General features: G+C 36.8%; 1 protein-coding gene across 1 annotated transcript; it reads left to right on the forward strand.

Moving 5' to 3' along the window:
- The first annotated feature begins 466 nt into the window (after positions 1 to 466).
- On the forward strand, positions 467 to 29889 carry wnt9a (wingless-type MMTV integration site family, member 9A). Its single transcript, XM_044134715.1, has 4 exons — positions 467 to 745; positions 20924 to 21183; positions 22780 to 23042; positions 25769 to 29889. Exons 1-4 carry the CDS (start codon positions 654 to 656, stop codon positions 26255 to 26257), a joined length of 1104 nt encoding a protein of 367 aa, XP_043990650.1. The 5' UTR covers positions 467 to 653; the 3' UTR covers positions 26258 to 29889.
- The last annotated feature ends 24957 nt before the right edge of the window (positions 29890 to 54846 follow it).

Genomic DNA, 54846 nt, shown 5'->3' on the forward strand with positions numbered 1-54846 from the left:
GATAAATGAAGATATAGCTACCTAGTGTGATGGCTTTAAATGAGGGCAACTTCAATTTCAACATGTGCTTTAAGTACAAAGTTAATTTAACCTGATATGAAGAAAAGCATTGTTCAATATTTGAGCAATTCTAGTAAAATAGAACAAATGGAAAATCACAGACAAAAAAAAAAAAAATTAAAAAATAAGAAGCTACATTGATTTTCTGTGTATCTGCCCAAAAACAACAAAATTATGGCTTATATGCTTTAACAGAATTACATCTGTTTGTACCGGTTTACACTTCCCTGGAAACAAACTGTCACTGACTGAAAGCATTTTATCCAACAGTCCAGTTAATCTCAGCCTGACATCGAACTCAAGTGTGCAGAGCTCAAAAAGTCCCACAGAGAGGAAGCTGTCGCACTAATCATACATTAAGTCAGACCGAGAGATGAATAATCTCAGCGAAACCTGAGAGGGAATTGTGAATCAGTGCAGTATTGCCATGCCTCTCTCTCCTCTGCCTCCCCCCACCCCCCTTTCTCTCTCTCTCTCTCTGTTCATGGGAGGAGCGCAGCGCCTCTCCGTATAAGAAGTGTTGAGCTTACAACAAGGGATTTTACACAGCTACTCAGGAGAAACGAAATGATCTGCCCTGGAGCCGCAGCAAAATGCTGGATGGACACCTACTCCTGGGATGGTTATCGTTCACAGTTATAGTGCATCTTCTCAGCTTGCCTGGACCAACCACAGCTTACTTCGGGTAAGAGCTGATGCACACACACGCACACAGTAGTAAGTGTAGGACTATGATGCTGCTTTCATTGATTTCTTTGCTTCCTGAATAACAAAGCAGTTATTTATTTATGTATTTATTTACTTACTTATTTATTTTTACCTTTTGGTAGCATCGGTTTGCTCAGTTTAGAAATTGCACTGTATACATGACAGTGACATGTTGCGATTCTAAGAGCGTGAAGGGCCAGAGAAGTGTCACTTTGAGGCCTCGCAGCTGGTGTCTGCAGCAGGTTGTCTGCAGTTTCAGGGAGCAGGGGGCAACTATCAGCACAGCAGCGTCTATTAAAGGTCGACACGCAACCTCGGAGTAATGTTGGCTGAGGATACAGTTTACCCCCATTCTTTCCCCCGACAATTGAGCCAGCACCCACTGTAAAGTTACTCTTTGAGCGTCAGTTGAATGTGCAGGTAGCGGTCAGCTGATTGTTTTGCTGAAGCGTTTGTAAAATCCCATCATGAGTCGACTCCGGGACGCAGCCGCGCGGAGCGAAAGGTGAGTTGTGTGCGCCTCAGACCCGACAGCTGGTAACAATAAAGCAATCTGACTGAACTGAACCGGTGGCCGAATCGTCTGCTCAGCTTGCACAGAAATTTCCCCCCATCCAGCATAAACATCGCAGAGCTATGGCGAGACCCCCTCCCCACCCCCGACCCCCCACTTTTTTCTCTACTGCCCGGTCAAATTTAAATAACATTTGGAACACGTGTTGGGATATTAATTTGCAATTCTGAACCCTTCATGACTCATGTGATACCTACATTAATGTTTAATTTAGAGTGGTTTGGGGGATAAGGGAATGCCTTGGGTTTAGGTGAAACTCACAACTTTTACTTCAATGCAATTATTGCTCCTTTTTTTTAAAGTTTCAGTATTTTAATATTTACTTTCAAACAGAGCTGACCCAATATTTTATAGAGCCCTGGGCAGAAAAAGACTTGGGGGAGGGCAGGGGGGGGGGGGGGGGCACTTTTAGATATTCCCATCAATCACTTTCCCTATCTACATACTGCCCTTTCTATACTTTCATTTTGCATGTCAACACATGCAATCATTTCATTACCATTGGTCAGTTTTTTTTTTTTCATTGTAAATTAAGTATTTTTATAAATCCTGAAAAATTCTAACATCTTAAGGACTTCTGAACCAACCAAAATAGGTCTAAGTGTCCTTAAGTTGGTGGACACTATTTATTTTGATTTATCAAAATAAATTTTCATACAACAGACTATGAGAAATTACATTTGGGTACATCTTCATGCATGGCTGGTATGAAATATCCCACAGCAGACAGCTCCCTTTGTACTTGAAAATAGTGGTATAAAATTACAATGGTACACAATAATAAGAGCACAGCCACACATCACTTCAGCACCTCTAACATCCCTTTTATACCGTTCGTTTCAAATTGCTTTGAGCAGTGAATATTTAACAAAAGTTGATGAGTTTTTACTTAACCAAAATCAGATTTCTTAAATATACTTTAAGACAAACGTGTCCTGCACTTGAACTAGAACAGTGTCTGTCTTTTTCTTTCTTTCTGTTTTTTTTTGTTGTTTTTTTACTATTTACTTAGAAACATTGATCCCAGGTGGCTTAGAAATGCAATCTGAATAGCGCTAATGATCCAAAACAACTTGGTGATTTACAGCATTATTCTACTGGAGAGCCAGGAACATACCTTCATCTATTTTTTTTCCAAACTAAAACCTGACCAGACACTCCTCCACTTGTTATTTGTTGTCAGTCATATGCCAGGTGAGGTCTATAGAGCCCTCTATAGGGAAACGTTTTTTTTCCCCCTGGTTTGCACTATGTTTAACTATATAGTCAGAAGTCCTTATTTTAGTGTATAGTAAAATTCAGACATTTTGCCATAATTTGGAATGAACTCTCTGAATACCATGAACTCACCGCTAAAGAAGGCAATGATGTCATGGTTGCACACTGTCATACCCATCTGATTGGCACTGGCAAAAAGAAACCACTATCAGAGAAGACAAATCAGTGCAAGCAGGTTTGCATCATGAACAAGGAAGTTTAAGTTAGAGGAGAAGAATCCAAACAGAAAAGGAGATTACTTGTGCAAGAGGTGTTCAAACTCAGTGTAGAGACATAGTTTTAAGTGAGGACAGAGCATATTTTCAAGGACGCAAAGCTTTTTTCTTCTTCCTCTTTTTTTAGTCATGATGACAGCAATTTGAGAGTGAACAGTGCAATACTTTAGACCAGGGGTCTTCAGCTCCAGTCATTGAGGGCCAGTGTCCTGCAACTTTTAGATATGCCTCCACCTGAGAGAAATAATGAGGACATCAGCAGGACTCTAGAGAACTTGTCTGTAAGCAGGTAAATCAGCAATTTGATTCAAGTGTGTTGGACCAGAGATTCATCAGAAAATTGCAGGACTCCAGCCCATAAGGACTTAAGTCAAAGACCCATGTCTTAGACTGAAATGGTATGTTCTAAAATAAAGACAGATATTTACCACTCTAGTTACAACCATACAAAAGTTGTGCATTCTTTGTCTATCTTTACCAATTTAACTGACAGTAGTTTCAGTGTACACTCAGGAGAATTACTTAGTCCATTTCAAACTCTACACAAATTTGAAACACGATCAGAACTTAAAAAAAAAAATCAAACTGTTCAGTAAAATATAACATTATTCTTATTCTTGTTAACCAAACATAAAGTTATGTGTAAAAATTAGAAATTCTTTTGAAGGGGATGTGGCAGGTTTTCGGAACTTGAGTTCTCTTATTCCTCAGACTAACTGTGGTTCTGATTAGGCCATTAAAATGAGGTCCACTTGGTCAATTGTCATATTTCACCTGTAACTAATCTGAAAACTTTAGAAAGATTATGCACTGTAATGAACCAAGAGCTACCTGCCTGTTTTGTTTTGTTTCTCTTAGCAAAAATTCCTCACGGGTGTCGTTAGTGCTCTCCAGATACAGAGACAAATGGTTACAGACTGCAGAGTGATGACACCTGAGGTGTTTCCAGCATAGTCAAATTTATGATAGGTATGGATGTGCTGGATCCAGAGGTATTAGGTGGTCTATGAACTGTGGTGAATCTGCAAGAGACCACAAAAAATTACCCCCCAAGGGGCTGTAAGACTCAAATGTGAGAAATTTTCACCAGCTGAAATGGGGTTTTTGTCTTTCCATAAAATAATTTTGCAGAGCGGGAAACCTACTTTTTAAATGTTTTCTTTTTCGCATGATTTCTTTAAATCTGAATTTAAACATAAAAATTAAATTGAAATATTGCCACTCGTAGTTTTTAGAACAATTTTCAAGTTGTTGTAAACTACAATAAAGTCTGTGATGGAAGAAACCCCTAAGGAAAAGCATGTCTGTCATTTATATCAGTTACTTTTCCTTTCTCTGATTTGGTGTTTAGGTTCAGTTTGCATCTGCATCACATTAGAAGAAACAAATAGAACTCTACTTTCTGTTCCTGACTTCCTTACTGTTGCCATTTTTGACTTTGGCAGGTGATGTGTTTTAAAATTGATGTGCCAAAGTGGCATTTGCACCAGCCCTGATGGTCATAATGACAATGCATGTTGACTCATTCAATTAGCACTTGTTTCAAGCTCTGTTCTCTGTGATGTGGGGGGCATGTGGTGTTATCATATTTCAGATTTATTATTACGCAGCCCAGTCAGAGGAGAATACGAGTGTGTACTGCCAAGCATACCGAAACTGCCTGAACAGGTGACTCAGATTCAAAGTGTGACTGCCTCGTGGCAAGGTTCTCAGAAACCTGACACCAGCGATGTTGTGGCCTTAACTTGGGAGGACGCACGCAAACACAAACCTGTTCAAATAAATATTCCATGAGTGTGAGTCTTCCTAGGGCCTCCTGGGTACTGATTTACTGAAAATAGTCAATGTTGCATACCCAATTTCCAGAGTGCGGTGGAGCGTAAGTGTAACATAAACACAATCTCTCCTGCCCATAGTGCACTCACCCGAGGGCGGGGTGGGATTCCTGGCGTAGTCGAGCACCCACATAAATTGTCATTCTTTGCCACAAGAATGCAAGCCCTTTTTTGTGTGTGTGTTCCCTCAGCTTGTTGTGGCAGGTGCCTATCTGCTGTTCAGTTATTATTACAGATTGAATGGGAATAGTTAAAGAAACTCCTTCAGTTGAAAATTACATGACATTGATGAGTTATTTTCTTAAATTTTAGACCCATGTCTGCTCCCTGAGGTACCTCTGTTGGCTTAAATCTGAGTGTTTGTATAAGGCATGTAATTCTGTGGTCTTGTTAACTCTGCCGAATGTGGGTCCTCAAACTGAGTCAAGAATTTCTTTCCCTTTTTTTCTGTTTAATTTAGTTTGTCGTGTGCGACATATACAGGAAGCCTACCCACAGTCATGCAACTGGAATCTACCAATTAGACACCCTGCCATCCGGAAAGATTCAAGCGTAGTAGTTGATGTTAAATTGCTACCATATTTGTTATCAGTTTGCTACTCAACCTGCATTGTTGTGCTTTAGGACAAACCATTTTTTTGCAGTAGGCCAAAAAAATGAGAAGCAAGAGGCACAAAAATAGCTGAATAAATGAGTTGAGTACAAATTTATTGATCTTTTTTTCTACATTGGTTTTCAAAATTACTTATATTCATTGAGCTTTCCATATTTTAATAAATAAAATAAAGATATTGAATTACGGTAATTGAGATTTTGGTGACTGCATAATTGTGAAATGGAAACAAAATTATGGATATTTTTAACATGTTTTCAAATAAAAACATCAAAACTTTTTATTTGTATGGATAATGTGTATTTATCCATTTGTAGTACCAGCTTTTGGTTCAGTTAATGTTTCAAGATTTTTAGGGTATGTCTCCTCCATATTTGTACTTTAAGTAATTTGTACTTTTTTGATCATTTTTACCAAACAGTTCAGATTGCATGGAAAGTGTAAGGGAACGGCAATTTTCAAGCCTTGCCATATATTCTCAATCAGATTCAGTCTAGTACTGTAGCCTGCAAATTGTAAAACATTGCTACTTCATCTAAACACTTTCACTGTAGCTCTGGGTGTATGTCTAGACCCTTTGTTTTGGGGCAACCTGAACCTATGGTTTACAGCAGGGGTCACCAATCTCGGTCCTCGAGGGCCGGCATCCACCATGTTTTAGTTATCTCCCTGGGGGCACCAACAACCTTTTCAGCATGTGAATGTTCTTCTTAGGCCTTCTAACGAGCCATCATCTGATTCAGGTGCGTTAAACCAAGGAGAGAACTAAAACATGCAGGAGGCCGGCCCTCGAGGACCAAGATTGGGGACCCCTGGTTTACAGTATCAAGTTTTTGTATTTTTTTTTTTTTGCAACCTCCAACAGTGGTTAATAAAGATATCACTATGGCATGATGCTGCCATGGCATGATTTTGATACATTCAGGGTTATGTTCAATGTTAGTTTTTCACTGTGCATAGTAATTTGCCTCAAGATCCAATAACTTACTTCCTGGAATTCTTCCATAAAGACTAAATTTCTACAGTGAAAGATAAGTAGTAGTTGTATTGGCAGAATGTTTCACCAGAGCTGTGTGTGTCTGCAGCTCCTCCAGAGTGGCAATGGAAATCTTGGTAGTTTTTCTTGTTGATGATCTAATTTCTCATCCTGTCACTTTAGTTGGACTGCAGTCTCTTGGCAGGTTTGCATTTGTACCTAATTTCTATTTTGAATGACTTAAACAATGCCCACAGTTTAGAATTTTACTGTATAAATTTGTTTTAAGCTATCCTCTAGCAAACATTTGAAGCCTTCACAGAATAGCTGAATTTATTCTGAAATTAAATCACACACAACACAAGTTAGCCCAGCCATTGCCTTTCAGCTCAATTCTGCTCAATTAAAATCTTTCTTCACAGGATTTCTCTGGTAGAATTTAAACTTGGCAAATCAGTGAAGATTGTAATCAATGACGTTAATTTTCATGAGTTAGATTAGAATTGTAGTCTGCCTATAGTCTTAGTAAAGACAGTGGAAGAAATGATCAAAGCTATTTAGTCCATTTTGGCGATGCTAGCAAATATTGAATTAACATTAACAGCCATTTTGTTCAGCCCGGCACTTCTCTCTTCACTGTGGTTGATGGTTGTTTACAATGCAGGCAAGTTCTGGTAAGGTTCATAGTGTTGAACTAGTGCATTACAAAAGTCATGGACAAACATTAGCGACTGGGTAAAATTTACATTTTAACAGAATCCACGCACAGAGCAAGCAATCGTTTCTCAAGAGAATATGAAGCAAAGGGCAGAAAAATGGGCTGGTTTTTAGCTGGCTGCACACAAGAGAATGCAATTTAGTGAGTCTGTGTTTTCAGAAGGTCATTGCACTTTTTTTAGAATTTCTTAATTTTATTTTGAAACCCATCCTTTTTCAACCACTTCACAGTTATGCACTACTTTGAGTTAGTCCGACAAGTGCAATTTAAATAAAATACATTTAAAACTTTGGTTATAATGTGTCAAAAATGTAAAACATTGTCACGGACATACTCTGAAAAGCACTGTGCATACTTCAGTCAGTAATGTTTCTTATCTTTGGATCTTCTACTGGATTCTGCTGTTGATCAAGTGGTGCATATTTTTAAAGAAACCTCTTTGGCATGGCTCAGAAATCTTAGAATTACTTTTAAAGCTTCTTGCTGTAACCACCATCCCTGCAATAGTTTATGGGGCGCTCCTGTGTGATTTACCTCTTATTAGAAGCAGCAGAACTGGTGTGGGCCCAGGTTGCCATTGCCTGGCTGAGAGCTGTGGTAGGCGTCTCATTACCAAGCCTTAAACACTGATTAGCCCTGCTGTGCAGCAAGGGCATGGAGTACCATTGATAGAGGGATTTCCCAACTTCATAGGATATCCTGTGGCTACAGCCACACCTCTAAGGGTATCACTTTAGAGAGAGCCAAGTCAATAGGATTTTCTTTACACCCATGCTTTGGCAGTGAAAGTGAGGTTATGCAAACCTCCAAGCTTGGATAAATGATCATATGCTTTCTTGCAAAGAAACCAAAGCTCCCTTTTTTACTTCTGTTTTAAAACATTCATATTTGGGCCAAGCCATAATTTATTTTGAATCCTGTTGTTCATGCACATGGAAAATTCTGCTACACCCATGATAAGTCTTAGTATACAGGAGGATCCCCAGTCAGGAACATTTTCCTAGAGGGATTTGAGAAGAAGTATGGCCATAGATGACTGAAAGCTGGCTTGTGCATCTAATAATACAAAGTAAATAACAAAATGTTGTCTCGGCTACAACTTAAAGGCTTCAGTGTTCTATGCAGTGATTTGCTAAGGAACTTTCAGTGTAAAATAACATGGATGTACAGGATATTTTTGAAGATTACATGGTTTGACCAGGGTTTTAAATTCTGTTTGGCATGCTCACATCCTACAGCTCCAGTCCCATCGGAATGCAGAAGAGACCGCAGCTATAATGCATATCTGATTATAAAAAGATGGCTGCTCCAGTCTGGCGACAAAAGCCTGCTCTATTAGTTGATGGTTTAAAAGAGAAGTGAAGGAAACCTACTGGTCATAAAACAAAAATCAAATCACCTTTGCAGCTGGAAAACTAATAGATTCAAGACACACTTAGTGGTAAGACATTGATTAAATGATGCTTGTTAGAGTGGCCACTATGTCCGGTGTTTTCCATCATCTAACCACAGGTGAGGTTTTTCTCAGTCTTTTCATTTACAGTTTGTGGTAATTGAATTCACATGTAACATGCATTGAGGTTTATTGATGACCGAAAAAAGAGAAGTTCAGATTACTCTCTCCCAGTTTATTTATGCAAACAGAAAAACTGGACCAAGAACTGAACCCAGTGGAACTATTTTACAAACAGATGATCTGAATTACAGTTTCATGGATTTTTCTAAGCTGAATAGTTTTGACATTGACTTGGCCCTTTATTTAATTCTTTTATTTTAACTATGACTGGTGAGAGCCCTTTGTTCTATGGCTGCAAAATAAGCACAAATTGTTCATCCTCATATTAAACATGGCTGATGGTGTTTCTGTTGTTCTTCTATTGTAGTGGGTGGCTCCTTTTTACCATCCTCTTATCAAAAGAAAATTTAAGGGTGAAAGTTTCATGGTTCATTACTTTCCACAGAAACTAAACAGTTTAGTTATTGGTTAGTAAGTATTGCATATTTCGAACTTTAAATTCCTTTTTCAGAGCATGCAAATTCTTCTCTTAGTCAACTGATCACTAAAATGACACAAAACATTTTTATTTAACAGCTGAACACATACTGTTCAGTAAACATGCCTCATGTTCTTAATAAACATGATGCATTAAACGACACAATTGACCTAATTTTCACATCAAGATAAGAAAAAAGTAAGAAAAAATCTATTTATCTGTCTTTTTTAAACCAAATTTTAAAACAAAACAGAGAATATGTCCCTAACAAGAGAACTGTAAATTGAAACAATAGAAAGGATTATATATTGTTCTGTTGAAGGGGATATGAAAAATCCCCTTCAACAAGCTGAATCAACAGTGTCAGTGTGTCTAAAATTTGGAGCAAGTACAAATAAAATTGGGAAAAGTGTTAAATGAAAACATAGGCAGACCAAAAAATACATAAGTGTGGGGACAGAAAATTCAAAGAAAACTGCCCTGAATATTAAAAATTGGCAGAAACAAGGGTTGGCGTTTGTGACTGAACTGTTTGAAATTAGTTATAGAAATTTCTTTACAGAAAAAACAGAACAGAACTAGAATTGTCACTTGCATACAGAAAAAAAACAAGGTTTCAGGGAAATAAAAAAAAAATGACTTTGCTGAACAAAACACCTGACTAAAGTTCTTTTAACCCTCATGGTCTTGGCATGACTCTCAGAAGGAGCGCGGAAAATTTCACTGTCGAATTGAGGGAGCGTGGGGGCTGTCCTGTTAGACTGTCAAATTCCGAGACCACACAAACAAAACTCTCAAACATGCACACCTTGCCGGTCCACACTCATAGTAAAACACCCATGGGGTCTAAATGACCCCTGTCTCTTAAGACCAAGGGAAGGTTAGCTTAAATTAGTTCATAATAGATCAGTTGAACGTATTTAATTAGCTGATTCTAATTGTTTTAGATTATAGATCCAAAAACCCTTCTTTCCCAGTTGAGTTTTTGCTCTTGGAAACACCAATGTAAACTGTGTTGTCTATTAAAGTTCATAATTTCCATCATTACGGAAAGATCAGTCAGATGACTTTTACCCAGATTGGCTTTGTATGTAAATTAGGAGACAGAGCTGTTCTTGTACCTTATTGGAGAGCCCCCAAAGCCTTTGAAGAAGTAGGCACTGAGTATTAAATCAATGAAATAAAAAGCTGTGCTTGATCTGTATATATTTAAGGAGCAATTATGGGCTGAAAATTAAACCCCGTAGAAACTCCTTATCAACTAGTAATATGTCCCCAACTCTAACTATACTCCCTAGGAGGTCATTTACAAACCATCCACCTGCTTGTTTATAAATAACAAAATTATATCTTAGATGTTCAGTCAAAATCCAGTAATTAAAACTATAAACTACAATAGGAAGACTGCACTGCAAGGACATTATAGTCAAATCAAAAAGTCAGGATCTTAATTTATTCCAATAATTGTAATATTGTTCAGTTTTGAAAATAATGAAGCAAACAAGATATTTCTAGTCTTAGTATTGTTCTTACCAAACACCTGCAATCTGTGCTCATGTCGGAGCCAAGTTTGTGTGCCTGAAGGTGTTTGGGGTGTTGGTGCGCTGGTACAGGGCTGCTCTGTGCCATGCCGTGGGCTAGATCAGGGGAGTCATGCGGACACTGCTGCACACCCAATCTGTGCCAGTCACACAGTGACTGCAACTGAGCTGCTGACCTTAGCCGCATTGAGTTCTCACATAGCAGTTAAACCTCTTATCATGCTCCATGGTCCCACTCCCATTCCCAAACCCAACCTCTGTTGTCCAACTATTGGGCCACCACAAAGCACTTTATGAATATTAGGCATCTCATTTTCAAATTAAAAATATTTTTAGAAGACATGTTCATGAACCAAACCCCATCAGTCAGTGTGTGGGTGTTTTCCAACATACTTTATTTGTCTCTGTGTAAATGACCAGACAGGACGAAATGACATAACATTACGTGTCCTGTTTTATCATAGAAGATAATCAACGTCCCCTCAAACACTGGAAAATCACAGCTCCCAAGTATTTCATGACATTTCCACAGAAGGAGTCAAATACATAATTCCAATATCAGCATTGCTAGGTTTTGAAAGTCTAGTTCATTATGTCACAGCAGTGTGCGACCCCCTGCTTCTTAGGTCTCATCACAATATCTAGTAATGTCAGCCAGGGACTAATCTAATTCTAGCCTTATGTATAGTTTTTCTATTTTTTTAACAATTAGGAAAATGATCAATATCACCATGGAGAGAAGTGGCTAGTATAAGATTTATTCTTACATAAACTTCATGGAGGTGGACAATAGTCTTGAGACTGCCTGACCCAGAGAGTCATTCGACACTGATTCATGGTTTCTCCAATTATTTAAGTCTAAGCTATAGAGCACTTTGTCAGCCAGAGAATAGAGTGGGCCAGTGGGAAAACGCCACACACGCTCACATTGCTCCTACCTTTGGCATGGCCTGGGCTGTGATATACCAGATGGGAGTTGGACCGGGTGGTCTGAAGTTCATCCAAGAGTTCTGAGGAAAAGTATGTAACTTTGCCACAAAAAAAAAAAGAAAATGGGGCACTTTAATGGCTGAGACGGCAGGAAGAAAAAGTTAAAGCAAGGAAAAAATAAATCTGTCCTAACAAGATAAACTTTCTACAGACCTCAGTATATAATTTAATGATTAATATCTTTTGTATTTATTGCACACAGATTAGCCTCAAGTGAGCAGGGTAGTTTGTCTTCATGACAGTTAGACTATTCCAGGACACATGTCCGTGTCTGTCACTGTCTTCTGTGGGTTATGTGCTCGTACAGCAGTGGTTTTGTCTAGAGGACGCTTTGTTTTAAGCAAACAGCTGGGCCGAGTGATTGACATCCGTTTAGAGATATTGACCAGTGGGAATAGAGGAAGTTTGGAAAGTAGGGGGGAAGCTTAAGGAGCGGGAGGGGGTTGGTTATGATGTTGGAGACATAAGACCACACAACCTGCAAGTTCAGACTGATGGAGAAATTGTGGCTTTTGTGCTTTTACTGTCTGGGCACATATAGCCACTACAGACTCGTATAGGTGTTGATTTAAGGTCATTGTAGCCCACATGCATGTCCACATAAATACAAACACACTGCAGAAAAAAATGAAGGCAGTATCACTGCTGCATAAACAGACACTGGATGCGAGCTGCAAAAACAAAAATAAAAAAATAAAATAAAAAACCAAAAAAACAAGACAAATCCCTGAAATATCCTAACAATTATCTTGTTTTACAATAATCTGATTTGAATTTATCAGAAGTCCTCTGTATAAATGACAAAATCCCTGATTTAGGACATGAAGTTTCAACTTGCATTCCTCCAAACTTGTGGATTTAATGCACACATATTAGTGATTTTTCCACAATGTTTAGTATACTTTCTGTTCTATTTACATGACTAATGAAGAATTTGCAGCAGGACCAGCTGAGGGTCACTTGCAGGACTGTAGTGTGAAGCCATAAGAGGGAGCGATGATGGTGAAATTCAGAGAGCTGGTCAATAATTTCCTCAAGGGACTGACTTTGAGGCTCCGCTATGTGAAATGAGCTGTTTTTCAAACTGGCTGCAATGGAAAATGTATATAAAGTAAATATGTCACAGGCAATGGGAGGCGCTGACAGGTAGAGAGAAGGGACTAAACAAACTCCTGTGTTACTAAGTGAAAAGACAGTGGAGGAGGTGCACCGTGAGAGTATGTCAGTAATGTCTGTGAGAAGTGTATAGAGAAGCATGTGTGTGGAAAAAGCAAAGCTGAGCAAACATCAGTGAGAACTTCACATAGGATTATAATGAGTTTTATATGTTGGTGTTATGTTCCATGGGTAGCCACTGTTGCTGTGCCAACACTTCAAACAAAAACACCTTCAGAAAATGGTGCATGAGATGAAAACACATTCTTTAACCCAACATGTTCATCCTGTAAAAATAGTTTTTGTTGTTTGTTGAACTTCTAATGCAACCAACTTTGTTCTATAATTAACTATGTTTCCTAATGTGCATACATGTCATATATTGTCATATTATGACATTTATGCTTAGTGGTTTTTCTAAAGTTGATGCATGTCTTGATATATTTCTCTTGTTGTGTGCTAACTATCAGAAATCAATGTGTCAGGTCAATTGTGTTTGGCCTCGATCTAATATTTTATGTATCATTGAATGAAGTGTCTTTCATGGGCAGAACCCCTCTTTTTGCCCAGAAGTTGTGTGCCGTTGCAGCTTGGCTACTGAAAGTGAGGAGGATGTGAAAAGGGTCTGTCTAATTTATTTCATATAATATCAAATTCAAGTCATATCAATTGCCATCCTGTGCTGGGTGACATATTTGTTTCTGTACAGTCCAGATCAATTATAATTTTAATACTGCACAAATTCAGTTAATTATGTAATATTATTTGGAAAAAGTTATTCTCTTCCTTAACAGGCATGTGATGACAGTCGAAGGATTTTTAAAAGGAACAAAAGTCCATTTGAACCAGGCTGCGTATACCTGACCATCTGGCATGAAGAGCTGGGGGTTGAGAGGACAAGAAGTACTTTCTAATAAAGAACAGAAAAAGTACATGTGGTCAATAGCAGATATGGCTTTGCCAATGGCTATGTCTCGAAAAGAGACACAGCTAAACACTGAAGTACTGAGACAGTTGTGTTCCATGGGAAATAAAATCAAAGATTAATATGCTTCATTACAGAAATGACCCTATAACTTTGCCCCCAAAATAGACAAAGTAAAACTTATCATTGGAAGAAAAAAAGGGGGGCTCTTGGGGAAAAAAGTATTGGGCCAGGGGTACTTTCTATGGGGAAGAGAGGATAATGAATACATAATTTAAATGCAGGAATGGCTTTGTCATGGACTTCATAATGCCAAAGTTAAATGGGAATCTCTGAACCTGATATATTCTTTGTCAAAAAAAAAGAGACAAAAACGCAAAGCCAGAGGCTGCTTTGACCTGCTAGTTTAATCTTTTTTCCAGGAAAAAAAGATGAACCAAGACACAGATATACTGGCTGGGTCATGTGAACTTTCTAAAGAATTAAAAGAAAATGTCTATGCTAGTTAATACAACAAGCAAATTTACCATTCTGGCTCATCCCACTTAAACATGATGGTATATGACAGCTGAAAACTAAATTGAAAGTCATCTTTTGTTTGATGTCTAGATGGGTATTAGCTCAGATTCTCTGTCATTTTGAGCATTTTTATTTTTTCCAATACAAAAAACACCTGCACACAAGTCTTTATGGTAGTATGCCTTAATATCAGCCATTTAGAGCAACATATAAAAGATAAATCTGTTTTTACAAGCATCTTTGTGATTTGGTCCTTTATAATATTGTGTTCAAGGCAAATAAAATAAAAAAATAGAGGTCTTACAATTTTTTAAGTATGTAGAGGGGTACAAGCTACACTATGCACTAAGTGGAATTTTCTAAGGTGAACAATACTTTGCTCATCATAAGGTTTAGTCAAATATACCACTTACTATGTATTTAATTTAGTATAAATGGCAAACCTGTGGTTATTGAGATGACAATTGACGGGGTTTCAGCTTCCTAAAGAGGGAATTAATTTTCATGGTACCCATTTCCAGTGATCAATGGAGCATAGTTGAGGTACAACCTGGACAGTTCACCAGTCTTTTACAATGAAATGAACTATGCACACGCAAACACATGCAGACAAAATGGGAACTTGCGACCAGTTGCATGCTACTTTTTGAATGTGGGGGTAAGAAGGAGAACCCAGAAAGAGCCAATACATGCAGAGAAATGGCATGCAAATTCCATGCAGAACATGATATATGTTGACCATTTCCCTTGATTGAGAAATGAGAGATGACTACCCTACATTTTTCATTTTGTTTGTGCAATTAGTTTAAGCAATGATCTATTGAATCTTGGATCTGGGTTAACTGTCATACAGGCAGCAGTTGAACTTTAGGAAATACTCACGTTAGGGCTCAGTGGAGAAAAACCGACAGACTCTCTGGAGGAAGAACCATGTTCGTTCAAGTTATAGTTTTGAAAGTAATTTCTTCCTCTCTCTCATGATTTATCTTTTGAACCATATTATCTGAATGACTGATTAGTTTTCAAGCAGCCATTGATGACTTAATCTCTGGTTAATTGAAAGGATGTAAAGTCACCAAGGGTTCCCTTTTCTCTGAAATCTGAGTAGATATTTGTGAATCAGCTACTAAATATTTTTGCAATTCTGTTGTTCCCAAAGTGAGTTGAAAGAGTTCCTTCCTCATTGAAAACAACAGATTGATACTCTTTCGGTACATCATCTTGTTGGAATGTCTGACCTTTTTGTGTGACAGCAGGAGTTGCGGTCCTGCTCCTAGAGAAAATATTATCTTTAATTTTCAGCAGTTTTCCATTTTCACTCAAGATGCAAGCTTTACTTTTAGTAAAGCTTTGCGTTTTAGCTTGGTTTGTGTCTGAACATTTGAGGGAACTGCACCAGTGTGTGCCTCTGATATTATTCGACTGCAATCACAGAGCGGAAACCTTGCACAAGTGAGGAAGCTGGACAGTACTTTCTTCTCTAGAGATATTAACAACTGTTCCCTCTTCCAGGACCCTTTGCCCTCATGCCATTTTTGCCTAAAGTATCTTTTTATCAAAAAAGTATGGTAGACAGTAGTAAGATCATACCATTAATAAATTTCCTCCAGCTTTGCTAAGTCCATCTTTTTGTTTCAGACAAGAATCAATTCAACAGTTGAATCCTCTCAGTGTCAGGTTTTTTGCTTTTGTTACAATGCATGTTACAAAAACAAAACATGTTACAATAGATACTATTTTTTGAGAAAACTTTGCTTTGGTAAGGTAATAATATTGCAGCTCATCAAGGCTACTGCCTGATACTAGAATTTTTTTCACCTGTATATAGTACAAATTTAGAATCATTTCATATATATTTAATTGCTTTTGTTGTATTGATTTGAAATATTTTGTTACATGTTTGTTTATGTATTACTTCATCTATGATGTCTTACTTACTAATATTGTAATTTTATGTACTTGGACATTCTTTTGTGTTCTTCTGTATTTTTTCATTAATTTATCCTTTTAACAAATCATAAGTTGTTGTTTAGAGAGAGAGAGAGAGCTTCTTTTGAGATGACATTTCACTTACTTATGTCAAGTTTAAGTAAGACTTTGACATAAGTCAAAGTTTGGTTTGTGACTGAACATTTCTGAAATGTTCAGTCTCTGTCACTTACTGACAGTGAAACATTTTAAGCATTTCCAGTCAGAGGGACTACTTAACAGATTTGATGCCTCAAATCACCTTAAAAAAATCTATGTTGGGGCTAGTTTACAGTATTTCAGTACATCAAGCTTTGGAAAGGTTAAAGTTCCAAAGCTGCAAAAAAATCTCCATCACATATAATGAGATGTCAGAGAGTGCTGTAGTGACTAATATCTGCGAAGCTGGAGAGAACTGTAGTTACTCCTCTACTCTACCCATTACTTTGCACTGCCACTGAGGTGGCTACAAATAAGCTCCTTCACTTTAAGTTACATATTCAGCTGTTCAGAATTGTTTGAAGACTCACAAAATATGGACTCTACAAGAATCGACTCAGACACTCTTATTAGGACACATGAATTTATCAGCCAACCTTAGACCAACATAGATAGCCTGACTAATTAACCAGTTAATCTCAGCTAAATGGAGATAGTTTTTGCTTTTCTGTTTTTATGTGATTTTTGTTTACAATTTTGGGGCAATATTATGGCATTTTCAGTTTTTTCTACAAAGTAATTATCTTTTGAAAAGGTTAAATCAATTGTGGTTAGAGGAGATGTAAAATAGGTGAGATACACTTAAAAAAATAAATCATTTCATGTCATGTTTAAGCAAGACATTTTGACTCATCTCAAACTTGACTTCTCTAACTGATGAACAGGCTGAGCACCGTTAAAACAAATCCCAAACTGAAGCATCTGTGACCCATTAAAGTCCAACGATGTGGCACTGAGGACTAAAGAGGAAACATTTCAGCCTGTTCAGTCAGTTATTGGACTTAATAAAACAAATATTTTTCTGAGGAACTTCTGTGACCTTATGTTACAGGCTGCACTGAATGTGAGCAGTGACAGATTTCTCTCTGACAAACAATACAGTGCTTAAAGGGGAAGCAATACAGATTTCCATTTACCAGTCCTGGGTCTGGATTACTACCTACCCTGGAGTGGATACTTGGCAAGTGCATGACACCTTAGAAAGAATAGTTTTATTTTAATACAGTTTGTGGCAGTATTCCAATTTGCGGTGATACCTCCCCTGTGATGATTGATTTTTGTGTGTAGAACTTTTAAAAGTGGGTTGGTAGGAGAAATGAAGATTATTTTGTTAAGATGTGAAATCGAGGAATTATTATTTTTTTTTTTGCATGGATGAAGAGTCTCAAAGCTTATTTATTTAATCTTTTAACCAGTTTAAAGATCACTATAAAATTCTAAAGTATAATTAAGTTTCTTTCAAGTGAAGTTCTGTTCAAACACTTTAATTAGGTAAAACTTTACCCTTAATAGCCAAGAAAAAAGTAGATTTCCACTATATAAAAATAACAGCAGAGTGTTTTTCTAGGCTCTGTTTTATGACCTTTCAAACAACTTTCACATTTCCATTTGGAAATTATTTACACAGAACTGACTAATGCTTTCACAGAAAATGGATGTAGGAAATAATGCATAATTGATTATCTTTTTGTATGACCCACTTACTGACAGTGAAACATTTTAAGCATTTCCAGTCAGAGGGACTACTTAACAGAAAACAAAGTCAACAGTAAGCTCAATAAAATAGCATTATTCACTTTAAATGCCATAAACGTTTACTTCAATCTGCTGGAATCATCGATGGTACAACATTCTCTACCTGCATTTACATTGTAAATACCAATATGCTTCTGTGTAAATAACCAACAATTGCAGACAAAATTTGAAAGGTTCAAAATGTAGCATTCACGTAAACCTCTAAACCTTTTGTAGATTCCCAATGGGCATTTATTTAGAAAGAAGCCAGTGATTTTTACAATGGATAGGTAGATAGGAGGTGGTGTGCCATCGGTGATCTTCTTGTGGGTAACATGCTGAGAATGGAATATGTACAATGTTTCCGGTCAGTTTAATTGCATGATGTAATAGTGAAAATAAAACATATTATGGTCTTTTAAATGGACACTATTTAACTGCTTTTTACATGGCCTTACCCTTTTATAAGATAGTTAATCTGACTTTAAGTGCTTTGCACACAGATCACCAGTAGAGCCCAACTCCCAATCTCAGTATCTTCGGTGCACAAAAATCTCTTGACAACCACTTAATACAAACAGCATTATGGTTTAATAGTCTATGAAATGATTTCAAATTAGTAGTTATAACATCTCTGATTTTGGGGTTGTTTCAAGAAAATAGATAGTATCTATTTTGTATTACACATGTACTATTTAATCTTTTACTAGCAATTAGGTCCAAGACTAACTCATATGGATTTATTCTAAATGAAATTATCAAGAGAGTGATCTTCTGGAGGTAAGATGTTAAATTGCTCATATATTTGAACAACACCATAACAATTATTTTAGGTCAACATATCAACTATCCATATTGCTTAATGACCTAGATATCAGGGATTAGGTTATTGCCATCAATTCAAATAAAAGTAAAAAAACTAAAAATCCTTTGGCTTGCTGAAGTATTTACTTTTTCTCTCTTTGCTCACTTCATCAATAAGACGTTTGCTTTTAAAGTTGAAATTTCAGTCTCTTCTTTTTTTGTAACCATGATAAAAATAACATCTTGATGTTTTATATCCGTATCAATAATCAGCTGAATGTGGTGTCACTACACAAATACATGTAGTTTTAAAAACAAAAATAAAGCTGCAGAAAGACACATCTCCACAGCTGTGCTGCTGTGGCTTTCTTTAAATCTGTGTATTCTTCAGTTTCAGCTTTGACTATGAAGGAAGCCAGAAAAGACGTATAATGAGCAACTACTGTGCCAGATCTGAAAGGCGATGTGACCAAACTGGTCACAGGCTGACGGTCATGTACCCCATGTGTGTTTACAAAAGTAACACTCTGCTTTTCCTATCACAATCTGAGATGACTGGTCATAGGTTTTGCCAGCTGTGCGGCAGTGGATTAAAATGTGCAGATGGCTCCCTTTATATAAACTGACAAAAGACATACAAGTTTACCACATGTTCTCATTCCATGCTTTGAGATTTTAAACATTTGCCTGTTAGACAGTGCTTTGCAAAAGGGCTCATCCACCTTAAATGTTTTTGTCAGTTTGTCATTTCAGAGTCACAGATGTTAGTGGATTTTATTTGGATTGTATGTAATACACCAACAAAAATGTCAGAATTTTCACTCAGTGGAACAAAATTCTTACAAGATTTTACAAACATCTTTGCTTATAAAAATCCAAACAGCATAGCATGTTTTTTTGCAATGTATTTTGTATTGCCATTTTTGGGTATGTCTTTACCAACTTTGCAGACTGAATTTAATAGCTATTCTTCTTTTTAATATCTGTCAAAATCAGTGAGTAGCTACAACATCAGTGTAGCTGTCTTCCAATTAGAAGGCTGTAGGTTCAATTCCATCTTCCTCTTCTAATCTTTAGCAAGGAATTAATCCCAAATTGCCTATGATTTGTGAGTGTGAATGGGAGAACCTGGCTTGTGTGCAAAGTGCTTTGGCCTGTCAATATAACTGGAAAACTGCAATGTAAGTTCAGTGTTATTACCATTTAGGTCAGGACTTTGAGTGGGCCATTCAAAAACACAATTAATATACTGTGATCTCAATGATTTAATTGTTGCTCAAGTTTTATGTGTGGGTTGCTGAAAAGTAAACTTCTATCTGTCTCAAGTCACCAACCCTTTTAACAGTTTTTTCCTCCAGGATTGCCCTGTTTTTATCTCCATTTATCTACCCATAAACTCCAACTAGCTTTCCAGAAAAACCCATAAGTTCAATTATGATCCTGAAACCAAGCGGTTTCAAATTAAGATTAAACTCATATTATATGAGTTCTCTTTGTGGATTTCTTAAGGAAATGGGTGGCACTGAATTTTCCTTTGTGCATCAGCTTAACCCAGTCACGGTCAGAAAACGGGAAGTGATTGTCAGTTCCTGAAAACCTAATAAAAGTGTGGACCACAGACAAGGTAAAAACCTCCCATGTCTTAGGACCATGGGAGGGTTAAAGGAAGCAAAATAGAAATGCATACACACTCAATTTGTATGGAGGCCACTGCAAAACCACTTAATGCCATTTCACTTGGTTGATAATTTAGATTTTCAATAAAATCATTGATTTATGTGAATGTAAACTTATTCAAGCCATTCTGGGCCAGAGGAATGTCAATTTTAAAATACTAAGACTTCTCCACTAAATATGCAAATCCTGCTGTGTTATGTTTAATTTGCACAATACATCTGTGGATAACATGTCATATTACATGTATATGACAAGTTTGTCACTTTCCGGATGTGTCACTGAATGATTATCATCAAATCTCTACTTTCTAAGATAATTAGCTTAATGTATTTGTGTTTTCCAATTACTTCAAATGAGACCAATTTCTGGAGCTTCATTAAAAAAGCAGAACATTTCCTCCTCTGCTGTCCTACACAGACAGTCCTGTATCAAGATTTATTTAAGCCTCTAACAAATGATGAATTTCCCTGAACATTAACTTTGTTCTAGTTGACTTTACATGAACATTAACTAAGCTTTGAGCATTACGTTTCCCAGCTATGCTTCCTGTTCTGTTTCTGCAGTATGGCTTTTCAACTTTATCTGAGGTAGCTACTGCGTTCCCTCACTTTTCTCTTCTACATTGTGTTTTTCCTACAGGTTGACCGGTAATGAACCATTGTCTGTTCTGCCACTGAATTCTCTACCAGAAGAGAGCACGGGTAGGGCCCACTACAAGCTTTGTGACCGTCTCAAACTGGAAAAGAAGCAGCGCAGGATGTGCAGACGAGACCCGGGCGTGGCGGATACCTTGAGAGAGGCCATAATTATGAGTGCCTTAGAATGCCAGCATCAGTTTCGCTTTGAGAGGTGGAATTGCACATTAGAAGGTCGGCATCGCGCCAACATATTAAAAAGAGGTAAGAGCAAATTATAACATGGTATTTCCTTATTATCTATACATACAAATTCCTACTTACAGTCTAGGGGAGAGCACATAGATATAATTACATGGACAGGCAGATCCCTGTATCAATTTAAGTGTCTGAAAACTGGTCAATGTCCTAATTCTGCAATTTAGAGTAAGGTTTCTCTGAATACACTTTGTCAGAACCAGAATCTATTGTTAGTGTGGGTCTTCATTATTGATCATACTTGTACAAAATGGCATAATGTGCAATGGCCCTTGCACAAATTTTCACACCATATCTGACTGATACTCCAGTTATGTTCAGTTCCCATTGAGATAATGATTATGAATTGTCTGAGGTTTCTTAACTGGTCCTTCTATTAAAATGAGAGCATGCCGTGATAAAATACTCTTGTGTGTTAGGTGAGTAAAGAGATCTGCAGCCACAAGGTCTTTTTAAAAATGTATATTAGTTGATGTCAGCATGTGGCGTCTTCGGATGAAATAAGACGACGCCACATGCTGATGAAATTATGAGCCCTGGACCTGAAGGTACATTATTTAAAATGACACCTTGTAGTGTCAATGTTTGAGACTCTCACTTTGAAGTAAAAAAGTAACTAACTCTTGAGTTGCTCTGCTGAGAGAGTTGGGTTAAATAGATTTCTCGTCTGGGTGACAACCGTTAATTACCATAAGTGGCTAACTAATAACTGCCAATCTAAATCTGTCAGACTGATTAAACTTGAACTGGGTAATAGCGATTCTTTGACACAGTTTAACAGTTTTGTTTGTGAATCCTTCAATTGATGAGTCAAATCAGGGCTGATTAAGCAAGTTTTGATTTGTGAAAACAATCTGAAATAAACTTATGAGAGCAAAGTTTTCTCGAAAAAGCTTATTTTATTTAATCTTTGATAACCCAGCAACTCAAATCTGTACCAGGTTTTATCCACTGCTAGTTTGTTTGTGGGTATCACAATTTAATTGCTCACATTAGTACTTTACACATTTTATCGTGAAAATCTTGCCACTTTGGTTGCTTAAAATACAAAGGGGGATTGCTGATGGCTTGTGTTGCTGAGTAGAATCCTTCAGCAGATGTAGGAGTTTAAGCAGCACATAAGACCTTGTAGTTGCAAATTATTGAAGATAAAGGTTTGACAGTCAATCTAGACATTATCTACATAGTACCAACTGTGGTTAGATTACATTGTTGTTATCATCAGAATTTTGTATTACATCAACTACATAGCATTGGGATGACAGATTTTAAGATCATTTGGTGACATTTCATGGGTATTCCTTTAATACCAATGTGCCACTGCAGAAAGAAAAAGAGACTGATTGCAAAATGGTTTAAAATAAAGTAGAGATTAATTGAATATTACTTCATACTCCTAACTTGCCATTTAAGAAGTTTGTACTCTGAATTTGAAAGTTGCTAGATCATGATTACACCAACCCAAAGATTGCAACCTTCTTGAATTCTAAACACATACATAAAGAAATTCACAAACTTTCTAAAAATTAATACTGTCTTTTTTCTGACTATTAATATATGAAGCTACATTCTATAATTTCTATTTTAAAAATGCTTCCCCAGGATTCAAAGAGACAGCCTTCTTGTATGCCATCTCCTCAGCGGGCCTAACTCACGCCTTAGCCAAAGCGTGCAGTGCAGGACGTATGGAGCGCTGCACGTGTGACGAAGCCCCAGACCTGGAGAACCGCAAGGCCTGGCAGTGGGGAGGCTGTGGAGACAACCTGAAATATGCCAATAAATTTGTCAAGGAATTTCTGGGCAAACGCTCCAACAAGGACCTGCGTGCACGAGTGGACACGCACAACACAAATGTGGGGATGAAGGTAAAGTAGGTTCTCTTATTTTGATTAATTTTTTTCTTCAAGGTATAAAGATTAGGGTATCTTTCCCCTCGCATCATCAATTTTTGACAGTTCCTCTAATCTTGTGCAAACTCTTATTTATTAACATCTGAGACCCATAAAAATCTCTTTTAGGGAGTAGCTTTAAAAGAAAGCAAATTTATTACTCAGGAATTTTTTTGTTTTATATTTGCCACAAATGTCAATTTAAATTTTCTTTTTTATTAAAGTAATAATTTTCACTGGTAATATTAACACAGTTAGTAACTACAGCACACATAAATCTAACCAGAATACACTGATAAAGACTCGAGAATGGACAAGAGCAGAGATTATTTGGAGATATAAATAATATTGAACAGATGTTAGCTATGTAAGCCCCAAGTGCAATAAAACATTTTGCTTTTCTATTTAGGAATTCAAATTTATCTAAGAACCTAAGGGCCATTGAAAAAACTGCAGAGAGAAGGAAACATTTGGAGGGTAAACTCATAGAAAAGTTTATCTTAAAACATGGCTAATAAAATAATTTGGACTGATTAAAGTAACTGCTAGTGTAAATATGGTAAATTCTTAAACTGCTTGTTAGTCCATATTTATTTTCGTCCCTCAGATTAGATTGGGAGCAACCCTCATTTGTGCTCTAGCACTGCCAACCAATTGTTTGTGGTGAGCAAATACAGGGCTTTTATCTTGGAAGCCTATTTAATAGCAGTATAAAAAATAAAGAAAGACTGTAATTTGTCAAAGTAAAGTTGGAGTCTAGGACATTTTGTTTTCACTCATTTTCAAAATTTGTTATTGTGGAAGTGTGGTTCAGAAATGTTTGCAAACACAGTTCCTTGATGGGGTCTCGCTTTTGCACAGGTTTGTTGATTATTATTATTATTATTTTTTTGAGTAAGTGAAACTGTAATTTGTACATTAGGAGGTATAAGTCCTACCACGTTTGCTCCAAATAAATTCCCATACTGAGGAGAAAATTGGAATGTGCTAACCTCTGCACCAAACATTTTAAAAGCTGACCAGTCAAATTTTCTTGACCTGCTGGTGTGATGAATATGCACGTCCTGTTCCCTGATCTCTTTCACAGGCGGAGAAAAAAAAAAAGAAAAAAAGATTCTCTCTAAACCACACTCAAGACGCAGGGTTTTGGTCTTATTTTTTCTTGCTTTTAAAATTACAATGAACTTTGGCTGACTGTTAAGTTAAGAGAAGATAAAATCATTTGTTGTGGTACTAAAAGCGTTAAGCTGCCTAAGTGCCCATGGATTTTTCCATGTTGTTATATTATAAAGATCTGCAGCTCAGGTGGGAGAATCAGTTGACAGGACAACCACTGGCTCTTCACTTGACATATTTGGCAACATGCAGCTTGCCACAGGAATTTGAGGACACAGAAAACTTGTGAAAGAAAATTATGAATTTTTTTTTTTTTTAATTGTGAAAAAATGAAAATAGCCCTTTATTGCACTGGTGAATTGAAAACAACTTCAGGAGTGTGTCAATTAATTTAACTATTTTATAAATGCTTTGTGCTTTAAGAAACAATGGGAAAAATGAGTTAGTTAGATACTCTGAGTTTCATAAAAAAAAGCTGTTTGAGGTTGCAAAATACTGGAGTGGACGTTAACCTTTCAGGCACTCAGAACTATTTCATTGCAATAATTTTGATAAAATAATTTTAATGTCTTTGTGCCAAAGTCCATATCTAAATCCAATATAAAATTTATCAGATGATTTCCATCCCATCTGACTGAGGTTGATCTGTTTTGCTAAAAATAAAAAAAATCATGACCTTAAGTATTAACACAAAAGGGACCAAATGGATACAAAAGCCAAACTTTTTAAGATTTAATATAAAAAAACAAGAACTTCTTGTGTAATTTTATCCATGCAGTGATTGTTACCATGCAAACACCAATAATGTATAGAAATGTGTGGTTGTGACATGACAAGACTCTGGAAAAAGTTCAAACTCCATGGAAACTTTTAAAAGAGACTGTCTAGAAACATTAAATTCCACTTAAACCAATCCAACATTTTTTTGACAAAAGTGTTTGACACAAATGTCAATTTAAATTGTCTTTTTTTGAAATAAATAATTTCCACTGGTAATATTAACACAGTAACTACAGCACACATGAATCTAACCAGAATACACTGATAAAGACTCAAGAATGGATAAGAGCAGACATTATTTGGAGAAAATGATCTCCAAATGGACATGGTACATGGTTTTAACCATTTATAAAACGCATCAAATGGCAAGTGTGTTGTTCACGCGCTCAAATATGTAAGACTTTAGCAATGAATTCTCTTTGTGGGATTTTGTTTGCAATAATTTACCCTGACCTATGATGATACCTGTAAAATCGTTGAATTAAAACTTGTGTCCAAGATTTTCATCATTATCAGGTTTCCCACACACTAATTATCATTATTAAAGTCTTGATTCTGTTTTATAATGCCCTCCTTTGTGTTACAAGCTATAAGCAAAGCCTCTAATTGGCCATTTTATGAAAACAAGCAATGAATATAATAGTTATCCAGTCTGAAGCCACTCTGCTTCACCCTTTTGAAATAATTGAGAAAATAATTCAACTCCTCCAAGTTTTGCTTATTAAACAAAGGGTTGTTAAATTACATAGCTTTTATGCCCTTAATGCTTTATAGTTGTTAACAAGGATCTTTTGTTTCTGCTTCAGGTAATCAAGGCTGGAGTAGAGACTACTTGTAAATGCCACGGTGTCTCTGGCTCCTGCACTGTCCAGACCTGCTGGAGGCAGCTCCTGCCCTTTCATGAGATCGGCAACCGACTGAAGCTGCGCTACGAGACTTCTGTCAAGGTCGGCAGCTCTACCAATGAGGCCACTGGAGAGGGAGACATCTCGACAGGCCGAAACCAGCAGCAGCAGCACTCCCTGCCTGGTCTGAGCGATCAGATCCCTCGTACTATGGATCTGCTACACATCGAGGACTCGCCCAGCTTCTGTAAACCCAGCAAATACTCAGCAGGCACCGCAGCACGCAAGTGCTACAAAGACCAGAACTGTGACGCTATCTGTTGTGGGCGGGGCCACAATACACAAAGTAGGGAGGTGACCGGGCCCTGCCAGTGTCAGGTGCGATGGTGCTGCTACGTTGAATGCAAGCAGTGCACGCAGAGAGAAGAAGTCTACACCTGCAAGGGGTAAAGCATCAGCTACCAGTTGCCTCAGAATCAGTGGAGCAAGTCAAAGATGGTTGGTCTTTATGATTCAGGTCTTTGTGATGAAGAAGACTAGTTGGTTTGTTCTCATCTGAGGTTGTGCTGCTATTGTCGGAACAACATTCTGCAGAAAGTTGAGAAGCAAACCAAAAAAAGCAAAAAAGCACTTTGATGGATTAATGTGGGCTTCAGGGGTCCTACAGAATATTCAGACAACTGGGTTACCATCTCAAGCTATTTAATCACAGCATTGCCTTGAGGAAAAAAGCTTTTTCTGTTACCTGTTTCAGATATCCATAGACAACATTTTCCAAGAAAATTAATAATCCAGTTGTAGAATAAATACACGGATGGTTTCACAAACTGATTTCTTTTGGGCTTTGCCCAAAGAACAATAGAGTGTGTGAGTATGTTAAATATGTGTGTTCTTCTTGTGTGTCTTTGCACTCTAGCAAAAGTTTGAGTGATAATATTTTTTATTCCAGTTAAAATCATATTCTGAGACTCTTCAAAAAAAAAAAAAAAAAAAAAGCCTGGGTGTAAGATTAACTTTACACGCACATATTTACACTCACACACATTGTGTGTTTGCATATGTATATAAATAAAACCAGTTATGATTTAGTGATATTATACAAGCCACTTATGTAACTATGTAAAATCAAACCACTAAAAACACAAACATTTGGTTGTTTGTGTTGTTTTTCTCTTTGTTTTAATCCATTTTGGCAATTGCCTCTGGAAAGCAACACACTTTTATTTGATGTCTTGTGGATAATTTATAGATCCTTTGGGACTACTCCTTTACCAGGAGGATTTTCTTTTCTTTATTTTCAGTAATGTAATATGAAACTGTTTGTAAATGAATTAACAGAAAACAACTAAACCAATCAGTTTAGGCTATTCCTAGCCTTGAGCAAACCAGTGTTCAGGGAATAACTTAAACCACTATATCTATGAGGATAAAATAATATGAAAAAATTACAGACAATTTCACATTGGAGATACCAGTGGTTCAAGCCTGCGTTGTTGCAGCAGATTATCATTTAAACAGCAGACATGTGGCATGTAACTCTGATCAGACTTTATGGAGCTCTGTGCAGCTTCATATTTTTTTTATTGGTTTTTCTTTTTATACTTTGTTGTAAAGAAAACTGTGGAGAACTGTAGGAATGTAACTCCCTACCATTTCCATATTTGCCTCTCCTCTTCAGCTGCCACAATTTGATTGAGCCATATTATAGTGTGTGCAGTAGAAGTTTAAACAGTATGGGGCAAATGAGACTGAAATCTACCCTGACAGTGTGCAGATTTGCTCTAGTGAATATGTATGTTTATGCCTTGTAGCTGGCATAAATATATTTTTGATAAGGCCGATGTTTATGTGATGTTCCACAAACTGATGCCTACACATAAAGCTGGACTTTCACCACTTCCGTCCGTGGGAACCCAGTGAAGATTTATTTATACACAAGTTAGTTCACCTTTCTTCCTTACTATATGTGACTCAGTCAACACATTGGGCGTTAATAGGACTCTACAATACAAATTGCAGTGACAGTGACACTTCATAGCAAAAGTTCAGCATTTCAAGAATTCTACTTTCTTGCTTTCTTAAGCCTGAATTAGGAGAATAACATCTCTGATGTCTGTGTGAAAGATTTACACCTGGTTTTTATAGGCTGACAGAGTGCTAGGATAAGCTATGCTAACCAGCTGCTTAATGCTAGAGAGACAAGAGTGAATAAGTACAATTCCTCAAAACTATCAATGTGCATCTCCCTTGAATATTACCAGCACACCAAGTAAAGTTTCAAATAAAAGATATTAAATGGATTCCTCTTGTTTTGCAGTAGCATAATCTCATACTAAAACAAACAAAACTAAAGAGTAGCAGTTACTGTCAGAATGTTAGACTTATTTATTAGCTTTTTTAGTCAGATTATGCTACTTCAACAAAAGATTGCTCCTTTACTAGAAAAGAAAATATTTTTTGGCATTTTAGCTATTTAAGAAAACAAGTGCAAACAACACTTCACATTATTCTGGTGAGAAATAACTACTGAGTGAGGGACCCATTTCTGTATTATAGCAACATTCGCGCACTGAAGCCAAATTCCCTTTAAAGTATTTTACATCTGTATTTATAGATACAATAAAGAGCAGATCTTTTCTATTTAATTTTTTTCTGTTAATGTAAGTAGCAATGGTTTCTTCTCCTGTGGTATAGAGACAAAACTGAGGCACATGTTTAGCTCTCACAAAAATTTTAAACAAAACTTTTGGGGACCCCCACAAAACTAATTATTTGGTTCAGCATTATCACTGTTTCAAACCTGCAAAATTGCGAAATTTTTAGTATGATAATCAGCCAATCAGAGTACATTTATTTCGTTAGTCTCACTTTGGCATTAAATTCATGCTTTAGGATGCAAACATCACTTGGCTTATTTGTTCTGAGGTGCTAAATTCCAAACATTTTGATAGGAGATGGCACTCCAAATAAAGACTGGTCAAAACACATACACAGACATTTGCACGCTACATGGTGACCATAATAGCTATGCTGAGACTCTTAGGATAAATGCGTGCTCCCCACAGCTTCTAGTGGTGTTTTATGTTTTTTTTCCACATTTTTTTGGCCCAAGCGCTGTGTGGCTCTCTGCTATTAAATTAAATGGATTTGCAAAGGATATGACAGATATACTAAATTCACACAGAACACATTCTTTGGTGTGTTCTTGGTTTGTACATAGGCCTACAAGCTGTCAAGGAAAAAGAGGAGCATGATGCATATTTCAATTTCACTGTCATCTATGTTCTCAAAAACAAAGCTCTGCACTGTTTAGTATTCAGTGGATCATGTATAAAATTTTATTTTGTAGAAAAGATTAAGAGATAAATTATTTTTGAAAATATTATGAGCATGTGTTTAGTGTAAATATATAAATATATAAAAAGTTTAAATTGATTTTATATCCTGGATTTTATGATGTTTTTTTTTTTTTTTTTGTCTCTTATGGGTGTTTATGCCTTTATGGGGTTGAGGTTTCACAAAGCAATATATTTTTAAATCTTGTATCATGTAAAGTCAAAATTAATATCCAAGCACTAATAAATCCTTAAAAAAATCAATAAAAAAATCAATGCACCTGTAGTTATTGAAGATGATCACTGTCATCCAGATTATTTTTATTGATTTAGATCTGATCACATAATTGCCTTTTTTGTTAAGCATCTTTTTAATTTTTATTGTAGCTGTCCAACCATATAGTCTCCTACAGTGTTAAAAAAATGTCCTCGTCTGTATGAATTGATTTATATCCTACTTTGTTTGCATTTTGATAGGATTTATGCTGTGCTTTCCAGATACATAACACACACCAACTGTGTATTTTATTTTTGTGAAACTATTACACCAACGGAGTTTTGTCCATGTCCACCTATTCTTGTCTTATGGGAACTCTAAATTATTTTCCCTCTACCTCATGTGTATAGCTTGTAGGCATAAACAGATCGCAAATGACTGGTAAGAATGTATTTAAGTTATTTAACATCTTTGTATAACAAAGGCGAAAAAAAAAATCTGAAATAATAAATGAATTTTTAAAATTGTAACTTTTGTACTTTCATCATTTGATGTCTTTGTTCAGTAGTTCATACAAAGTATGTACTACATTCTCAGCTGGTGTCCTACTGCTTAAATACATTGACTTATAAAAGTGTTAATATTCCTGAAGATTTTCCACATTTTTTCAAAATCTTGTTTTTCTTGAGATGAAGGGAAACTACTTAGTCTTCACTTGAAAAACTGACACTTCCATAATGCACCATGAACTTTTGTCTCTATCACTAAAAGTTGTTTTCACGAGAAAACAAATAAACAAAACATACCAGCAATGATTTTCCCACAATGTTTGTAGCAAGATGCAAGGGCTGCAGGGTGTGGCTAAAAGGCTCTGTATCTGAAATCCCTGGGCTGCTGTTGAAATTGTCTGAGACCCACTTTTTTATGGAAGAGCATCGGCCAAGCCAAAATGTTTCATATTATGAAACAGGACGTCATTGTTGAAACTAGGTGTTTATAGGAATCTGATACAGATTTAAGCACCTTTGCAATATCACATAGCATCAAACTAACTTTGCTTTGACATGTTTTATTGATTTAGTACAAACAAATAAAAAATACAACTACAGTGCTTTATACATAACTGAAGTACAAGAGTTTTTACATCTGTGTAAAACTAACTAATTTATCCAAAACAAATTAGTCTGATAATGACATATTTTTGTTTTGGCTTTCCTGTAGTCAGACATGGCATATTTCAACACGATTTCTCACCTCAGTAGATAAGGGTTAGACGGTTTCAGAGTTTTCTCTGTCAACAGTCCTGCAAATATCTTCAAATATCTTGAGGCCTCATTGTGAAGCCTCAAAGCCCCATTAATCCAAGAGAAAATAGAATTTGTTATCCTACTCAGAGAGTGGCAGCTTCTTGTCCAATTGGAAAAACACAACACAGTTATGACTACATCTATTCTAATGCTTGAAACATCAGTGGAAAAGCCTAGAATATACTTGACACATGTTAGTAAATTAGAAGTCCAGAGCAAGACCCTCTTGATGTCAGCTGTTCTTTCTTTGGGGCTTTTCTATTGTTGAAGGAGAAACTAAAAGGCTTTCCTAAAGTATTTACAGAAGATTCATTCTTCTACACCACTACACAATATATCTGAAAGTGCTGGAGTGACTAGACATCGTTGCATTATTAAGTATCACAAAACCTTTCTATCAGAACCATTGCTGACATCTTAAGCAGTCGAGCCATATAAACTTGTCTGTTGAATTCCACTCCACAAGCCGCCCTTCTATCCCCACTTGTTATTGAGCCTTGGTCGCCCTTGACCCCGTCATCAATTCACCACTGTTTCTTCATCAGATCACTTTTAATAATCTCTGACAAGGTCAGACTGGGAACACAAAAAGAGTTGCTGATTTAGAGTTTCTTTGACCATTGTCATATTCACTGAAATCCTCACTCTTGCCCATTATCCCTGCTGCTAAATTTTGAAATGAAAATATTCACTTGTGCTATTTATCCCATCCACTAACAGATACCAGGGTGATGAGTTATTCACTTTAAGTATTACTGGTCATTACGTTAGGCCCTACCAGGCCTAACGTAATGACCACCCTTACAAAAAAATCCCATGAAAATCACATGTGACTTTCACATGTGATCACATGTGGTTCACACAAATTTTTACATGTGAATGATGTGAATCACATGTGAAAGCACATGAATATGTGTGATTTTGGAACGTTTCGTGGTAAAATCACATGTGATCACATGTGATTCACATGTGAATCACACATTTCCACATGTGATTCACACATTTTCACATGTAATCACATGTGATTTTCATGGGATTTTTTTGTAAGGGCAGTGGCCTTTAGCAACAGCTAAAGTTGTATTTAAGAAGAAAATATAATGTTTTATTAAAACTCTTTTGACTGAATCACAAACATATTCTCAGAGATAATGGATACTCTAATTTGCAGCTGAGTGGCCTGTCATGACACTTTGACCCGTTTTGCAGTTTATTTATTCCAGCTTGTGCATGTCTACAACATAAATATGTATGTTTACTCTCTAGAAACATGGAAGGTGGTAATGATGATTAACTCCAAGGTCTTAGGAAAGTCTGCTGGAGGTCTTTCTGATCTTTCTTCTGATCTTCTTCAACCATATATACCACTCAGACCTTTAAGATCATCAGAATCAAACCTTCTAACTGTTCTGAGAGTCAGAACTAAACATGATGAAGCAGCTTTTAGTTTTTATGCTCCAACACTATGGAATAAGCTTCCTGCTCACTGTAAGACTGCCCCTACCTTGAGTTTATTTAAAACAAGGTTAAAAACCTTCTTATTTGACATTGCCTCTTCTTAAAGGTTTGTTTTTTTTAACTATATTCATCACTGTAATGTTTATTTTGTTAATTTTTAATCTGCTTGAACTTTAATTTACTTTTTTTTCTTATCTTCTTGTTGTATGTTGTTCTTAACTTGTTTTTGTACAAGCACTTTGAATTGTCCTTGGCTGAAAGGTGCTATATAAATAAAGCTGCCTTGCCCTGCCTTACTACGTGTGCCTTCTTTGCCTATGTCCTTCACCCTGACCTAATTATGCGTCTTTCAGATCACTGATCAAGCTCTTTTTCTCTAGTTCAGTGGTTCCCAAAGATTATATTCTGGGACCCCCTATGGATTACAATAAAATCTCCCACAAAAAAGAAAAGAAAATCAACTGGACACACACCTCGTTCAACCAAATATAAACCTGTACACATATTTTGTTTTCAAACTCCACTGAAGTTTATTTTACACTTCAGGTTGCAAAAAAACACACTACAAACCATCTTTACAGTGAAAACCTTTTGTGTACCGTAACTGTTTTTTATTTTATTTTTTTAAATTCATCCATACCGCTTCCCGCGCCTCCCCTGCAATGGCACTGCCGCGCCCCACATTTTGGGAACCACTGCGCTAGCTTTAAAAGCATATGAGCTTAGCACATTTAAAAACAGGACTAAAGTATAAAAAATAAAGAAATAAATAAAAACATTCCATCAAGGAAAACAATCTACTGTATGTACATATATAACAAGTGGTACATAGAAGTTTTGTGGAGGTTGCCAAAATTGATGAATAATCTCCTCAGAATGAATGGAAAGTGTAATGCAGCTGTTTGAGGAGCACATTTCATTTATACATGATGTGGCGAATAATATTCAATAAACACTTCAGAAGAATAACAGAACAAGCTGTTAAAATCATTAAACACCAGGAAGAGCTCTGGCGTGTAATATATCTCAAATATGTCTCATGATACGATGAGCTGTAAAAGCTATCAGTGTTTTTTCACTGCAGGATCCAGGTCCCTGCACATTTTCCCAGTGACTACAGGGACAAAGCTCATCGAGCATGACTGAGGTCTCTCACCAGAATGCTTGGGATGATGATGATAGCCGGCTCGGAGCTTTTCAACACTTGCTCAAAATCATAAAAATGTCAGCCACACAAGACAAAGCTCATTTTTCAGGAACTGCTCTTTTCTTTAGCATGTTGCTCTCCTGCTCCAGTTAAAATGAATAATTTTGCATGGGTCATAAATTTTACAATTTCCAGGAGGACCAGAGTTGGTGCTCTCCTTCTGGAAAAAAGGAACAATAAAACAATTAATGATGAGATAAATAATATTAGGACATTTGCTTCCTTCTTAGAAAAACTTAGCTGAGTATCAGGAAAAGCCCCAGAGACCATATAATGGGGTTTCTGGGTAAGGAGTGGAGGGTGTTGGGACAGAAGCATAGGTTTTGGATGTTTTTCTCTATCAAAAAATTCACCAGAAGGATTGGATTGCCTCCCAGCAGACGTTAAAAACCCTAGATTCTTGATTGAATTCTTCCGAACACACCATTGTTCATCAGAATCTCTGAGGAGATAGAGGCGCTAAGTCTTCTAGCAGAAACTATTCTTAGGAAAACAGTTTATCATAGTAGATATCTTAGATTTAGGAGTGTTTTGATTTATCACCAGGAGGACATGTACAATGGGCATGTCCTTCTCAGTCAATCAATTCATTTTCACAGTAAGTTCTTTGAAGATCGCTCAGTGGTTATTCAATACAACACAGAATTGAAAAGAAGAAAAGCCATCTTACATTGGGAAAGTTCCTTCCAATAGGACACCACCTGTTTTGTGCATCAAGTTTGTATGAAATATTGACAGCAGGGACAAGTTGTGGTTCTAGTTTTCCTCCAAATGTTCCTATTATAAAAGTACATGAGGGAACGCTGTACACTGGTGGAAGTTTCTCTTTGCAGCTGTGCTGACCTGCAGCCATAGTCTGTGTGTGTGTGTGTGTGTGTGTGTGCTGGCATGGTGGAAATCAGTTGTAGCTGTGGTAATTGTGTGTGCGTTGCCGGGAGGAGTGCTACCATGGCAGGCTGATGAAAGCGTGGGGGTTTTACAGAGATGGACTGTGAAGCTGCTATCCAGCTCATGCTTCAATTGTGCAGTAGATTCCCCAGCTGTCCTGGGGATTATCTCCCGTGCTTATGTGATCAGGATACACGGCACCGCGACTAGACCAGGCGCCTCTGACCCAAAGAATGTAGAATGACATGAAAAGAGAGGAAAAAGGATGGATGGGTATTGCTCTCAAGCATAAAGGATAAGCCTTTTCAGAGACCTTAAGACAGTAAAGTAAGCTTTTGCTACACAGTTTTATTTTTACTACCACTAATTGGAGAGGTTTTGTATGAACACAATATGAAACACTTTGGTTATATTTTTATTAGTTTTAGTGTGATTCTGCTTCACATTTTACACAGCAACAGATATTCATATTAGTGATTGAAATGGGCAAATAAAAAGACATAATCTTATTGTTTCCTGGCAAGAATATAAACTTACCAAAGCAGATCTTTTTTAAAGGGTTTCCCAGTTCTATTGATCTCCTTGAGTTTATAATTAATAGAACTTCATAAAACAATAACCATGTTTCTTCACACCTAATGTTTTTCTCCCCTCTATCAATCCAAGCCATTTGGGATTAAGTCCCAGCCGGTAATTCATTAGAATTACTAAAATCAAAAATGACTGAGAACTCTAACAATGCATATTCAATCTGAATTACATTTAACTCTGGTTAATTGGTTAAAAAAGCTGCTATAAGGTTTTGACAACACATCACATTTTATCTGACTGGACACACACAGATACTGTTTTCAATTAACTCAAGTTTTGCTCCAGTGGTTTTTATGTGCTGCAGTTTGTCTTAGCACTAGGCTAACCATAATATCTTACCTTTGAGTTTTAATAATACTTCTTGACTTATTAATTAATTAAACTTATTTAGCCCAAAATATCTTTCAGAACATTGTCAGTATGTTGTTTGGATAAAACCTACAGAAAAAAAAACAAACTTGGTCTCCTGGTTGTTTTAAATGTCATTAAATCAATAATTGCACGTTTTTGTAGAAATTATCGTAGAGTGAAAAAAGATGTAGAATATTTTGCATTAGATACAATGGAGTTCAAACAAAAAATGCATTTCATATTTTGCTCAAACATGGTGGCACAGAAGACTTTCTTTGGGTCCTCCCCCTACTTCGGTTTTTACAAAACTATTTGATTTTACTGTAAATATGGACATATTTATCCCATTAGATATTTTCTTGTCACCATTTCCCAAATAATAAAAATCAACACATTTTATTGAGGGAAATGTATCTTTGTTGCAAGTCATCTTCACAGTATATCTCAGAACTAGGAGGCCAGGGATCACTAATTTGTTAAAGTAGTCTAATACTCTGATAATATAAAAACTATGTATTAATTAAAAACGCTTATAATCAAATTAAAGGTTAGGTTTTACAAAGAAAAACAAAAACAAAACAAAAAACTGTGTGAGAAAATGCTCCTCCATTTAAAGATCATTTTAATGTTGAAGATTTATATATTTTTTTTTGACTCATCTTTACCAAGGATCATGGCTGGCTGGTCTTGAAACATGCGTTCTCTTGACACCTTGGAAAAACTTTAAAATATGGGAAAGGCTGATGTTAACACAGGAAAAGGCAGTGCTTTTCCTCCTGCATTCTCTCTTGCGAAAATGTGCTCTTGCTGCTCTGGGAGAAGTCAGAATGAATGACAAGTGGAATGGCAAACAGTGTGACAACATGTTTTGTGTGTCTGTGTAAGTGGCCCTGCAGCCCAAAGTTTTTGCACAGCTGCACATTGCCCCGCTGACTGTACCAGACAGCGTGGCAGGGGTTCAAAAGTAACGCTGAGCTCATGGGTCACATCTAGGGCTGCCTAATAACAGGAGGCAGTGAAACTACTGCTGGTGCCCATAAACTAAGAAAGTGTAACACAAACAGAATAAATCTTCAAGGCATATGGAAAAGCAACTCACACATTCACTCACCACTTCTACCATAACGGTATTAGTGACAAATTTGGTGTGGGAACACATGTTAAGGAGATAGTAATCCCATCTGCAAATGCACGATAGTTTGCTTTAGCCAGATTCCCACCCTCTCTGTTTTTGTTGCCAGAATTTGCCTACTGAATTGAATCCTTCAGGGTTAGTGGGGTTTCGTTTAACAGAGAGGTGCTTGAGGGTCTGTCACTGCAATCTCAACAAGTTTGGCTGGTTGATTCAATGGGAGTCTCTCGTGAGAACAGGAAGAAAGGGAAAAACTACATTGTCAGTGGGGGCTCGTCTTTATTTTGTGTGAATCTGATCATTTGATGGCTGAGGCCAGCTTCCCAAGATTAGCAGTGTTGATGGTGTGTGGGGGCGGGTGTGTGTGGCAGCGTTGGGAGAAATTGTTAATCCATTGATTTAACTGGAGTTAACATATTGGCAGGGATCCAACAAATACTTAAGTCACAATTGGAGTGGGGTGGATATACTAAAAGAAGATGGTGGGAAAGTTGAAATGCTGCTTTTCAGGAGGAAATAATGGTAGCAATCTTTAGTGGGCTTATTGAAAAGTGCTAAACTATTCTAAATTAGGTGATGTGGGTTTCTAATGTTTTAAAATTATCTTCTGTAGATGCATCTTGCATTAAAAATAATTAACACTTTCAGTAATTAATAGATTAGGGTTTAAAAAAAAACAGACACTCAGATTATATTATTTGAGTCACAACAACAAGGAATATGTTCTTTTTGTGATGTAAACATGGAGAACTTCCTGAAGCACAAAACTTTATTTGGTTTTAAAAATAATAAAACAAGGAATGAATTTGGAAACATTCTGACCTATAGACAGATTCTTAACTTCTTGAAACATGTTAAAACAGGACAGTAAAAGCACAACCATCCAGTACAAAGAAACATTCCTTGTGTCAGTGATACTTGAATGTCGTTTTTTTTTTTTTTTTTTTTTTTTTTCACGTCTGTTTTCAATTAGGCTAGAAGGCTTGTTGAGAGAGATGAGCAAGATTACCATGGAAGAAAAAAAAACACACTCATCATGCAAGACAGCTATTTACGGAGCTGCTGTAGCCTCGCAGGAATGGCTCTGCACCTTGACTTATTGAATATTGGAGAAGCTGTCGACAGGTTGAGCAACTGCCTCCTTCCTTCTGCCTTTCTCTACATTCGCCTTATTCAACACAGAGCTGCAGCTGTCAGAGCGAGTTTCATTCCTTGGCTGCAGCCAGCTGGGGTGGATGAGTGCACCTTGCAGTTTTACTTCTCAGTGACCCCAGGTCTCACTTAAGTCCTCAAGACATAGGGCAAATGACAGCCTATAAATATGTGGGCACATATTTATAAGCTAAGTTTAGCAAAGAGCCCCAAACTCTTTTGGTTGATTCTGCAGAGTTTGCACTGTGTCAAAGATTTGAAATGAAAATTAATTTTCATAGTTTTTAGCACATTCTAGCTTAATGTTATGATCATATATATATATATATATATGCTGATTAATCAGTATATTTGATGCTTAAGAGTGTGACAGAGTGGGGCCCTGCTGACCCGCATCCGGGCGAGGGAACGCCAAGTCTATTGTTATAGCTCATCCTAAGGGATCTTCGCTTTTGCTTTCGTAAGAAATCTTAAGACTAGGGTGAAATATCTTAAATGCTAAAAACAGTAAGAGAAGTCTTCTCTGTAGCCATTTGATTTCTTTTTTATAATCTGATTTTACAGTGACTGCTTTGTCAGATTCAAAATGTCACCTCTACTCCTAACATAAATAAACATGTGCCCTCATCAGCAGGGCAAAACTTACGGATGACACAATATGTCTAACCAAATTTATATGTCTTAACATGTATTCAGGCCCTTAAACAACTTTTGCAGAGAGGTGACTAAAGATAAATTAAGCTATTTTTTGTGTTTGAGAATTTTGAGAGATTTATGAAAGCATTCATTTTTTTGCTTTCTTAATGAGCAGTGGGTGATACCATGGGTTCCTTCACAGGAAGCCAGGCCTCCCTGAACAGCAAATAGAGCTGCCCCTAACTGGGTTGTAGTCTATATCAAACCAAATGATTAAAAGAAAGAGAAAAACTCAACGGGTTATTACTGGTTTCAAACCAGTAATAATAATTTCTGTTCACCCTTGTCCCTAATGGGGTCAGGAGGGTTGCTGGTGTCGATCTCCAGCTACGTTCCGGGTGAGAGGCGGGGTTCACCCTGGACAGGTCGCCAGTCTGTCACAGGGCAACACAGAGACATACAGGACACACAACCATTCACACCTAGGAAGAATTTAGAGAGACCAATTAACCTGACAGTCATGTTTTTGGACTGTGGGAGGAAGCCGGACAACCCGGAGAGAACCCACCATGCACAAGAAGAACATGCAAACTCCATGGAGAAAGACCCCGGGCCGGGAATCGAACCCAGGACCTTCTTGCTGCTAGGCAACAGCTCTACCAACTGCGCCACTGTGCAGCCCTGATCTCAAACCTAGAAAAGTAAATATTTTTGCCCATTTACTGACATGGGAAGTACTTCAAGATCAATGCTTCTGTTCCTTTTTTGTGTGTTTTCTCAAATACTCATTCATACTAGATGGCTGCTGAGACAGAGTCAGGTTCTGCTTGAGGTTTCATTCTGCAAAAGGGGAGTTTTTCTCTCAATTCTCGCGACATACATGCTTGGTATGAAGAACTGCGGCAAAGTGAGACAGAGTGTAACAAATGTCCACAGTCACTACATGTTTGTCCAGGAGGAGGGAGTGAATGCTTCAAGTCAATGAATTGATGCAATCTATTGGATTTATTTGAATAGGATTTATTAAATTATTTATTACCAATTTGAATATTAAACTGAACTGCATTGCTTGATAACTACAACTAATCAGAACATATGTGTGATTGAATTGGATTGTTTTGTAAATTGGCACTATATAAATTAACTGAAATAAAATTGAATTACTTTCCTCTTTTACAGTATGGATTAGAAGTACCTTACTATTAGTATTAACATTACATGTACAGAGACATTTATGCTAATTAGTTAATTTAATTCTGTAACTTTTGGGACAGTCACTTACTTCTATCTTTATTAAAGAGGTAGTAACAGCTGAACTGGCCCAGTGAGAGCTCTTGGAGAAGTAACAGTTTTATGTTGCTGTCCTAACAGTAAATGTAGCAAAAATGTTTGTTTTCTATTAAGACATGACTCCCATTAAATTGCAGATCATCTTAGTTTTTTTTATGTATTTGCTCCCACTTTGATATATAAAAAAACTGCCTGCTGCAAATGTCAAGCTGGGCACACATAAAACACCCAAACCTTACCTTGATTTACATCTTATTACAAACTTAACAGTCACAACATTAGGCCTTTTTCAGACAACATTGTCTGAGAAGTTTAAGAAATAATTTTTTTTTTAGCATTATGGGGTTCTCTACAAAATCCTTTTTAATAACTTTTGCACAATACCCTTGCTTTTAAGGTCTATCCAAGGTTCTCTATTTGACCTACAAGCAGCTGCAGCTCTGGTGTGGCGTTGCTCTCCAAAGGCATACAAGGCAGTTACCTCCAGCCCTGCTTACTGTGGGGTCTAATAGGCTGCAGCTGTGTTAGATTGAGATCAGGTGATTGATGCTGTAAATATTTCACCTCTAGATCACGAAATGCTCTCTGCTTGCTTTAACCATGTGCCTCATAATGTGTCTAGTGGCTTGATTTGGCTTAACATGCTTTTAAACCTTTACCTCCATGTTGTTGCTTTTGTCAGATGTGAAATCTGTATTGTGTCAGTTATCATCTACACACTGAGGAAACTGAAGAAATTGCATAATTTTTCACAGATAAGACTGTATTTTGGGTCATAAGCTGCTTTTACTCGGTAATGTTTTTTTATTTTGTCCTGGGGGAAAATTATGCTTTTTTTTCAGTTTCCTTCATCCATGGAACTTTGTTATAGTTTCGTTTTGCATGTTGTGTAATGCAACCTGACCTTTATGTCCCTATGGTCTCAAGAGATTCCAGTGTTTTTGTAAATGCTCTCACATTTTAGTCACAAATTTCTCCTTTAGCTGCTGACAAAAGACATGAGTGCAGATCTTGGAACCCATTGGAGGAAACTTCTATCAGAAGCGGCAGGTGCAACTGATAGGAAAATAACGGCTAAGTTTACCAAAAGAAAAAAAAAATGTGTTTAGGAAAACATTACTTTTTTTTTTTAATCAGTCTTGTACAACGATGACAGATTTGGCTTATATATATATATATATATATATATATATATATATTTGTAAACCCTGCTAAAAATATATCCAGAATATTCTCATATTTGAATAGACCACCTACCTTTAGCTACATGTCTTGGTTCTGTCAAATTTTCAAAAACATTGCCTCCATTTTTCCTAGGTATGTTTCCTTGGCTTCATTTGGAAATGCAATGAGTTCAAGGAAAGATCGTTGGAGTAATAAGTTAAGATAAATAAATAAAAGCAACAAAACTCTGGAACTGTGCTTGTTAAACAGTAGTTTCATAATCACATCATTGTCTAGTTGACATTTGGAACTGCATCGAGTGAAGACACTACTTTACTACTAATGTCTTAAAACTATTAGAGAATCATTTTTCATTAAAGTTTCCATCCCTATCTTTAAAGTTAAGCAGCTACTATATTTTTCACTAGCATATAATTCACTTCTTTGTCTTTTTTTTGTATATTACTACTATTATTATTACTATTATTCCAAAGTCCAGGTGCCAAATTCAAAATAGGAACTACATTTTAGTACTGTTATGTCACTATTCTAGTTTAGCAGCAGTGGGAATGGTTGTTACTTTTCTGTTTTATGTTAAAACAATGAGATCATTTATTGAAAATAATATAATCAGAGTCATGTAGCAGCACATAGCGAACACTTTGTACATTTTAATGTGCAACCTTTAGCCTGTCATCTGATCCAAGATTGTTGTCAGTATCAGGCCTGATACCAAAACTGGAACATTTCATCCAAGCTGCTTAGAAAATAAAAGAGAAATTATTAGCTCTGACAGTCAAATAAATTTACACATTACCTGAATGTATTACAACTTACTCAAATTTAAAAATATTTATTTTTATATTTGTTAGCTTTTTTCCTTTAGTTTGCTGGCTTTATCAATATTTTTCTGAAATTCCAGAGTGTAATTCACATTAGGAGAAACATACACTGAACAAAATAATCACTTGGTCACTTGTACCAACTTTGAATCATTATGCTGATGTTGCAAAGTCTGGCTGCACCTCTTGTTAGTCCTGCCAAAATATACAGTTAATTATTTAACAGCTGTGTTTTCTGTAAAGTAACCTATGACATTTAAGAAAAGAGTACATATGAGTCGCATTCCACTATTAGTAATGAGTTGAGTCCTGCTAAGGGTGCACAGCTGTCCCAGAGCTTTTCCTCTCTGGGGGAGTTAACTGCTCCAGGTTGAGTTAACTGCTCCAGGTTGATGCTACTCCAGACTGGGAAAACTTCCTTGTCTCTGTTACAGAGACAAGGAAGTTGTCTCTATTATAAAATCCTCTACATTCAAGCTTGTTTACATGCAGTCTCCCATTTATGTTCATGCCGACTTGGAAAAGAGTAAACTCTTCTTTTTTTTTTTATGACAGCATTACCCACAAGTTTTATTTTAATAAAATTGTGTCGCAAATATCGTTTTCTTAAACTTAAAGCTGCTTTGTTGCTTTGTGATGCAAATGGCATCTTAACCAGAAAGTTTTGAAGAAAAATCCAATCATCGTTTCTCATTTTTGTATTTAAACACTTTTGGGTTACACAGAAGGACAGTGATCCAAATCAAACCTGCTGGTCCACTACAAAATGGTAACAAAGTTTTGGAAATGCTGAGTAAAAGTCTAAACTTAAATCACAAAGAGTTGACCAACATTCCTCCACAGAAATGGAAAAACTAATCACTACTTATAATAAACACTTGATAGCACTTATTACCATCAAGAGTTTACCTGTTTATTTCAGATCATTTGCGCCACATGAGCAAAAGCAAACATAAGCCATGCTCAATGATGTTAAAAAGTAGTGGTTATCAAAAATTGGTCATGCTGTTCAAACTGTGATTACTTTTCAATTTGTACCCTGCTCTGAGTTGTAGCCACAGGCAATAATGACATCACTGCGCGGCTGGTCTAGAAAATGGCTGGCGAAGACTAGGACTGTGTGGACTGCTTCCAGAAAACACTGTAACCTTCCACTGAAGCAGTGTGGAGGTGTTCGATTTCATCCAAGTTGACAATACCGCTGCCAGAACAGCAAAACTAATGTGAAGCGGATATGCCACCTTCCTGGCTCTCCCCTGGAGCCCCAAACCACACACTTTGTGACAAACGTTAGCTGGTTATAGGCTGACCTGAACGTGCTTGCCTCTGAAAGAGAGGTTGTGGAGAATGATCTAAAGATCAGAGGGGAAAAAGTGAAGTAATCAGATGTTGTCTTGTTAAATAGGAATATCCGACAGCAGAGACAATTACAGACTAATGTGTAGCAGGTGCTGGGTGTCTAGACAAGCACTGCAAAGTTGAGCAATTTGCAGCACAGGTGGATCTTGGAGTATAACTAGGGCATTGGCATACTGCAGTGTTTTTAGTCACTGACATGTCACATTCAGGAGTCTTAACATAAAATGTCTGTGATTAAAGCACTGTGCTGAGAGAAGGCCAGATTTGCTTGCAAATAATCTCTCGACTCTAACAGACTTGTTTATTTTTCATTGACAGCTAATAATGCAATTTGAACATTTCAGTTTTTGGCTTGTCAAAGTAACATAAAATGACTTGGCAAGCATTCTGGAATCAAACCCTCCAGACTTTGTGTACTTAATCATAAAAACCTGGTGGGTTTGGCTTCCTCTGTTGATTCAGAGTGGCCTGATCCAAGAAACATAATCAAATGTTCTTGAAAAAGCCAGCCATGGTGGGCAACACCGACAGAATAATGTCACCTGATAGTCACTGATATTGGGATAATGGTTTAATGTTACTCTTTCATAAATGGTCATGTTAGTGTAACCTTACAACAGGGCTATTTTGGCAGCATATGTCTATTTTGAATTTATAGTCCGATCAGACAATGTTTTAAATATTTACAACCTTTTAAAGATGTAAAAGCAATTATTTAAGATTTATATTCCAAGTTTAGTGCCTATTGATGTATGAAGTTACGTGAAATGGAGAAAAGTGCGTGAGCAACCCTTTGTACTGTGCAACAGCTCAACAGATCAACAAGTGAGCAATATCTGATCTGTGTTAAATTTACTGTTGCGGTAACTGCAATGCCAGTTTTATTCCCTGACCTGTGCGACTGCTTCTGGCTCGAAGCCCTCACTGGCTATCATTCTCCGGGGCTAAGAGGATAATGTGTTAGCTGATATCTTAGCTCGGTGTGGTGCTGAAATGGGAAAAAGGAGGGTGAGGAGGAGGTAATGATGGACCACTCTGGTTTCTCCTTAGAATTAAGAATATCGGCCCAATCTCAGTGGGTCTTGTTTTATTGGCAAACGCACTTGTTTTTTTGAAACCCAAAATTGACATTTGTCTGCAGCGATAAATTTGGGATCTGCTTTGCCTTAAAATAGCTAAAAATGTAAACTGTGAGTTTCAAATGAGACATTTGATAAAGAAGATCTGCATTCTCTCTCTCAAAACATGACTTCAGCTCACTAACTGAAGGGTGAATGGACTCAGGATGCAGTGCCAAGCGAGGGTCCTCTTTCTCTCCACACACTGAGCCTCTGCAGTCATGGATCACAGAGCTGGAGAAGCAGCTAATAGCTCTCTCTAGCTGAGCCTGTGCTAAATACTCCCTCCTCTAAAATTATTCCTCAGAGAATCAATGGGCCCATTCTTTTGTGAGCTGTAGTTTGCTTGATGGTCCCAACCTCAATGTGAAACATTAGACAGCAATGGGGAAAACATAAAACATAATACTTGTGTGACCAGCTTGTCATTGGCTGCGTTAAGAATTTTGCCAAGATAGTCAGGGAGAGGCTAACGAGGGTAATAGGCTTTTGGAAGATTGAATCACAGTGCTGGTGCAGAAGGAGAAGCTTTTGATGGCCATCATTACAAATATTTTGATAGCTTTTTAGCAGAAACAGAAACCTGCAACTATTAATTGCTATTTGTGATTTGTTCCCATCAATCAGAGTCAAATTTTCCAAATTTTTAAATTGAAATTCTTCCACTTATTTTACACAGAGGAACTTGCAAAATAATTTTTTTTTTTTTTTTGTCATGTTACAACCACAAACTTTCCTATGTACTTTATTAATATTTAATGTGTTGGATGTCCAAAGTGCAGCCAGGTCATTTCCTGCCCTTTTCCTGCCCAAATTTACAGTGGTGTGGCACCAACCACAGATTATGAATGGTACAAATTAAGCATGCCAATAGTTGAAAGGTGATTCAAATGAACACTTTCAGAATTTTTTTAGGGCATGAGGTTTTTTTATTTTTATGGAAAGTTAAAATAGTCTTAAACTGCTCCATTTGTAGCTCAAAGAAATTGTCTTTTTTTTCCCCAACAACAATGTACATTTAAACTAAAAAAGCAAACAAAACATGAATTTTCTTTGATCTAAGACCTGTAATTTTTAGATACATCCCTGCTCCGACACACCTCACTCAAAAAGTTTGAATTCCCTCACCAGCTGTATCTCAACTCTGCAGAGGCCTAGTAATGATCTGTTCATTTGATCCAGGTGTGTTAGAGAAGGGATGCATTAAAAATTACTGGGTTGTATCTTTTGAGGACTGGACTTGGGCACTCCTGATATAAATGATTCATTGTAGCTCAGAATGTTTATGATGGTAATTATCCATAAATCTCTATACCAGTTTCCAGTCTGATACAGCTGTCCTCATGTCTGACTAGCTTCCCTGTTTCTGCTAAAGTAAGGCTTCCCCACAGCATGATGGTGTCCCCACTATTTTTCATTGTAGAGAGTTTATATTGGGTGATGTGTAGTGTTACTTTTCTGCCACACAACTTTTCATGAAAGCCAAGGAGTTTTATTTTGGTCTTATCTGATGTGAGACCATCAATCTGAGTCTTGTACTTCAAGCATTTTAATTAGACTGAAACCCATCCACTTCATTTGAAATTCTGAGTAAATATTCATTCCAGGGACTCTAGACTTACAATGATTTTGGTCAATTTTCCTTCTTCAGTACCAAAGCAGGAACAGGTTGTCACTTACCGTGTAAAGTTTCAACATTAGTTGTAATTGATGGTAAGGTCTTAATAGGAAACACACACACACACGCACCCTTTTTGGTCTGTTTTAAAGAAGAATCAGATTTCCTTCTCACAGCATGCTTCAAGCAGCACCTTAATAGCAGGGTCAGAGATGAATCCCAGACTTCTGCTTGGCATCCTAAACTCCACAAAAATGTCTAAAATCCAAAGTGGCGGAGAGCATTTGGTGGAAAAACAAATATCTCTATTTCTTGCTCGAAATAATGATGATCGTGTTTGTTCTCAAAGCATTTTTAATCTTCCTGTAATTGTTCTTTCAGCCAGCTACAGGGATCTGTGCTTCACCGTGAGAGTTTAGCCTATTCCTTGACCACAATATCTCCGCTTGTCTCGCCACAATAACCTGGTCCAGGATACTTCACTACCCATGACTCACATCTGCCAGGATTTTGAGGGTCTTTCCTTCCCAAATCAATTATCACAGATTTGCAGAGATTTTCCCAGCTGATGAGGGAAGTCTTTTTTTGTATTCAAAGGCTTAAAACACACCCGACCAAATTCAAATAAACCGTCTTCTGCGGTGAAGTAAAAAACCCCACATTACAGCCATGAATTATTTGTTAAATGAGACAAAATTCATGATGACTTAACTGCGAATTCACACAATGATAATATCTTGGGGGAATTGCAAAGCTTGCGCAGAGTGGCACAGAACAAATTAAGCTGATTTAGACTCAAGTGTTCACAGCAGACCAGCAGAGTAAAGTACCAAAATCAGCTTAATGTGGCTAAGCCTGAATATTTATAAAATCAGTAGTAATGGGGTGCTCTCCTGGCAGTACCATCGCCTCCTGTGTCAATGTGAATATAAGTTGAAAAACTTTGACGATTAACGTTTTTATTGTTTTGAGTTAAGTGCATAAAAAAACATTCTTTTTATTAAAAAATAAAATAAAAAATTATTGGTGCATCAAAAAAAACAACATTTCCCTATTTACAGATTTACAGTTTTCATTTGGATTGCGTTCACATTTCCCAGCAGATGTCAGACTGCTCAACTTGTCTATTTAGTTACTATTTCTGAGCCTTGTTTGTACTTCACTGCAAGCTGATATGAGCTGTAAGAGGAGCCTGTTGCTACAAGAGTCTCTGCAAAGGTCAAACATGGTGGTTTGTTTTCCTAGAATCCCCTCGGGATGCAGAGGGGATAACTTTAAGGCCTTCTACCTGTAGGCAATAAAAAGGAACAGCACCCCTGCCGTTAGTCAGATAGTGACATGCATTTCCTTTTCTACGTCATGGATTGCCAGGTGTAGGCATTAAAGTATTGTTGATAATGATGATCATTTCAGAATAGGTGTTAACGTATTGCCTTTACTTATTGTAGGCCTGAGGGATGAGAGAGGCAGTGCCAAGGAAAACTTGAGTAAAAAAACATTTTTACTGACAAATAGGCATCCTCTGACAAAATATTCAATGTAGTCTAATTTCATCAAATTTGGACAAACAGTCAAAGTTATCAACGGGTTCTGACCTAGCAAGTACGACTCTCCTGGCAAATTCTCCTCCTCTTGTCCCAAAATACAAAAAAGGGATCCAGGAGGGCTAAGATATTTTCAGATTTTAAACTTTTGTTAATGTTAGTGTCATAATTGGTGGTTGAGGTGTGCAGAGAGGCAGAGGCAGAAGTTGAGTTTGTAGATTTAATGAATAAATAGGAAATACAAAGTCCAATGCCACAGGTGAGTAATGGCACAAGACTCGAACACTGGTAGCACCAGTGAGAAACAATGACATAACATCAGACGAGGATCCGGCAAGTTGTGGGTGAAAATGAGAAGGTTAAATACTGTGAAGTTGAGAGTGGACACAAAGGAGCTGGCTTAATGAGATAACTGATTGCAGGTGGGAGCAGTTGGAGCAGGCTCTAGCCAGGGACTGGGAGGAAATGGCACAGAGAAACTATAAGACCCTACAGGGGAACACAAAAGAGTGAGGGATGTAACATACGGGATCTAGGAATATTATAAATATATTATAACATAAGTAAGGCTGATCTAAAGATAAGAATTAAAGAACACAGAGCTAGAGTAACTAGAAGGACTAAATAAAGAAATAACCTAACTAGAATCACTAAAGAAAGATGGACACAGATTCAGACAAAAAAGACTAACAAACATAAAGTGACAAAATCAAAAAACTAGGAAAGCTATGGGAGGAGCTTGAAGGACATAAAAAATAATGTAGTCTAATTGAGTGACTTACTCAATTAGACATAAGATGATAGGATTAAAATCTTTTCTCACACATCTACAACATTTCGCTGGTCTGGCTGCAGGTGGGAAAGCTAACTTGGAATTATATTATCAGTGACATTACAAAATACCGAACAAATACAGACCAAGAATGATACCTTTTTGCTTTACTCAGCATCTTGATAACAACACATTGAGTGCGACAACTTATTTGTCAGACATTTCAGGTTTAGGACTAAAAAGAAATACATGTGGAATGTTAAGGGCTTTGTATCAGGAAAGAACAAAGAAGTCCATGGCCATTAAAATTAATGATCTGGATTGACGTCTGTGTAAAACAAAGAACACAGAAAATAGGCCACTGTATGGAAAAGGTCACAGTTCAAGGTCCTGTGTGTTTTATGGTCTGCTGAACCATAACATTTCACCTATTTCGAAGTGCATAGGATTTTACATCCTGGATGGGGAGATGGATTCATAGGAATTTGGGCAAGAGCCAAGAGAACAGAGATGACTTTGATTTTATATTGGCTTACCAAGTTAATTATTAAAAGACTTGAAATCCATTTTGTTCTGTAGAGACAGGGGAAATAGTTGTTTTTTTATGGGTAACTTTTTAATATTCACTGAAGTTTATTTTAGCAACATTAAAAGTCTCTATGTCTGTCATTTAAAATGCTTTTTAAATAAATTCCACTGCATTTTGACTTTGTTATTTTTAAAAATATTTTTATGTAGTTATATTTAATAATAAATATAGCAAAATCACAAAGTCAAAATGCAGTCAAATTTATTTAAAAAGCATTTTAAATGGCAGATGTATGTTTTATAAACCCATCTATCTTCAGAAAACCAGAAAGTTGTGACTTCCATTCTGTTTTTTTTAACCCTTTTCAAGACTTCTTGAATAGAAAATCATGTAAATTGAATGATAAATTATTAAGACTTTTGCAACTTTTTTAGTATTACTTTTTTATTGTGCAGTTATTTCCGTCAACAAACATACAATGCAAAACAGCTCAAACTCAAACAGACAGGACAGAAGGTGTCTGTTAAAATCAGTTTTAATTCTAGTGTTGTTCTACATGACTCTATCTGTCTTTCTTGTCCCGACTGGAGAAAAGTGTCACAACAGGAGTGGTATGTTCAAGGTAAGGAGTATGAGTATAATCACTGCCCTGCCTGCTGTGTTCCATGCTATTTCTTAGTGCTATTTTCTGAAGTCAAAATCAAAGCAGCTGTCTACCACAAACTTTAGAGCATTTCATGCTTCCTTCAAAGCCATGAAAGAAATGTCAGCTTTTACTACTTCTCTGATCACCTACTATGCTGCAGTGAACATGCAACAGGAGACCTAATCAAGTGATAAGTGGATTGAAATGAAATCTTCAGATCAGGTCATATCTGTGAAACTAAAATGTTAAGAATTTTTTTTTTCTTCCAAGAAAGAGCTGAACTAAGCAATCTCTAACAGCAAAACTGTTCGTGACACCATCAATTACTAAAACTGCAGGTCGGTGTATCTGTTTGGGTTTCTGGTGCTGTGTTGCTCTCATCCACAGTAGCACTCTCTTTCCAGAAGGCACAAGGGGGAAAAAAGCCAATCTGCTTCCTAAGGGAGCTGCTGCACCACAGGCGCCTGCATGAGAGTGATACAAATCCCTGCTGCTTTGAAAATAATTAACGGAGGGATCAAGAGTAGCAAGGCAGTCTCCCCAGCCTGGCGCTGACGAGGAGACAGGTGCCACCAGTGGCCTAAGCTACTTGAACTGGACCAATCTTCTACAAATCAAGTACAAGCTGGCAGAAAAAAATCCCAGTCTTTTTTTTTTTTTTTTTTTGCAAAACTAAATAAATAAATCAAAATTGGAAACTTCTGAGTTACACAGTGGAAGCTTTGCATCTGCTTGTTGTTACCCCCCTCCCCAATACATGAAATCAGAATCTGAAAACGGAATTTTGTATTTACTCCGCTAAGCTCTGTTTGGCAACTTTAAAATTTTCAGAGTGAGGGAAACCCAAAAACAGAAAAAAACTGTCTGAGGGTACCGGTAATTGCTTTTTCATTGCGTTGTATTTAAATGCTTTCAAATATTTTGGCTGCTCTTTTGCTTTTTACCATTGATCTAACATGATCACATCTAGCCATTGTTGGTTTTGAGTGAAACAATTCTGTTTTTATCAAGCCTTGTGGAAATTCCTTTTTTCCCCTCTAAGTTTCACGGTATTCTGTGAGACTGGAAGTTGTTGTCCAGACAAACTGTAATTTTCCACTTTGAAGAATAGAGGGGAATCCTAACCGTGGTCACCCTGATCACGCAAATGGGGAAAAAAAGAATGAGTGGCAGTTCCCTCAACAAAGAGAAAACCCCTGGGTTCAAGGGTCCGTCTTGCTGGTTTGGCTCTTAGTGTGCAGAGATGGAAAACCAGACAATTGAGATATTTCCATGTCATATTTTTCATTTTCTTTTGTATTTTGATCTTGGATTATCTTTCCATCCCGTGTTGGCACTCCTGCTGCCAGAGTTACTGTGGTCAGACGACTTACACAACAAGTGATGGGATAGCTGCCTTTCAACTGGAAAATCCAACCTTAAGCTCTGGCACTGGCTCACAATCGAGTTTTAAATTGCTTTTTGTTTTTATTGCTTTTTGTGTATTGGAGTGATTTTGTAGGATTTAAAAATTTACCTTTAATTGTGCTTTAAAACTGGTTTTTATCATCGCTGTTCTCTTTCTCTCTCTTTTCTGTGACAGTTATCAGGAAGTAAAATGTTTAGACCTGGTCTAATATCAAGTTTTAAAACTACAAAATAATTACAAAGTTGTTGCTCTTCCATGCAAGCCATCTACTTACATCTTGAACTTAATCATAAAATTCTAGGTTAGCAGGTTTCAGTATTAGTTTAGAGTGGAACTACTTTTATATTAAAAGACTAAAATGTAATCTTGATACAAGGTCACAAATATTCTTCAGTTGTTTCTTTTCCATATACAGTGTTGCAGATTTCCTCAGGTTTGGTGTTCTATTTAATTGTCCTATTTCATTGGATGTTTAACCTTAAGTACTGTAGTTTATAACCACATTCTGTAGCCCAATATTCTAGGGGCTGTATAGTGAAACTCTTGTTCTGGACCATTGTCACCATACATCACCAGCAGTGTAAAAGTAACCTGTTCAATCTCCTGTTCCTATTAGCAAGGGAACAATTCATAGATTTGTGTTCTTTGCTTCACAATGAATGGACATAAGCAAAAAACTACGCTTCTGCACCAAGAGTTGTATTTTCATCAACTGCATAATCAAGCACTTTCACTTGACGTTAGTTTTTGTCCCTTTAGCTAGATCTCTGTATCATAGCTGGTAATCATATTGGTTTCACTCAGGGCTGGCCTAGTTCTAAACATTTTTGACTTCATAATCCATTTGGGAGAAGGGCTCAAATTTTACAAGAGGTGCAATGCTTTGCGCCTTTTGATGTACTTTGAATACTTGAAGCTGTCCTGTGGTGTTTGTCTCACTTTAGGGAGCAGTTGACAGTTTAATCTTTGAGCTCACTTGCACGTGTAACCAGATCCAGGGTGGTTTTATTTAGCCTGCGGAGGTGACATCAGTCAGGGCAAAGTGAAAGGTATTCTAGTCCCCGAATCCAAAAGGGCTTCATATACCTTTGACATTGTCAGATCTGCAGAGCTGGCTACATGGGGCTTGACATTATTTATGTGTGTTTTTATTTTTAGTTACAGATGTCTACCTCATGTTCAAATATTAAGTCACTAGCTTTTGAGTGATGACTATCAGATCAGGTCCTTTTATAACCAAATCTAATAAAAATCAAACATTGCCCTGCAAATATTCAGTTAAAATTATGGTTCTCATGTTTTTCAACGGATATCAGGGCCTAGTGTTTCATTGTTACATGCATGTGCCAAACACACTTTTCTGTCATTAGCTGTTTAAAGATTGTAGTACATTTTGTTTATTAAAATAATGAACTGCGATTTATTGTTTCCTTTAACAAAGGAAATGTCTACACTTATTAAACACCTCATGGTCATAGAGGCATTTGGACCAACAGGAAAAAAAAGACGGAAAAGCAATAAAAATGGGAACCCAGAGAAGAATAGGGAAAGCAAGGGTGCTCGGTTTTACGGAAGTTTTATCTGGAGAAAACACCCGCTGTAGGTCAAAGACTTCATACAAGGCCATGGAGCAAAAATGATGAAATGCTCAGGCAATGAAGCAGCAAATCTGTTTTTGATTCAAATTTAGTCATAACAAATTTTATCAAAGCTTCAGAGCCACGTCACAAACATCCTCTCAAATTAATGTACATATTGATTGATTTATTTTCATTAATATGTCATTCACTTATCTTGTAAACATGTCATTTACCTTTTTTTCACTAAATCTGTTCTGGGTCTAAGTCTAGCTCACATGGATGGCTGATATTATCAAGAGCAAAACATATATACCTAAAATGTTAAAATCAAAGCATCAAGACAAAAATAAAGTGATGTGAACCAACCCTTAAACAGTCTTATGTGTGATGAATTTGTTCCTTTCATTCTTAAAAAAACAAAACAAAAAAGTCCCTAAAAAAACATATTTTTCTTCTTCTTTTGCTAGTTTTTGTCCTTCGTTTTTCTTTACCAGCTTTTTGCTTTACTTCCCTGGAATTTTTTTTCTTTCATCTTTCTTTATCTTCCACCTATCCTTTCTTATTTTATGTTTTCATTTTTACTTTAGGCTTTCTCTTGCTTTCATTTTTCTTGCTTCCTTTTCCATTTCCCTTTTTCATATTTCTTCATTGTTATCTTGGTTCCTTCCATTTTTCTTTTCTTCTCCCTTCTTCCAGTCTTTCTTTCCTTTTCTTCCTTTTCTTCATTATTTTCTTCTTCAACTCAATTCATTTTTCTGCCTTCTCTTCCTCCCTTCTTTATAATGTTTTTCTGAGAACTAATTTGAGTCTTCAAAAGTGCAAACAGAGATCAGGATTCTGTGTGATTTCCATATCTAACAACCAAATGAAACACAACAACTCACAGCAACCAGTATGATTTGACATCGGTATACCATTACTGTATTTATACATATCAAATAACCACAACACAGCAAAAGCAAAGTGATTGAGGAAGTCATATGTTTTCTCACGGGGAGTGAGAAATCAGACTTATTACTAAGAAGGATCCAAAATTTAAGATTCGACTAAAAGCAACCCTTTTATTGTGTGTTAAGAATTCACAATTTCAATGTTCTCCCTGGAATAGTTTTGTTCATTTATTGTTTGGACACATTTTCAGAACTTCCTGTCTTCTCACCTTAACACCACATTAAGTTGTGCTAATTTGCAGAGAACAGCATCAAAGGCAAACTGTAGAAATTTGAGCATTTGAAACATCTGTGTAATTGTCGTCTGCAAAGAAATGTAATTCAGCTTTTCACAAACTATGACAAATATTATATGGTAAAGAAAGTGAATAGTATAGGTCCTAACATGGAGCCTTGATGAACTCATTTGGATGCTGGGACAAAAGAGGAATAGGACTCTGAATGGTGGCACACAGTATTTGAATTGACAAGAAATTTAAAATCCATTTTATAAAAACAATTTTATTTATAAAGCTGCTTCTTTAGGATTTTATAGCAGATATGAAAAGTTTTTTTTTTTATTATTTCATTTTTTATTATCTTGCAAATAATTAACCTAGGGGGAAAACAAAAAACGGAATAGTTCTCAAGGAAAAATCTATTTCCACGTTTGGTAAATACTTTGGTAAAAAATGCTCGTGGATAGTTTCCCCCCAATTGGTCAGGGACCACAATTTGTCAGGACAAATCATCAGACTGAGATACTTCCTTTCAAAACAGTGTTTAAGGAACCACGGGAATATAAAAATCAGCCCTTATTTTTAAATGAAAGGGCAGGTCAGTTTACAGTTCACATAACAAAAATTCCTGATCAATTTGTAGCTTTCCATCAATTTTAGATCTTTGCAACCACAAATGTTTGATTTTACATCTGCTTAAACTGCTCCAGGTTTTGCATAATGACCAATTATTATAAAAAATTAAAGTGTTTAGCATTTTTTTTTTGTTTTGTTTTGTGGGATGTCTGCCGGAGCAGACTTCTATTGGTTTTCCTCGGTGGGTTTTAGAGCAGGAAAGAAGATTGAGTTAACTTTGTGCATGCACTGACATCAGCCACTGACCAAGGCTGTCATGCAGACATCAAAACATGCACTTAAGAAAACTGCACACTCCCTTTTCCCACATCCCATCCCAGCGCCCTTTATATTGTCCACACAATGGAAATCCAAACACACAAGAAAGATTTTTCCATGCAAATGTGAAATCCATACAGGAAAAAGAGAAAGCAGCAGTCTGAGATTCACTGTGCTCCCAAGGAAAACAACGTTCTCTAAAGTGCCTGTGCCGCCAGTTTGACAACCTCGTGCCTTTCAATTATCCTGCCAGCAATATTTCAACTTGACAAATACTGAAGGATATGACCCCTTGATCAGTGTTGAACCCAGCCTCACCTCATAACCATGGTCAAGCTGCATTGACAAACAATACTGTAATGACTATAAAGGGAGTTTAAGAATTAGAGTTAAAGTCATGGGTTTTATAAGACATGCATAGATACTGCTTTACACTTTTTGATTGTAAAAAGTGATTCAAAACCTACTTGAGTGAATAAGATGTCAGGAAGGCCACATGTAATTAAATTCAATCACAGGGTGGGCCAGTGTTTGGATTAGCTCCACTTGTATCAGTTTTAGATATGAACTTTTGAGGGGGATTTGCTGTCTCCTGTGACTTTGGAAAACCCAAAAATACAACTGATATTTTCCAAATAACATGACAATGGTGGCATAGTTGATGGTTTCTGTTTCATGTGGTTAACATCACTGTATTTTCTTCAAGATATTTTGCTTTTAACATGTTAGGTAAACACATTTGGACATTGATAAGATCAGCTGTCCCTGTGGACTTGGGACAGGCTGTGGGAAAGTATATAAAAGTGGCACTGAAATGATGATCCCTCTTCAGATGG

This window comes from Gambusia affinis, linkage group LG12, assembly GCF_019740435.1.
Source record: "Gambusia affinis linkage group LG12, SWU_Gaff_1.0, whole genome shotgun sequence".
NCBI lineage: Eukaryota > Metazoa > Chordata > Actinopteri > Cyprinodontiformes > Poeciliidae > Gambusia > Gambusia affinis.

Excerpts from the sequence above, each read along its gene's own strand:
- wnt9a (XM_044134715.1), top strand. The coding sequence starts at position 654 with ATGCTGGATGGACACCTACTCCTGGGATGGTTATCGTTCACAGTTATA. Across the intron at positions 746-20,923 it reads CCAACCACAGCTTACTTCGG|GTTGACCGGTAATGAACCAT; the intron begins GTAAGAGCTGAT and ends TTTTTCCTACAG. Across the intron at positions 21,184-22,779 it reads CGCCAACATATTAAAAAGAG|GATTCAAAGAGACAGCCTTC; the intron begins GTAAGAGCAAAT and ends ATGCTTCCCCAG.